The sequence below is a fragment of the Martes martes genome (genome assembly GCF_963455335.1).
Source record: "Martes martes genome assembly, chromosome: X".
Classification (NCBI taxonomy): domain Eukaryota; kingdom Metazoa; phylum Chordata; class Mammalia; order Carnivora; family Mustelidae; genus Martes; species Martes martes.
This window is the reverse complement of record NC_137897.1, coordinates 10,441,810-10,513,898: the sequence shown is the minus strand read 5'-3', so window position 1 is coordinate 10,513,898 and position 72,089 is coordinate 10,441,810. Positions and strand designations below refer to the sequence as shown.

Below are 72,089 nucleotides of genomic sequence, written 5' to 3'. Positions count from 1 at the left end.
CCTTTCTCCACATCCTCTCCAACACACGTTGTTTCCTGTCTTGCTAATTTTGGCCATTCTAACTGGTGTAAGGTGGTATCTCAATGTGGTTTTAATTTGAATCTCCTTGATGGCTAGTGATGATGAGCATTTTTTCATGTGTCTGATAGCCATCTGTATGTCTTCATTGGAGAGGTGTCTGTTCATGTCTTCTGCCCACTTTTTGACATGATTATCTGTTTTGTGTGTGTTGAGTTTGAGAAGTTCTTTATAGATCCTGGATATCAGCCTTTTGTCTGTACTGTCATTTGCAAATATCTTCTCCCATTCCGTGGGTTGCCTCTTTGTTTTGTTGACTGTTTCCTTTGCTGTGCAGAAGCTTTTGATCTTGATGAAGTCCCGAAAGTTCATTTTCGCTTATGTTTCCTTTGCCTTTGGAGACATATCTTGAAAGAAGTTGCTGTGGTTTGTAGGTTTAAGGCCACTCTCAATGGGTGTTAAAAAAACATTAAACAAATTCTTCTCTTTGAGCATAGCTGACACGCAATGTTACATTAGTTTCAGGCATACGATGTAGTGATTCAACTTCTCTACACATTACGCTGTGTTCACCCCAGGTGTAGCTCCCATCTGTCACCATGTATTGCTATTACAACACCACTGACTACATTCCCTACGCTGGTAACTTTCATCCCCGAGACTTATTCATTCCATAACTAGAAACTGTACCTTCCACTGCCCTTCACTCATTTCGCTCACTATCCTCCCTCTTCCCCTCTGGCAACCATCAGCTTGTTCTCTGGATTTATAGGTCCGATTCTGCTTTTGGTTTGTTTATTCATTTTTTTTTTAATCCATCTATGAGTGAAAGTATGTGGTACTTGTCTTTCTCAGTCTGACTTACTTCACTTAGCATAATACCTTCTGGGTCCATCCATGTTGTTGCGAATGGCAAGGTCTATCCTTTTTTATAGGTACATAATATTACAGTGTATATATTTATATGTTTATATATATGTGAATATATATACACACACGCCATGTCATATACATACCATATATATACGTGTGTGTGTGTGTGTGTGTGTGTGTGTGTACCATATCTTCCTTACCCATTTGTCTATCAATGGACAATAGGTGTCTTCCATATTTTGGCTATCATAAATAATGCTGCAATAAACATAGAGGTGCACACATCTTTTCAAATTAGTGTTTTTGTTTTCATTGGGTAGATACCCCGTAGTGGAATTATTGGGTCATATGGTATTTCTATTTTTAATGTTTTGAGGAAACTCCATACTGAAAAACATTTGTTTTCATGAGCTGCATGAAGTAGAGACTGATTACATTTTCTTCAAAATCTTCTGCTCTCTGCGCACATGTTAGACCACTTGTCCCCACTCCCTGAGGTTAGTTGTGGCTATGTGACCGAGCGTGACCGGCGGAATGTAGACAGAGGTGGAAAATGCCACCTCCAGCCCCAACTCATAAAAACCTCCATTGTGGTCCTCCGTACTCCTCTTCTGGTAGGCTGGAATGGAGGGCACCCTGTGGAGGGCATTTTGGGAGGGACACCTTGAAGATTGTGCGTCTAGTCGATGGAATGCAGAACTAGGCATTGCGCAGACTTGACTGATGCTGGAGGGATTCTGCTATGCGAGAAAGAACAGAAGGGAATTCCATGTGACTGTTTTACTCCCTCACCCATGTGTCCCATTGCGACCTGGAGGCTGTGCCACAGATTCAAGTCTCTGAGCCTTGCACACAAGAGCGTTTCGTTCGGTGGAGCTGGGCAGAGGCCCAGGAATATGCATTTTAATCGGCAGCCTACCGGATTTGGATGCAGGTAGACCAGGAAGACTATTTTGAGAAATGGGGAGAACACGGTCTCTCACAGTGCGAAGGGGATGTTTGTCAAATGAATAATTAAATGAACAGAGAGCAGGAGAAGGGAGAGCGAAAATGAGATTGCAAGTGGGGAGACGTGAAAGAAGAAGGAAACAGCTGGGGAGAACCTAGCCCTGAGGCGCACGAGAAGGTGGGGACGTTTTGTCACAGGTGGCCAGGGCTGATGATGGCAGACAAGGCATATGGAGTGTGCTCCTGAGTTTGCCAGCCCTCGTTTCCCCAGGGGAAGCCCTCTGTTTTGAGGAGCCTGCTTTTTATCAGGCATTTTATGTACCTCCTGCTGTCGCTGTCCTCTGACAAGCTGCTCTTCTGCTAGACGCATTTTCATGGCTAATGGCACTGACGTTTTTGGAGATTCTGGGGGCAACAGAACACAGGGAACACTGTGGATAGATTGAAATCAGTCACCACATGCCAGCCTTTGCTCATTTGCGGCACAAATTTAATTTAAGCCAAAGAGATAAGATCTCTCTTGTCCTGCAGCCTTCTCCTTGCTTTCCTGACACCCAGGTAATAAATTCGATTTGCGGAAATAAATACCACTCTGTCCCTAAGGGGGCTGGAAGAAAACCCACCCGGGGCTCATACAGTGCTCATGGCCAAGCAGGGTCACCCAGAGAGCAAAGGGGTTAAGCTGGCAAGGGGGCAAAGGGGTCAGGATGGAATGCAGCTCGAGTGGTGTGAGCAGATGCCCCTCTGAGACCGGAAATGGCAGGGACAAAGGACAGAATGTGAGGCTGCAGACCATGGACAGGGCGTGCTGGGGGGAGCGTCCACCCCAGGAGGCTGCTGGACCATAGGCGAGGGCTGGACCACACACACATTTCCGATCGGACTGTCTGAAGATTCCACGTCCTCTGCCGCTGTCCTCATCAGCTCCTTTCAAAATCAGTGAAGTGCCTTGTGTCTGAAGGTCACCGGTTGGTCATTCCTACTGTATCTTCAAGAGTTTGAGGTATGCTGTGCCTGGTTGAACAGTCCTCCAGGAATGTCATTTAGAATTAATCTCCATTCCTTAAAACATCAGGGTAGAAATATTGTCACTCGAATGTCACATGAGTCCATTATAAAAAGAGCTCTTGTGTATGAAGAACTTAATGTGTGGCTCACATTGTGCAGAGAACCGGTTCTAACGGTGACCTCTCGAGACCAATGTCTTGACTCTATGAGCCTCAAGTCAAGGCAACTGAGTCTTAGAAAAGGAAGAAATAGGTCCATGTTCTCAAAGCAGCAAAGCCAACATTCGAACCTAAGCACGAAAATAATTGTTTTAGTATCAACATATTAGAAAAATTACATAATGCTAAGTGAAATTAGCCAGACAGAGAAAGACAAATACTGTGTAATTTTTTATATGTTGAATCTACCAAAAAAAGCCAAATTCATAGAAACAGAGAGTAGTATGGTGGCAAGGGCCTGGGGGTGGGGGAGATGGGGAGATGCTGGCCAGAGGCTTGTAAGCCCACAGTTGTAAGATGGGAGTCTGGAGATCTAATATACACCGCAGTGACTCTAGTTAATAATACGATGTTGCGTATTTGAAAGTTGCTAAGACTTTGTGCAGGTATGCTCAGCACACACACACACACACACACACACATGCATGCACACGCGCACACACACACACACACAAATGGTAACTATGCGAGGTGATGAGTGCATTAACTAACTTGATTGGGGGAGATATAATGAACCTTTAGACACATCATATCCATTAATCTTGCCAAAAGGAAAAAAATCATCATATTTTGCCCTTTAAATATATCCGATTTCTTTTGTTAGTTATACGTCGGTAAAGCTGAAAAAATTAAATGTAAACTCTTAAAAACATCTTTTCAGCCAACTTTTATTGGGGGAGATATAATGAACCTTTAGACACAGCATATCCATCAATCTTACCAAAAGCCCCATGGAATAGGCATCGCGGTCATCACACGGAGATGAAGGAAAGAAGGGGTAGACAGATCAGGTGACTTGCCCAAGATCAGATAAGTCTTAAGTAAGACAGAGCTGCGATACGTTGATCCCAAGGATCTCCGGCTGGGCGTTTAACAGCTCTTCTCTGTGGACTGTCCTGTGAGTCAGGCTGCCGTTGGGAGCCCCAAATGCTGATATCCAGTCTCTAATGTCCCAACCTGTCAGCTGGTTCTAGGCATCGCCAAGGGAGGGTATCCTTTATTATTTAACATGCCAGTTTCTAAGCTGTTGATACTGCAGGAGTTAGGAGGTTCTGGGGAGACAGTGTGAGGGGCCTGGGAGATTATTTCTTTTACTTTATTATTTTTATTAACATATAATGTATTATTTGCTTCAGGGGTACAGGTCTGTGAATCATCAGGCTTACACATTTCACAGCATTCACCATAGCACATACCCCCCGCCAGTGTCCATCGCCCAGCCACCCTATCCCTACCCCCCACACCCCCCAGGAACCCTCAGTTTGTGTTGTGAGTTTAAGAGTCTCTTATGGTTTGTCTCCCTCCCAATCCCATCTTGTTTCATTTTTTCCTTCCTGACCCCACAAACCCCCCTGCCCTGCCTCTCAAATTCCTCATATCAGGGAGTTCATATATAATTGTCTTTTCTCTGATTGACTTATTTCGCTCGGCATAATAACCTCTAGTTCCATTGTATATATATACCACATCTTTATCCATTCATCTGCTGATGGACATCTAGGTTCTTTCCATAGTTTGGGTACTGGGGACATTGCTGCTATAAACATTCGGGTGCATGTGCCCCTTTGGATCCCTACATTTGTATCTTCAGGGTAAATACCCAGTAGTGTGATTGCTGGGTCATAGGGTAGCTCTATTTTCAACTTCTTGAGGAACCTCCATGCTGTTTTCCAAAGTGGCTGCACCAGCTTGCATTTCCACCAACAGTGTAGCAGGGTTCCCCTTTCTCTGATTCTTGTCAACATCTGTCATTTCCTGACTTGTTAATTTTAGCCATTCTGACTGGTGTGAGGTGGTATCTCACTGTAGTTTTGATTTGCGTTTCCTTGATGCCAAGTGATGTTGAGCACTTTTTTGTGTGTCTGTTGGCCATCTGGATGTCTTCTTTGCAGAAATATCTGCTCATATCTTCTGCCCATTTCTTGACTGGATTATTTGTTCTTTGGGTGTTAAGTTTGATAAGTTCTTTATAGATTTTGGATACTTGCCCTTTATCTGATATGTCATTTGCGAATATCTTCTCCCAGTCTGTCAGTTGTCTTTTGGTTTTGTTGACTGTTTCCTTTGCTGTGCAAAATCTTTTGATCTTGATGAAGTCCCAGTAGTTCATTTTTTTTTTAAAGATTTTATTTATTTATTTGACAGACAGAGATCACAGATAGGCAGAGGCAGCCAGAGAGAGAGGAAGGGAAGCAGGCTCCCTGCTGAGCAGAGAGCCTGATGCGGGGCTCGATCCCAGAGTCCTGGGATCATGACCTGAGCCGAAGGCAGAGGCTTTAACCCACTGAGCCACCCAGGTGCCCCCCCAGTAGTTCATTTTTGCCCTTGCTTCACTTGCCTTTGACGATGTTTCTAGGAAGAAGTTGCTGTGGCTGAGGTAAAAAATATAGCTGCCTGTGTTCTCCTCAAGAATTTGCATGGATTCCTGTCTCACATTGAGGTCTTTCATCCATTTTGCGTCTATTTTCGTGTGTGGTGTAAGGAAATGGTCTAGTTTCATTCTTCTACACGTGGCTGTCCAATTTACCCAACACCATTTGTTGAAGAGACTGTCTTTTTTCCATTGGACATTCTTTCTTGCTTTGTTGAAGATTAGTTGACCATGGAGTTGAGGGTCCATTTCTGGGCTCTCTATTCTGTTCCATGGATCTATGTATCTGTTTTTCTACCAGTCTCATACTGTCTTGATGATGACAGCTTTGTAATAGAGCTTGAAGTCTGGAATTGTGTAGCCACCAACTTTGGCTTTCTTTATGAACATTCCTCTGGCTATTTGGGGTCTTTTCTGGTTCCATATAAATTTTAGGATTATTTGTTCCATTTCTTTGAAAAAAATTGATGGTATTTCAATAGGGATTGCATTAAATGTGTAGATTGCTTAAGTAGCATAGACATTTTCACAGTATTAATTCTTCCAATACATGAGCATGGAAAGTTTTTCCATTTCTTTGTGTCTTCCTCATGTCTTCTTTCATGAATACTTTATAGTTTTCTGAGTACAGATTCTTTGCCTCTTTGGTTAGGTTTACTCCTAGGTGTCTTATGGTTTTGGGTGCAATTGTAAATGGGATCAACTCTTTAATTTCTCTTTCTTCTGTCTTCTTGTTGGTGTATAGGAATGCAAGTGATTTCTGTGCATTGGTTTTATATCCTGACACTTTACTGAATTCCTGTATGACTTCTAGCAGTTTTGGAGTGGACTCTTTTGGGTTTTTCACATAAAATATCATGTCATCTGCAGAGTGAGAGTTTGACTTCTTCTTTGCTGATTCAGATGCTTTTTATTTCTTTTTTTGTAGTCTGACTCCCAAGGCTAGGACTGAGAGCACTATGTTGAATAGCAGTGGTGATAGTGGACATGACCTTAGGGGAAAAACTCTCATTTTTTCCCCATTGGGAATGATATTTGCTGTGGGTTTTTCATAGATGGTTTTGATGATATTGAGGTATGTACGTACCCCCATCCCTACACTTTGAAGAGTTTTGTCTAAAGATTTTATTTATTTATTTGTCAGAGAGAGAGAGAGAGAGTGAGTGCACAAGCAGACAGAGTGGCAGGCAGAGGTGGAGAGAGAAGCAGACTCCCCACAGTGCAAGGAGCACAATGTGGAGCTCGATCCCAGGACCCTGGGATCATGACCTAAGCCGAAGGCAGCAGCTCAACTGACTGAGCCACCCAGGCATCCCTGAAGAGTTTTGATCAAGAAAAGATGCTGTACTTTGTCAAAAGCTTTTTCAGCATCTATTGAGAGTATCATATGGTTCTTGTTCTTTCTTTTATTAATGTATTGTATCACATTGATTGATTTGCAGATGTTGAACCAACCTTGCAGCCCAGGAATAAATCCCACTTGGTCGTGATGAATAATCCTTTTAATGTTCTGTTGGATCTTATTGGCTAGTATTTTGGTGAGAATTTCTGCATCTGTGTTCATCAAGGATATTGGTCTGTAATTCTCCTTTTTGATGGGGTTTTTGGTTTTGGGATCAAGGTAATGCTGGCTTCATAAAATGGGTTTGGAAGTTTTCCTTCCATTTCTATTTTTTGGAACACTTTCAGGAGAATAGGTATTGATTCTTCTTCAAATGTTTGGTAGAATTCCCCTGGGAAGCCATCTGGCCCTGGGCTCTTGTTTGTTGGGAGATTTTTGATGACTGCTTCAATCTCCTTACTGGTTATGGATGTGTTCAGGTTTTCTATTTCTTCCAGGTTCAGTTTTGGTAGCTTATATATCTCTAGGAATGCATCCATTTGTTCCAGATTGTTAAATTTGCTGGTGTATAGTTGCTCATAGTATGTTCTTCTAATGGTATTTCTTTGGGTGAGATCTATCCTCTTTCATTCTTGATTTTCTTTTCTTTCTTTTTCTTTCTTTTCTTTTTCATAAGTCTGGCCAGGGGTTTATCAGTCTTATTAATTCTTTCAAAAAACCAGCTCCTAGTTTTGTTGATTTCTTCTACTGTTCTTTTGGTTTCTATTTCATTGATTTCTGCTCTGATCTTGATTATTTCTCTTCTCCTTCTGGGTTTAGGCTTTCTTTGCTCTGTTCTTTCTCCAACTCCTTTAGGTGTAGGGTTAGGTTGTGTACTTGAGATTTTTCTTGTTTCTTGAGAAAGGCTTGTATCACTATATATTTTCCTCTCAGAACCACCTTTGCTGTGTCCCACAGATTTTGAACAGTTGTGTTTTCATTTTCATTTGTTTCCATGAAGTTTTTTCAATTCTTTAATTTCCTGGTTGACCCATTAATTCTTTAGTAGGATGTTCTTTAGCCTCCATGTATTTGAGTTCTTTCCAACTTTCCTCTTCTGATTGAGTTCTAGCTTCAGAGCACTGCGGTCTGAAAATATGCGCGGAATGATCCCAATCTTTTGATACTGGCTGAGACCTGATTTGTGACCCAGGATGTGATCTCTTCTGGAGAATGTTCCATGTGCACTAGAGAAGAATGTGTATTCTGTTGCTTTGGGATGGAATGTTCTGAATATATCTGTGATGTCCATCCGTCTGGTGTGTCATTTAAAGCCTTTATTTCCTTGTTGATCTTTTGCTTAGATGATCTGTCCATTTCAGTGAGGGGGGTGTTAAAGTGACCCACTTTTATTGTATTATTATTGATGTGTTTCTTTGATTTTGTTATTAATTGGTTTGTATAATTGGCTGCTCCCATGTTAAGGGCATCGATATTTAAAATGTTAGATCTTCTTGTTGGACAGACCCTTTAAGAATGATATAGTGTCCTTCCACATCTCTTATTATAGTCTTTGGCTTAAAATCTAATTTATCTGATATAAGGATTGCCACCCCAGCTTTCTTTTGATGTCCATTAGCATGGTAAGTTGTTTTCCACCCCCTCACTTTAAATCTGGAGGTGTCTTTGGGTCTAAAATGAGTTTCTTGTAGACAGCATATTGATGGGTCTTGTTGTTTTTGTTTTTTTTAATCCATTCTGATACCCTGTGTCTTTTGATTGGGGCATTTAGCCCATTTACATTTAGGGTAACTATTGAAAGACATGAATTTAGTGCCATTGTATTGCCTATAAGGTGACTGTTACTGTATATTGTCTCTGTTCCTTTCTGGTCTATTACTTTTAGGCTCTCTCTTTGCTTAGAGGACCCCTTTCAATATTTCCTGTAGGACTGGTTTGGTGTTTGCAAATTCTTAATTTTTGTTTGTTCTGGAAGCTTTTTATTTTTCCTTGTATTTTCAATGACAGCCTAGCTGGATATAGTATTCTTGGCTGCATTTTTTTCTCGATTAGTGCTCTGAATATATCATGCCAGCTCTTTCTGGCCTGCCAGGTCTCTGTGGATAAGTGTGCTGCCAATCTAATATTTCTACCATTGTATGTTACAGACTTCTTTTCCCAAGCTGCTTTCAGGATTCTCTCTTTGTCACTAAAACTTGTAAGTTTTACATTAGATGATGGGGTGTGGACCTATTTTATTGATTTGGAGGTGCTTCTCTGTGCCTCCTGATTTTGATGCTTGTCCCTTTTGCCATATTAGGGAAATTCTCTACTATTATTTGCTCCAATATACCTTCTGCCCCCCCTTTCTTCTTCTTCTATGATCCCAATTATTCTAATATTGTTTTGTCTTATCACTTATCTCTAATTCTCCCCTCCTGGTCCAGTAGCCGTTTGTCTCTCTTTTGCTCAGCTTCTTTATTCTCCATTATTTGTTCTTCTATATCACTAATTCTCTCTTCTGCCTCATTTATCCTAGCAGTAAGATCTTTCATTTTTTATTGCACCTCATTAATAGCTTTTTAAAATTTCAACTTGGTTAGATTTTAGTTCTTTTATTTCTTCAGAAAGGTATTTTTATTTCTCCAGAAAGGGATTCTCTGATATCCTCCATGCCTTTTTTGAGCCCAGCTAGCACCTTGATAATCGTCATTCTGAACTCTAGTTCTGACATATTACCAACGTCCATATTGATGAGGTCCCTAGCCATCAGTACTGCCTTATGTTCTTTTTTTTTTTTTTTGTGGTGAGTTTTTCCGCCTTGTCATTTTATCCAGATAAGAATATATGAACAAGAGAATAAAATACTAAAAAGGTGGCAAAGACCCCTGAAAAATATATGCCAAGCAAACAGAAGAGACCTGAAACTGGGGGGAGAAGAAAGGGGGAAACAATAAAAATAGAAAAATAAAAAATAAAATATATACATATATTAGACTGGTGAATAGAACAGAGCCACCCACCTGATTTTGGGTGTATTCTGGTCTCTTAGAAGAAACTGCCTATCAAAATTTTAAAGAATGAAAAAATATATATATGGGTAACATGATTAAGGGATGGAATATAACTGTAGAGATGAAAATTTTAAAAAAGATTCTAAAAAAGGAATTGATCAGATAAGTTGATTAGAAAAAGAAAGAAAAAGAGGAGAGAATGTGATCAGGCTGGAGAGTAGAACAAAACCATATGTTAGATTTAGGGTATATTTTGATCTATTAGCAGAAATTGTATCCCAAAATTTTAAAGAAAGAAAAAAACCTGTATGTATACAAAAAATAAGGTTAAATAAAACGAAGGGATAAAACGTGACTATAAAAGTGAAATTTTAATAAGATTACTTTAATATAGATATTGTTAAGATAAAATAGTTTGAAATGTTAAAAGAGGGAAAAGTTTAAAAAATAGTATAAGAAAAAAATTTTTTTAAATTTAACTTTCCAAGACTAAAGGATCATGGAGAAAAAGCCATGACTTCTATGAGTTGCTTACCCCTACCTCTGGAGTTGTGCAGTTCTCGTTGATCAGTCAACTTGTCCTTGGCTGGATGTTCTTGCTGATCTTCTGGCGGGGGGGCCTCTTGCAGTGATTCTCAAATGTCTTTGCCTGAGGTGGAATTGCACTGCCCTTGCCATGGGCCAGGCTAAACAACCTGCTCGGGTTCGCACTCAGAGATTTGGTTCCCTGAACGCTTTCCGTAGAGCTTTGGAGGACGGGACTGAAAATGGCAGCCTCCCAATCTCCAGCCTGGAGGAGTTGAGAGCTCGGGGCCCCACTCCTCAGTACACCATCAGAGAAAAGCAGTCAATCTCTCCTGTCTCCCTGGTCTCCGGCCATGCTCCGTGCTCACCCGGCCTGAGACCAAGTGTTTCTATCTCTGGTACATGGCCTTCCTTGGAGTATCCAAGCCTAGCAGATTCTTGCCGCGCTGCTCCTCCTGGAGGAGGAAGGTGAGTCTCCCCATATCTGCCACTTGTGGGGTCCCTGCTCAAATAGCAGTGGCTAGACTGTACCTTGGATCATGATTTAAGGTAATCCTGAGCTGAGAGCTCACTGCTCAGCTCTGTCTCTGTAGCCGTCTCCCTGGTCTGATACCTGGTAGCTTTGCCACACTCAGGGACCCCCGGTCTCTCTGTGACCCCACGGGTCCTCAGACCACACTGTCCCCATGAGGGTCCCATCCCTACTTTGGCTCTGGAGCAACGTCCCTCAGTGGAGCAGCCTTCTAAAAGTTCTGACTTTGTGCTCTGCTGCTTCACTGCTTGCTGGGAGCCAGCCCCTCCCCCAGGGTCTATCTTCCTGTTGCTATGGATTCACTTCTCCGCATGTCCTACCTTCCAGAAAGTGGTTGATTTTCTGTTCCTAGAATTGCTGCTCTTCTTCTCTTCTATCTCCTGTTGAGTTTGTAGGTGTTTGGAATGGTTTGATAAGTATCTAGCTGAACTCCTGGGACCTGATGATATTTCAGTTTGCTACTTCTTGGCCATCTTGCTTCCACCCCCCCTAATTTTGGTGAAAATTCTGACAGAAGAGAATGTGAAATGGTGGCTGCTTCAGAGACTTAAAAGAAATCGCTGTGTGTATGTGCGATTTCCTTCCAACACTCTTGGGGGCTGACTAAAGGAAAGCTATCAGATCTTTTCCCCATACCCAGTGCTGTCCCAGGAGTGATGAAAAGCCTGTCTGAGCTGGGGCCAGGTATTTGTCTGAAAAAGGAAGTTAGGGATAGAAATATACACACAGTAAGCATCAAATGGGGAGATGTGTTTAATCTGCCTTTTGAATGGATTAACGGTTGGCTTTAAGAAGGTGCCTCTGACTTTTGGCAGCGTAGACCTGGAGGAGAGACCATGCTGCATAATGAGGATGAGCACTGAGGACGAACTTGTTGTGTATCTGCGATCAGCAAAAAATAGCCATAAAATTATTTCCAGGGAACGTCAGACTTCCTCATGTCAAACTGGGATAGAAAAAAAATCATGCACCTAGGATGCTTTGGAACAGTGTTGGAACAGGTTTGCTTTCCAAAGCAGCACAGCATAGAGCTGGACTACCCAGTACAGTAGCTACTCAGCCCCATGTGGTCATGGAGCCTGTGAACAGTGGCCATTTATGCATTATTATTATTATTATTTTTAAAGATTTTATTTATTTATTTGAGAGAGCAATACAGAGATAGAGAGAGCACAAGTGGGGAGGAGAGGGAGAAGAAGGCTTCCCGCTGTGCAGGGAGCCTGATGCGGGATTCGGGATCCCAGGACCCTGGGATCACAACTCGAGCCGAAGGCAGATGCTTAACTGACTGAGCTACCCAGGTGCCCCAAGGTGGCCGTTTCAAATAGAGCTGTGCCATAAGGGTTAAAGATGTACCAGATTTCAAAGACTTAGTAGGAAGAAAGTTAAGTATCTCCTCAACCACTTTTCAACACTGATCACATGCCAAGAAGACCATGTTTTGGATAATTGAACTAAATAAAATGTTAAGATGAATGTCACCTGTTTACTTTTTCAAACGCAACCACAAGAAAATGTGAAATAATACATGTGGCTTGCATCGTATTTCCATGGGAAGGCAGCGGTCTAGACTCTGAGAAGGGCTGTGAGGTCCAAGAACACTGGACTGAAATGATACCTGCTGCTCATTTGCTGTGTAGCTCTGGCAGGAGAACACCCTTCAGAGCTCGAGTTTCCACTTAACGTTGGTTGGGCAAATGACTTCCTCTGCTTTTGGATTATTATGGTGGCAAAGTACCAAACATATTGAAAGTGTGGGCAGAGTGGCCCACTCTAGACAGATAGTAGTTTTCCTCTTCCCTTCCCTCTTGCCACATATTTTGAAAACTTGGAGGGAAATGATTTTGGCTTTTGAATCCCATAACCTAGCAAACTACCATTCAAATGTCGAGAAAAATTAAGACTTTTTAGAGATACAGAGACTCGTGGAGGCACTTTGAAAGTGCTACTTAAAGATGTTGCTTACAGAGATGCCTGGGTAGTGCAGTTGTTTAAGTGTCCAGCTTTTGGTTTTGGCTCAGGCTGTGATCTCAGGGTCATGATCTCAGGGTGGAGAGATCGAGCCCCACGTTGGGCTCTGCACTCAGCGGGGAGTCTGCTTGAGATTCTCCCTCTCCCTCTGTCCTTCTGCCCTCCTGCTCTCTCTTTCTCTCTCTCTTTCCCTCCCTCTTGTTCTCTCAAATAAATAAAGCTTAAAAAAAAGATATTACTTACAGTACCACCAGAATGAAAATAGAAGCCACAAGAGAGATGTAGCACCAGAATCACAGTGGTCAGCAAAGTACGAGAAAAAGCTATTGATCATTGTACATGATTATAGAGGCAAAAGTCAAATGGTAATAATAACACTAATGATACAACCTAGGAATCTGAAATCCTTGCCATCAGAAGGGAAATGAAAGGGAGAAGGGGAAGTGAGGTTTCCATTTTGTTCGGGAGAAGGATTTAGATACTGATTACCTTTGTTTTTTTATTTTTATTTTTTATTTTTATTAACATATAATGTATTACTTGTTTCGGGGTACAGGTCTGTGAATCATCCGGCTTACACAATTCACAGCACTCACCATAGCTCATACCCTCTCCAGTGTCCATCACCCAACCACCCTATCCCTCCCCTACCTCCCCGCCCAGCAACCCTCAGTTTGTTTCCTGAGATTAAGAGTCTCTTATGGTTTGTCTCCCTCCCCAGGCCCATCTTGTTTCATTTTTTCCCTCCCTACCCCCCACAACCCCCTGCCCTGCCTCTCAAATTCCTCATTACTGATTGCTTTTGAATGCAACTCAAATACTATAATTTTAAGTATGCTTTTGTTAAAAATCTAAAAGTATCAAGTATCAAAATAGAAAAATGATGACCATTTCGAGATTGCTAGAAGAAAATTAAGTGGAACAAAAAACAGTGTATCAGTACAACAGTAGACAAGTAAAAAGAAGAAATAAGGGCAAAGTCATGGTAAAGAGAACAAATGAAATAAGATGGCAGGAATCAATCCAAGAATAGTAACAGTTGTATTAAATGTAGATAGGTTAAATATACTTTTTTTAAAAAAAGGAAAACAGATTGGTCAAACAATTTAAAAAAATCTAGCAATATGCTGTTTACAAGAAACAGCCTTAAGGTGAAATAACATCAAAAAACGAAAAAGTAAAGGTTAAAAAAGATACATCATCAAATGCTAGAGTGAAAAAAACCACAAGGGCAGAAATATTAATATTCATAAGAGTGAAAGTCAAAAGTAGTAAGAGAAAAAGAAATGATGCTGACAACAGATCCATGTCTTGAAGACAGTATAATGGCTCTGAACAGCACAATTTTGAAATAGGTAAAGGAAAACAAATAGAAATACAGAAGAATAGACAACTTGTCAAATATATTGGTAGAATTTAACACAACTTCCCAGAAACCAATATCCACAACTCAAAAGCATTGGTATGTAGAGCTTTTCATTGCACATTTATGAAGTTTAACTTGATATATTTTCATAACCAACAGACTGACGATAAAATTCTTTCCAAACATGAATGACAACAAATTCTCCAGAGCAGGAATCACAGGCCGTGTTTTCTGATCCCCACACCATAAAATTAGAAATTAGTGACAAAATAAAAGTACAAATACCCCAAATTACTTCTGCAATGAAGAGGACATGAATGCAAATTATGAGGTTAATCAAAGTCAATGACAGTCCTACAAAAAACAAAACATGGCAGGCTGGGGCTGCCCACGTTGCTGGTGCTGCCCATGGTGCTGGCCCTGAGCCCCTGTCTCTGCCTAGAGGCCAGACCCTATAGTGGCCTATACCACTCCTGGTGCAGATGTCTCCAAGCCTTCTGCACCTCTCCCCCTAGAACTTCCGCATCAGCCACAGCCCCTCGCCCACTACTGTCCTGCTTGCTCCCTCCTGCAAGAAGGGATTTAAGGAGTGTGTTTGTTGTGATGAGCACCAGGTGATGTATGGAAGTGCAGAATCACTATCTTGTACACCCGAAACTAATACAACACTGTTAACTAACTGGACTTAAAAACTTAAAAGCAGCATTTCACCAGTATCATGACTATATTTTTGATCTCTACAAGGCACCATGGCCCTCCTAAACTTAATACTGCAGTCAAGTTACAGCAACTTCTAGTCTAGATTGTCCTTGATTCAGAATGTGATGTTTCCCCCAATATCTCTGCAAATGAATTCTATACTTTGAAAGGACCCGTGGCTTTACTCAAAGCCATCAGAGTGTGGGGAGTATTATGAGGATGACATGGCTTTTAATAAGTTTAATGTTCTGCCCTGGCTGATGACCAGTCTTCCCCTTTTCAGAGCATCGCTTTTCTCAGGTCAAGCAACAAAGGAAGCTATTCTCTGTCTCATGTTTCTACACCAAATGATGTCCGTATGGTGATCTCATATGTCCCACTACAAGGGACCTGAGTCATACCAGAATTTGACAACCCTGGACATACACAGTCTTCAGAAGAAGTTCAGAAGACCTTGTGACTCCACATTACAATGGACCTAACCTGTCTGGGATGTTTAGAGCTATGAACCCTATTCTGAATTCAACTTAACAGCTTCCTATCTAAATTTTTCAAAGAAATTAGTACAGTGTTTCCAAATACTTCATTCGCTTGGGAGGAGATGAAGTGGAATTTAAATGTGGGGAGTCCAATCCAGAAATCCAATTATTTAATGAAGCAGAAAGGCTTTGGTGAAGATTTTAGACGACTAGAATCTTTCAACATTCAAAAGCTTGTGGGTCTTGTTTCAACCATGAACAGGGATCCATAGTCCAGCAAGAGGTTTTTTGATGATTGTGGGAAGCTTCAGCCAAGGACTTCAGCTCAAGTATGGAAAGAGCAAACGTATGGTGAGGAACAGGGCAAAATCACAATTCCTTGTGGTCCTTTCTGCTCCTTGATAATTAGATTTGGTTAGTTATGGACAAGACTAGAGAAATTCCTATAATGTGGGCTGTCTTGATTTTGGTGGTTCTCAAGAACAGAAAAAAATCATCATTGGTGGAGAAGCCTGTCTATGGGGAGAATTTGTGGATGCAACTTGCCTCGCTCTGAGATTATGGCCTTGGGCAAGTACCGTTGGTGAGAGACCCTGGAGTCAGGGGGACGTCAACGATAGAGACGATGCCTGGACCAGACTAACAGTTCACCTCTGCAGGATGGTCAGATGCGGAAGATCTGCAGAGCCTTTTTTTTTTTTTTTAAACTGGATATTGTAACCATGAGTACAAAATATAAAAATGAGCCCAAAGAAGAAAACAGGAGGGGACAAAGCCCACAGCAATCTGTACTACAATCAACTTGATTTTGAAATCATGTAATTAAGATTTTGTATTCTGTTTTTGAATCATTTAATGATTTAATGATTTTTAAAAAAAACCCACATGGAGTACAGCCCAAAAAAAGTGCTTGAAGAAAAATAAACAGTTATAAATACATTTCCTAGAGAAGCAGAGAAAATGAAATTAGCAGTGAAATCTAAAATCTAATAAAAGAACAACAGAAAAAACTTTCAAGAAGAAATAAATATTAAGGCAAAGCAGATGTTAATGGTATTTTTCTAAAAATTGTAGTTAATCAATATAACACAAATCTGATTCTTTTAAAAGATCTCCCAAATAGTCTACCCTTTAACAAGTGTGATGTCAAGAAAAATAAAGACGTAAAATAAAAATAAAGACCTCAGGTGCCATTTTTTTTTTTTTTTTTAGTAATTGCTCCAAAACCTCACAAAATCTCACATAGATTTCATGCGTTGTAAACTATTGCAGAGTGTTAACAATCTGATAAGCTCCCAAACTCACTTTTTGATGCTACTATCACACTAACAGAAAAGTCAGAAAACTACCCTCCTCCCCCTACCCCAGCATTTGGCCAACCTCGCCTTTGAACCTCTATGCAAAATCCTAAGTAAATTCAGCATTTTAAATCTGGCAGTGTATTAAGCCAGTGTTATATAATGATTAAGTAGCATTTATCCTTGCAAGGAATGCAAGGATGGTTTAGAATTTGGCCATTTATAGGTTATTTATGACAGCAACAGATTAAAGGAGTCAAACTCAGTAATCATCTCATGCATGCTAAAAAAATACCTGATAATTAAATTTAAGACTGATTTCTCCTGTGCTTAATAGAGAAATGTAAGATGCATTTTTATTAAATCCAGGTAGGATACAAAATGTCTGTTTTCCCCACTGTACTGCCAAAGCAGGAAGACAGGAAAAAGATACAAGAGGCATAAATATTGGAAAGAAGAGAGAAAAGTGTCTTTGCTTGAAGATAATACTGATTATCTGCTTTGAAGATCTCAAAGATTTCTCTGAAAAATGATCAAAACTATGAATAACATTCCTATAATTAAGGAAATAGAAAATAAAAATATGAACATCAATACCTTCTTATACTAGCAATAACCTATTTGAAAGTGGAATTTTAAAAAATTACATTCACGGTATGAACAACCATAGCAAGTATGTTAAAAGAATAAGTAAAACCAGAACTAAGCCTAATGCAATTTGTAAGCCTTAGTTGAAGAAATTAAAAATGAACTATTTACTGAAGGATATTAAATAATGCTTGAAAAATGTAGTTGTGTAATATTTCTGAATGACAAAACTCAATGTTGTAGAAATGTAAGCTTTTGACAAATTCATGTATAAGGTCAGTGCTTGCCAACTCGAAATCCCAACAAGGAATTATAAAAGGAAGTTGACAATCCAATCCTAAAATTCATATAAAAGTGAAAATGTAATAAAAGGAAGCAAGAGAGTTTTTACTTATTTATTTATTTAAAAATTTTTATTTATTTGACAGAGACACAGTGAGAGACACAGCAACAGACACAGCGAGATAGACACAAGCAGGGGGAGTGGGAGAGGGAGAATCAGGGCTCCAGCAGAGCAGGGAGCCAGAAGTGGGGCTCAATCCCATGACCGTGGGATCATGACTTGCACGAAAGTCAGATGCTTAATGACTGAACCACCCAGGAGCCCCACCATTGTAGTTTTTATATCTTTATTTAAATTTTTCATTTCCTGAAAACTAAGTTTCAGTTGGATTCAAGAGCTAAATGTAAAATCAAAATATCGAAATTATTAGAAAAGATTTAGGAGAATATAAGTGACTAAAATAAACTCCAGACTTTATTATTATTTAAATGGAAAAAGAAATCACAATATAATCCATAGGATGTATTTTATCAAAGTAGACAAAAATAGCTGGATAAAGAGCTAGAAGGATCCTTATCAATATGCTGAAAAGCTAAGAAGTCGTTACTTCTAGAAACCATCTAAGTGTTCATCAGGAAAAAAAAAAAGAAAGATCTCTAGGCCATGCTATTAGTTGAATTAAAAAGGCAGGTCACCGGGACACCTGGGTGGCTCAGTCAGTTAGGCGTTTGTCTCTGGCTCGTATCCTGATCCCGGGGTTCTGGGATGGAGTGCTTACTCAGTGGAGAGCCTGCTTCTCCCACTGCCTATCTCCCCACCCCCCGATAAATAAGTAAATAAATAAAATCTTTGTTTAAAAAAAGGGCAGGTCACCAGTAATATGTTTATGTACATATGTGCATGATTTTATAGTTATAGTGTAAAACCATAGGAGAAGCAATTTAAGGTAGAAGAAAGACTAGAATGACATTTAATAGTTTTTTTTTTTAAAGATTTCATTTATTTATTGACAGAGAGAGAGATCACAAGTAGGCAGAGAGGCAGGCAGAGAGAGAGGGGGAAGCAGGCTCGCCGCTGAGCAGAGAGCCCGATGTGGGGCTCGATCCCAGGACCCTGGGATCATGACCTGAGTGGAAGGCAGAGGCTTAACCCACTGAGCCACCCAGGCGCCCCTGACATTTAATAGTTTTTAAGGAGTGGTAGCATCTTAGGACGGGGCTGGGGAAGGGGTATGGGCAGTGATTTGGGTCCTTTGCTGTTCAGCCCTTCCACAGAAAACAGAACTTTCTGTATGAGGGAAATGTTCTGTTGTCTGTGCTATCCCAGGAGCCCCTAGTGACATGTAGCTATGGAGCCCTCGAAATGTGGCTAGTGTGATGGGGGAAATGAATCTTTCCTTTTACTAATGTTTAAAACTGAAATAGCCATGTATGACTAGTGGCTAATGTGTTGGAGACTGAAGCTCGATATACCTTTATATTGTTTGAAAAAAAAAACTTTAATTTTTTTTAACAATAAAAATGTCTACCTCTGTTATGGTTTAGCTTATGCTGGGATGACACACTGCCCTTAAAAAAAAAATCTGTGACTTAACAAATGCTGATTTGTCTCTCCTATCTCGCGTGCTCATCAGGAGCTGGTGGGCTCTCCTCCATGCCTTGTCATCCTAGGGCCCAGGCTGCACTGGTCACCATGGTAAGAGGAAGGAGATGGTACCGGGTCTCACAGAGGCCATTTAAAGCTTTCCTCCTGGAAGGAATTAACACACATCCCTTTATGAATTTCACTGGTCAAAGCGAGTCTCATGGCCACCCCAAGTCCAAGAGGGTAGGGGAATACAAACAGACCCTGTTCCCAGAGAGAGGTGAATTTGCGTGCTGCCCTAATGTCTCCCTCATTAGCATCATTCCCCCCCCCCCTTTTTAAAAAATTTTATTTATTTATTTGAGAGAGAGATGACAAGTAGGCAGAGAGGCAGGCAGAGAGAGAGAGGGGGAAGCAGGCTCCCCGCTGAGTAGAGAGCCCGATGCGGGGCTCGATCCCAGGATCCTGAGATCATGACCCGGGCGGAAGGCAGAGGCTCAACCCACTGAGCCACCCAGGCGCCCCTCCCTTTTTAATTAAGAATGGAAGAAGGAAAAGCCAGGTGAGAAAACTGGAGCTTAGACCTCTATGGTAACATTCATGAACGCTTAATCGGTGTTTGAAAGTTACTCACCTATCCAATTCCCTTTGTAAGTAAAACACACTCATCTTCAGAGCGCCTGGTGGCTCAGGTGGTTAAGCGTCTGATTCGATTTCGGCTCAGGTCATGATCTCGGCGTCGTGAGATCGAGCCCCCTATGGGTCTCCATCCTTAGCTTGGAGCCTGCTTAAGATTCTCTCTCTCCTCCCTCTGCCCCTCCCAACTTGTGTGGCCTCTCTCCAAAAAGAAAAAAACAAACAAATGAAAAAAAAAAGAAGACCCCGCAGTCATCTTCATTTGTGTAATTGGAGAACTTAGCATATACAGAAAACATAGGTTGTTGCTTCTCGAGCTATTTTGGTCGACTACCTGGGGAAATATTTCAGTAGGATTTAGCAGTTCTCATCTCATAAAGCATTCAGGCTGATACTGAACACACATCTGTTTTTTCCCAAATAATAATTTATTTTGAGAAAATACACCAATTACTGATAATACTCTGATTAATGATATTTCTGCCACAATGTGCATGTGTCTTCTAGTAATATGATAGTGTACAATTTTGATGGCATCTGGAAAATTGGTTGAAGTGAGAATTTGCTGCTCATTTCCACTCTTCAGTGACTGCAAATGAAAGCAATACCGTATAAGAAAGTATAAAATACTTATTGGAAAAAATGTGAAGGTAAATGAGCCAGGAATTTGGGCCACACTAACTCTAAAGAATGAGTCTCTGGGTCCCTGTAAGAACGGATTTTGCTTACTATGCGCAGGGTTGAGTCTTATAAGAAGCTAATATGTGGGGGGAAAATCCATTTTATCTATGGAGCCTTACTTTGTCTTGTTGGAGTCTAGGCATTGATGGGAGACTATGTTACTGACTATTCTATTCAGAACTTCTAGAAAAGGGACATTGTGCTTTATCGGTGACTGCTTCCTGCATCTGTCTAGTCTCAGCACGTTGCCTAGCCTGGGCCAATCCTAAATTCACCTGGTGATATTATTCAAGGATCCTTTGTGCTGTTGAGCAGTGCTTGAAATTCAGTGTGTTTCAAACCAGACCTACACCAGAGCGCTTAGCCCTTTCAATGGGAAGGAGTTAACTGAAGGCGGTGAAGCCCGCTGAATGGAAGTCCTAAGGACACAGCCGTACTCAGACAGTGTTAGGTGCATGGAGCTTGTTGCCATAAGAAATACCATCCCTGGGGCGCCTGGGTGGCTCAGTGGGTTAAAGCCGTGGGCTTCGGCTCAGGTCATGATCCCAGCGTCCTGGGATCGAGCCCCGCGTTGGGCTCTCGCTCCGCGGAGAGCCTGCTTCCTCCCTTCTCTCTCTGCCTGCCTCTCTGCCTACTTGTGATCTGTCAGGTGAATAAATAAAATCTAAAAAAAAAAAAAAAAAGAAATACCATCCCTTGGAAGAACCGTGGCCATCTCAGTAAGAGGAATCTGGGAAAGGCCTCCTTAGAGGGCTTACGCTTGTGCTAAATCCTCTAAGGAGGATTCAAGAAATCGGGGGCTCTTCTGGCTTGCCTGTTACCAAGGAGCCGTGACAATTTGGTGACTGGGTATTTTAAAGTGATGTTTATTTAGGAGACAGGAGGATTAAAGCAAGGCTTGAGTGGTCAGTGGTAAAGAAGCAGCAGTCACTCACGCTGATCGTAAGAGAGGAATGTTCAATCATTTCTGTGGTTGTGGATTGGCCTTGTCCGAGCATAGACCATATATATTTCTTTTTTGGTCAGCTTTACTTATCATCAGTTGAGAATATCAGCCTCCAGTAGGGCTGTTTTTCGTGGGCGCATGGCTGCCTCCATGTTTAGGAGCTGCCCCTCATCTCCTGTATTTAATTCGTTCAGTAGATTGAATTTCAAAGAAAGGTATTTGGAGAAAAGAGGACATTTACCAGATCTCAGTAAGGTGTAATAGGGCTTCTGGTAGAGGACAAGTATAGACAAGGAACCTGAACCAGGCAACTATTCAATTGTATAAATGAGTTGACTGTTTCTAGATGAGGGCCAGTACATGCTAATCATCACAAGTTGGGGCCTGATCATGACTTGTACACACCTGGAAGAGGAATGTGGTGATTGCAGAAATGGCCCCAGTTCCTTCCTCTTCCCCACATCCTTACGCTTTGCCTTGGCCTTATCATAGTATATACCCACCCCTTTTGACTTCGGACTTGGCGTGTGATTTGCTTTGGCCAGTGGAATTTTCAGCAGATGTAATACAAGCAGAAAAGACTTCTTTGAGGAAACGAATTAAAACCATGATCTGAAAAATGAGAAGGGATCAGCTAGGCAGAGGAAGGGGGCAGGCATGGGAAGCATGAGCTTTCCAGGAAGAAGGAAGAGTAAGAGATCCAGAATAGGAGAGCACAGCATTCAGTGGAGAGGGAGTGCATTGAGACTGACGGGAAAGGCAGGGCCTAGAAAACACTCATCTTCCACCAGCTGCGTGACAGATTTGGGGATTTCTCCTAACGGTAATGGAAAGCTATGGAAAAGGTTTAACCTGGGAATGACACGATCTAATTTACTTTCGTGAAAGATTGCTTTGGTCGCAGAGTTGTTATTATAATTAGAGATAGAGTTTGGGACAAATGAGTCCTAGCATTTTCCTATCTTTGTCAGGATGCCATGCAATTCAGATTGGTTCTCTCATTTGTTCTATTAAAATCAATGACTTTGTTTAGGCAAAGTGGCTTCTGGACATTATCCCAGAGAGGGGTTAGAAGGGTTCTTCATAATATTCTAAATTTACTAAATGAAAATTAGAGAGTGACCAAGAGGATTGATTTTGGGGTGAGCCAACAGTCCTTGGTGGCACTGGGCCAAGCAAAGGAGGGCCATTAGACTGGGCTTAGAAGGTTATGGCTGTGGGTAATGAAGGGCTGCCATTTTCTTAGAGTGGTGACTCATTGTGGAAATGAGGTTGATAAGAATACATGGAATTTTTCTATATGAGAACTAAAGAGCACAACCATTTCCAGCATAGCCTCTCTCTAATTACTCAGATTTGGGTATCATCTGGAGGTACACTTTGAGGCTATGTCATATGTTAGAACATCAGATGCTCTCATTTAGAAACTCAAGAGGGCTGATATCACATAGCCTTTCATAAGAACACACAATTAAGACAAGAGTGAGATCAGATGACATGAAGTCTCAGAAACTTGAAGTCCTGAGAACAGGAAATAAAATTACAGGAAGAAATTTGGCTTGCGTTTTAAAGTTGGCTTATTTGTTTTTTAAAACAAAAGAGTTGAGAAATATTCCCAAAAGAGGCTTGCAGATCGCTGATTTTACTGACTACTTAAGTTTTGGGGCCTGGTTTATCTTTATAACCTGATGTAGCCATGTTTTTATTTCCAGAATGAATGACTTACAAAGGGAACTTTGGTGGCACCAAAGTCCTCTGCAGGCTGAAATGTTACAAAATTGTTAGGAAAGCTCATTTTTAGGAAGTGGAATTGTGCAAGCATAAATTGTATTAAATGTTGACAGAGGTTTTAAGAGTTTCTCAAGTTTCACCCTGTTGACATTTTGGGCTAGATAACTCTTTGTTCTGTGGGTCCTTGGATGTTCAATACCATCTCTGGCCTCCACCCACTAGATGTCAGTTGCAATCCCCCCACATGCCAGGAGTGACAAATACAGATGTCTTCAGGCATTACAAATGATCCCCGTGGTGCCAAATCACCCCAGGCTGAAAATTGCTGGGTTAGATACTATCTGTTTTTGAAAAAAAGGCTTCTTAATATCTTGTTCTGTGGTTTCCATCATGGCTGAAGCTGTATGAGTGAGCACAGAGGTCAAATATCAGAGGTGCTTGTCGCAGTTTTGGAAAATGTGCTGCTGGCCTCTGATAAGGGAGAGAGAATTTTAAAAATGTGTGTGTGTGTGTGTGTGTGTGTGTGTGTGAGAGAGAGAGAGAGAGAGACCCTCAAGATCTACTTTTTTGAATATTTGTTTATTTGAGAGAGACAGAGATAGTGACAGAAGCGCGAGTGGGGAAGAAAGGAGAAGCAGACTCCCCGCTGAGCAGGGAGCCTCATATGGGGCTCGATCCCAGGACCCTGGGATCATGACCTGAGCTGAAGGCAGACGTCTAACCGACTGAGCCACCCAGGCGCCCCAAGATCTACTTTTTAAAGAGTTTGCCAAGGTCTCATGATTCAATGTATTTTGTCCATGTGACAGAGCATGAAAAAATAAATATTCATTGGATGAAATATTCATTAAAGTCAAGTTTGCTTTTTCTATTTACCTTTAGATATTAGCATAGGAATTGAGAAATGCTGTGGATCACCAGGATGAAGGGCTGCTGACTGAGGTCACGCGATTATGTTTAAGAGCATGTAAGAAGGGCCAAATAAAACTGGTGACTACAAACAAGTGATAAAGGAAATTGAGAAGATGGTTTTAGAAATGAGTTTCATTTAAAGAATTACTGGAATATGAAATGCAGAACGAGGCTCCTTAGAGAAATAGCTGAAGTCACCAAGCGTCAAGTAATTTGAAATTGGGAAGGGATGACTCATAGCATGTCTTCGGAGAATTTGTCTAGCCCTGAGATACTGATGGGACGATTAGCCCAGAGAAATTAATGAGATCAGTGTTTGTGTCACCAAGTTATCACAAACAGCTAAAGATGAAAATGGAGAACACGAGGAGTGAAACCCCCAGGTGCCAATAACTCTGTAAGGGGCTAACATGGAGTCATCCTCCTCTCGCTGGAGGAGGCCCAGCCTCCCCACCTGTGGCTAATACTGGATGCAGGAGGAATGATAGCAGAAGCACACATGGGATTCTGGGAAGCATAACAGAAGGATTCTGATGTCCTGCACACAACGGCCATCTGGGAGAGCTTGGCTGGCAGAAAGGGCATCGATCTAAGGCCTTTCTTTTCCTCTCTCCAAGAGCTCTGGGATCCATTCATTTAATTCCAATCCCCCTTCCATGTCTTCTATCATCTCTTACCTGGGTTTCTGTCTTCTGACTGCTCAATCCATGTTCTGCCTGCAGCCGTAGGATGATTCTAAGAAACGAATCCGCTCATGTCACTCCCATCCCCATCTCCGCCTTCCCCCCTTTAGTGACTTGTCACCCCCTCCAAAGCAAGCCAACCTCCCCCAGGGCAATTACAATTCTTCAATTCTGGTCTGTGGTCCTTTATCAAGACCTGTATCTCCCCACCACCCCTATGCTCTCTCCACACTGAAACACATTTCAGCCGAATCCTGCTCCACATCCTACGTCATAAGGAAAATGCAAATTACAGTGGCAATGAGCTACCACTACCCACCGGTTAGAACCGCCAAAATCGGGATGCTGACAGCACCAACTGCTGGTGCGGATGGGAGCGTCAGGAGCTCCCCTTCATTGTGGGTGGAATGCAAAATGGTATAGTCGCTTTGGAAGGCAGTTTCTTGGTTTTCTACAAAACTAAACATGCTCTTATCATCTGATTCAGTAGTTGCACTCCTTGGTCTTTACCCAAAAGAGTTGAAAACTTCTATCTTCGCAAAACCCTTGCACATGGATGTTTATAGTAGCTTTCCTTGTAGTTGCCAAAACTTGGAAGCAATCAAGATGTCCCCCAGTAAGCGAATAGATAAATAAACTAGGGCCCATCGGGGCAGTGGAATACAGGCACACCTTGGGGATACCGCAGGTTTGGTTCTAGACTACTACGGTAATGCAATTTTCACCATAAATGGAGTCAAGTGAATTTTTTGGTTTCCCAGTGCATAGCAAAGTTGTGTTTATACTACAGTGTAGTCTACTAAATGTGAAATGGCATTATATCTTAAAAAAAAAAAAAACCTCCAAGGTACATACCTTAATTAAAAAAATGCTTTGTTGTGGGGCGCCTGAGTGGCTCATTTGGTTAAGCATCTGCCTTTGGCTCACGTCATGATCTTGGAGGTCTGGGGATCGAGCCCCATGTTGGGCTCCTTGCTCAGTGGAGAGTCTGTTTCTCCCTCTCCCTCTGCCCCTCTCCCCTGCTTGTGCACGCTCTCTCTCTCTTTCTCAAATAAATAAATAAAATCTTTAAAAAATGCTTTGTTGCTAAAAACTGCTAACCGCTCATCTGAGCTTTCAGCCAGTCATAATCTTTTTGCTGGTAGAGGGTCTTGCCTCAATGTTGAGGGCTACTGACTGATCGGGGCGCTGGTTGCTGAAGGTTGGGGCGGCTATGGCAACTTCTTAAAATAAGATGACAATGAAGTTTGCCACACTGATTGTTTCTTTCAAGAAAGATGTATCTATGGTGTGTGATGTTGTTTGATAGCATCTTACCCACAGTAGAATTGGAATTTCTTTCCAAATTGGAGTCGGTCCTCTCAGACCCTGCCGCTGCTAAATCACTAAATCACTGATTTAGTCCCATCTTCAGGCTCCAGTTCTGATTCTAGTTCTGTTGCTACTTCCACCCCGTCTGGAGTCAGAACACACATAGCATGTATTGATTAAGCTTGCCATCTTAAATAGGTGCGATTCATAGGGCCCCTGAACAATTACAGTAGTAACTTCAAAGATCACCGATCACAGATCCCCATGACAAGTAGAATAACCCTGAAAAGGTTTGAAAGAGTGCAGGGATCACCAAAACATGGCACAGAGGCAGGAAGCGAGCAAATGCTATTGGAGAAATGGCACCGACAGGTCTGATGCAGGGTTGCCACAAACCTTCCATTTGTAAAAAAAAAAAATGCAGTATCTGCAAAGCGCTATGAAGTGAAGCACAATAGAGTGAGGGCTGCCTAGACTTTCATTTTTCCCCATTTTACAGATGAGAATACTAAGGCTCAGAAGCCAGGGTGGACCTTGTCCTGGGTCTAGAACTAGAATTAGGGCTACCCAATAGTGATCGTCCAATTGCTCTTAGACGTTGAGTGCTAAAATGATCTGCTGAACTTAAGGGCTCAGCTTTGTCCATATGGTACCAGCTTATCCTCCAGTCTATGGCATGAGTCAGTTACAAAGATTTAAGGAAGGAACTGTACTTGAACTAAGTCTTAAAAACCAGGGGATATTACGCTAAGCAAAATGAATCAGACCGAGAAAGACAAATATATGATTTCACTCATAACGTAGAATTTAAGAAGCAAAACGGATGAATATAGGGGAAAAGAAGGAAAAATAAGATAAAAACACAGAAAGGCAAACCATAAGAGACTTTAAAAAAAAGATTTTATTTATTTATTTGAGAGACAAAGCATGAGCAGGGGGAGGGGCAGAGGGAAAGAGAGAAGCAGGCTCCCCGCTGAGCAGGGAGCCCAATGATGCGGGGCTTGATCCCAGGACCCTACAATCATGACCTGAGCCGAAGACAGGGGTTTAACTGACTGAGCCACCCAGGTGCCCCGCCATCAGAGTCTTCATGATGTAAAACAAACTGAGGATTGCTGGAGGGAAGTGGTTGAGGGGGTGGGCTAAATGAATGACGGGCATTAAGGACGGCACTTTATGTAATGAGCACTGGGTGTTATATGTAAGTGAGTAATCACTAAATTCTACTCCTGAAAACAGTACTACACTAGATATTAACCACCTTGAATGTAAATTAAAAAACAAACAACCAAAAGTCCAGGGGCTAGCTAAGATTTGAACTAACATAAAAAACAAGGAAGGGCCATGCAAGCGAAGAGAAGTAACATATGGAAAATTAGGAACATTAATACCTGACCAGTGGCTTATGTATTAACCTCAAAATGTGATTCACCAGCTTTTTGTTTTAAAGGAATAATGGCCCCAGATTTTCATTGCCTATCCTAGCAGATCTGATCAGTTACCAGCTTGCTAAGAAACTTCTAAAATCCCCTTCCTCCGTGAGACACAAATTTCAGACATGTTGAGACATGGGGTACTGTAAATGGTTAAAGGCAGAGATAATCAAACCCAAGACTGGGTCCTGTTTTGAACTTTTCCAGGGAAAACAATGGAAGCCTTCACATGGAATCTATTCAATAAATATGGTCTGAAAGTTGAGATGAAATTAGCATGTTAATGTCATCCATGATGTGATCAGTCTGATCAGTTAGAGCACCTTGTGAAGAATCACCCATAAAAATACTAAAATAAGCTTTGCACGAGATGGGAGTATCGTGACATCTGTTTTCAAAATTACTCTGCTGTAGTTGTTGAACCTCATTATAGATGGTAAAAATTGTTTTCTTTCACCTGGGATAAGAGTGTGTGCTTTTAAATAGCATCACTCGAGAAATGAAGAGTAGCAAATCCATGCTAATTGCGCCGTCGTGTCACGCCTGCCGTAAAGAGAGGATCCTTGCCAATGATTTGTATCACTAAGGATGGTTCTGGCTACAGGCAGTGATAAGGCTCACATCAGATTGACTTAGGGAGTTAATGTAAGAGCACGTGCAACAGGGTGTCCAGAAGTAGGCCGAGCTTCAGGGAGTCAATAGCGCCATTAGGGATGGGAATTCTTTTGATTTCTCCCCTCTGAGGCTCTGCAATTTGCAAAAATGAGAGAAAAAGAGCATTTCCTCTTGAGCCTGTGGGGTCGGCCTCATCCAAAGGCCTGTTCCTGTGGTTGCTGGATGCTCTGGTAAGAGCTGGATGACCGTGGGTGGCCAATCTGCCTCCCACCCACCCTCCTTTGGCTCTATCAAGTGAGGGGAGGCCCCTCCTGGGTCTCTCTTAGAACTGAGGGAGCTTTTTCTCAGATGCCCTCAGCAAGGCTCTCCTAACTAGCATCTCTCTCTTTGGTCCAAACTGGCTTAGGCCTGCCCAGATCTGAACTTATGACCAGCAAGAGGGATGGAATTTCCATGGTTGGCTCCAGAGGGGGTAGGGGGAAGGAGAACGAATTCTGGAGAATTCCCCACAATATCCACCATACTGTACTATCTTTCAACTCAATGTTAAACCTTCGTGGGACAGTAAGGAAGACCTCTCTTGAAAATGGCAGTAATCCCCAGAAGCAGGATTTAATTTAGCCACCAAACTGGTCTCCTTGGATGTGTGGCAAACCATCAAAGTTAGAAGTGGGACTACCCACCATCGTAGTCCCAAAGATTTTGTGGCAATATAGGCCACGCTCAGAGAAGTAGTCCCTTCAGCAAACTCCCCTAGGTCTGTTCCCTGATCTCAGTATCCCTTTGCTCTGACATTTGCAAAAAGAAGGGAGTAGTTTCTTCTTAAAACTGGGCCCCATGGTTCATGAACTTTCTCTCTATTCCAGTGTCCAACAACACCACATCGTTTACGTTTACCGCCGTGGTCCACTCTGTTCAGGTATACAACTAAGTTTAGGATAACTCTGGAAAAATGTGGGTTCAAAATAATAACTGCTTACTGGTTGGTTGCTGTACGGTTAAGCTAATTTACGTGTGTAGTCCTGATTGGGCCACAGTTATACATCCTTAGGCCCATGCCTCTCCCCCTTTCACGTACATATGAATGACCATGATCTTGTTGGAGCCCAAATTCTGGTACAGTGAATCCTCAGAAAGGATTATGTGAATGTCAGAGCAAGGAGAGCTCCAAGAGGGCATGGTAAGATGATGGTACACAAGGACAAGGGTGGGAAGAACAAAATAAACTTCGAGGGAGGTTGCCTTGCAGTCGTGTATGTAATTCCTAGAGAAGGTGGGAGACTGAAGCGGGGGGATTGGGTTGGCTCTCTGTGGTCCCTGAGACTTAGCACAGCCTTCCCTGCTGCCCACACATGCCTCCGTCGGCCAGATACCTCAGGTATCTACGTTGCTTTGACTTTTTCCGCTCTTGTGTTTCCGGGTTCTAGATCTCATATTGAGTAATATACTGATTCACAGTACTGCAGCTAGACAGCTTGCCAGATCCTTCGCCCAGTTTCCCAGCTGGACACCTGACCTCAATTCATGGCCCTTGTCAACTTGCTTATGAAGGTACCAGCCAAGCACCGGTGGTCCCATGAAGAATGATACCCTCTGCTCCTCTGTCTTCTGGTGTGACGTTCTTCATCACATACCTGACCTCAGCCTCTGGAGACCCCATAGGACCAGGTTTGGATGACCAAACCAGAGCGCACAGCCCTCTCCAAGATCTTCAGTGTATCTTTTCCACTCTCCATTTGAGACGCATCCACACGGGCATGATGTTCATGCGCTCTAGAGGGAATCTCTGTCACCTCAGTGCTCTTTGCTGGAGGGGCCTTCAGAACCATTTGAGTAGATTCTTGCTTCCCCATTAGACTGGAGTTAGGAAGAGTGATTGGCAGAGAATGATTCTATTTCTCTCATCTAGTTCAGCGCCTTTTCCAAAATAAGCATTTCCGTTTAAGCGTTGCTGGAAACCATTCATCCAGTTTCTGCTTGAACTCCTCTGAGGCAACCCATTCCTTTTTTTTTTTTTGACAGCTCTATATTTTAGAAGTTCTGTATTCTTAGCTGGGAACTGGCATCACTGTATCTCTTCCTCACTTTGGCTCTAGTACTATTTTTTTTTTTATTCCTCTTCTACTAGGAAAGCCTTCAAAAAGTTAAAGGCAGTTACCAATTTCCCTAAGGTTTCTCTTTTCCTCATAAAACACGATGGGTTCCTTTAGCAATTCCAAATATAACATGATTTCTATACTTCATTATCTGTAACTCTTGCTTGTGTCTCTTTTACCATTACCCATCTCAATACTGCCCAGGACTTTACCCAGTAAAATGTAAACATTAGGACCACCTTTTTTTTTTTTTTTAAAGATTTTATTTATTTATTTGACAGACAGAGATCACCAGTAGGCAGAGAGGCAGACAGAGAGAGGAGGAAGCAGGCTCCCCACTGAGCAGAGAGCCAGATGTGGGGCTCGATCCCAGGACCCTGGGATCATGACCTGAGCCGAAGGCAGAGGCTTTAACCCACTGAGCCACCCAGGCGCCCCCACCTTTTTTTTTTTTTTTTTTAAAGACCATCTCTTTTGATGTGAGTACTAGATACTAACCCAGAATAAGAATCACTTCATGCTTGCTTGCTTGTTTAAGCAGCCCATTCACCACACAGACTTTAATGGCATTTGGGCCAATTAGAACATCTAGAACATCTAAAAACATCCTGGTTTTTTCTTTTTCTTTTTCTTTTTTCTTTCCTTTCCTCTCCTCTCCTCTTCTCTTCCCTTCCCTTCTCTTTTCTTCTCCTCTATCTCCTTCCGTCCTTCCTTCCTTTTTCTTAAAAAGGAGCAGCTATTAAATAAGCCATTTCTCATCTCAGGATATGGTTGACATAGTACAAAAAGCATGGTCCTTAGAGTCAGAAGACACGCATCCAAGCTCTGGCTCTCACCACTTACCAACCTCGAACAAGTCACTGTCCTCTGTGGGCCTCCATTTTCTCACCTGGAAAACAGGACTCTACAGAAGTTCTGCCTTACCTAACAGATTGGGTTCTTTGGAAAATCAGGCAATACATATCAGACACTTTTCTTGATTGAAAACATGATATAAATTTTAGTAAATCTCGGGCATGATTCCATGCCTGTGTTATTGCATTCATTAGGCCAGCACCTATTCTGTTACCCCGTTCATCCAATCCTATTTAATTCTTGAAGATATTAAGTCTGAATTAATGCATTAAGATAGTTCCTGAGTTCAGAAAGACAAAGTGAGTGAATACGTTTTGAACATAAGTTTTAACCCTGGGTTTATTTGAAACCAGTTTCAAGATGATCACTCTCCTTTTAAAGTCCATTTTGGTTTTTATGCTTGTACTTTGAGAAGAATTTAAGGCAAAAAGAGAAATAAGTGTCAGAAAAGAATCTGTGAACAAAAGTTGGTGTTTTGTGCGCCATCTCTGTTGTTGTGTTTTTACATGTCTAACATGTAGAACATTGCAGATGGAGTTGAAATCCCCTTTGTCCTCCTTTCTGGTCCCGTCTCCCATCCTCTTCAGACTCGACCGCCGGCACAGAGAAGTATGCACCTGCCCGGTCCGTGTTTCCATGTTTGACCACACAGATAGACATCCGTGAACAACATATAGTAGTGCTCTGTGTGTTTAAAATGACACAGAGGTTATTGTACTATGTGTATCACATGGCAAATTGCTCTGTTTACTCAGTGGTACGTTTTAGAGCTCTATCTGTTGTTGAAACATACAGTTCACGTATTCATGCTAGGCAACGTATTCAATCTATGCACGTAGCATGCTCCATTTATAAATTCCTCTACTGACCAATAACTAGGGTGTTGCCCAGTTGTTTTGTAGTTAAACGGATGCTACAATGCACATTATTCTAGAACTCTCCTGATGTTTCTGTGGCAGACTTTTCTCTGGGGTTGATCCCTCAAAGTGGAACTCTGGAGTTCCAGGCCATGCACATTTTTAATGATAATAAATGCTGTCAGATTGGTCTCCAGAATGGTTATATCCACTTCACTTCTACCAGCAGTGATGAAAGTTACTTTCACCCTACATCATTTCCAACCCTTTGTATTTATGGGTTTGAAGTAGCATCTCATCTTAATTTCTGACTGTGAGGGTTTCTAAATTCTATTTATTAGGCATTTATGTTTCTTGTTTTGTAAGTTGCCTGTTCCCATATGAATTCTTTCCCATATGCTGCTGTACCAGATCGCTGTAAGTAAAGGCAGTGGCTTAAAACAACACAAACGTATTATCTTCTTTTTCTGAAGGTCAGAAGTCTAAAAGGGCTGTCACTGGATTAAAATCAAGGTGATGGCAGGGCCGCACTTCTAGAAGCTTTGGAGAAGAGTCCGTTTCCTTGCTGTCCTGTGTCTTGCAGAATGTTTAGCAGCACTCCTGACCTCTGTCCACTAGAGCCTTAGACATCGCAAATGTCCTCAGGGGACAGAATCAGCCCTGGTTGAGAAGCACTCAACTAGAGCTTTATACTCTGAATTAGTATTCTTCTTCTCCTATGATACTAACTGAAGGTTCTGCCAAAGGGAGAGCCAGGTACAAAGATGGGAAAGAGAGATCCCCTATTATCTGGCAGTTAGAGTCGTATAGATAAATTAGACAAGTATCCATAAGACTTTAAATCTTAGTAAAATGAGATAACCTGCCACAAGAAGGTTTAACAAAAATGAAAACAAATATGTTTATTCTAGATCAGTTTATATTTCAGAACATGAGTGGAGATATCTCTAGTTAATAATATGCTTAGAAATAAGACTTCTGTCTATGTTTATTAGGTTACTTATAGATGAACATCGTTTCAACTTTCACACATACAAATGAAGTGAAGACCTCTTTTACATTTTAATCTACTTTCATTTTATATTAAAAAGAAACCATAATCACATATTGTGGATAGTGGATGAAAATAGGTTCTTTCAGATTTCACTGTGAACCTGAAAATTAGCTGAGAAAATAATTATGGTGTGACCAATTTCCATATAATTATAGCATACTTCTATAATCTCTATAATTTTTCCTTTTTAAAACGCCCAGGGTCTCATCAGGTTTATATTATTAAATTGCCCTAAAGATCCAAGACACTTGCAGTTAGAATTCTGGGTTTCTGTCCATTTATCTCCTTCCACACTTGAGTATATCTGAAGAACCTAGATCATGTCTCCCAAATAAATCTTTCCTTTCTTGGTCCAACGGATTTAACTTTTTTTTTTTTTTAATATTTATCCATTTATTTGAGAGAGAGAGAGCACAAGCAGGGAAGAGAGGGCAGAGGGAGAAGCAGACTCCCAACCCAACAGGGAGCCCAACGTGGGGCTCGATCCCAGGACCCTGAGATCATGACCCAAGCCCAAGGCAGATGCCCAACCAACTGAGCCAACCAGATGCCCCAACATTTTATGATTGTAGGATATGTCCAGATAGGCCAAGGTCAGTGTAATTACACACACAATTCACGAACCCTTTTGCCATTCCTGTTGATCGTGAAGATCCAAATTAACCCTGAGGAATAGGAGAAGCAGGGTCTCAGAGTGGCAAGAGGAGACATGGTGAGTAATGCCATGTCTTGAACATGGCTGGAAGGAACTGAGAGCTGGAGGAAGAGGGCTGGGAGGAGTCGCAGGCCTTGCCAGCAGCTCCCGCTCTTCTCAGTTTCCACTCCTGGAAAATGAGGGAAGAAAGACCATGCAAAGGTGTGGATTCCATACTGTTTGGCTACATGCCCAGACTTGCAGGAGGACAGGAGGCCAGACTGCAAACCCACCCCGATGTACCTTTTCTGAGAATCAGAGAGACCCGTATGTTGGGAGAGGATGAAGTTGGGGAGAGCAGACCTCTCTGGGGAGAGCTTTTAGTTTTTCAATTCACAAAGGGTAAAGGAGCCTTTCTACAATGTTAGTTCCAACATTAGAATTTAAGCACATTCCACTGGCAGAAAGTATAACTCTTACAAGGGCCATTTATAGCAGCCTACTCAGAGCAATCATGTTTAATTCATTTTAAATATTAATAATGTCTGATTTTGCTAAGGCCTTCTGCCCAAGTTTCCTTGCCTGATGAAACTACCCAATTTTAGGGTCCACAGGGACAATTAAGATACAGTGTGTTGAATGCTGCAAGAAGGTTACATGTAGAGAGCAGGAAGAACAGAAACCGTGATGCATCAGAGAAGATTGAAATATACATAAATTTTTATTCTGGATTATCTTAATGTTATCATATAACTTGCTTATAATTTATATTACATTTTTTAAAAGATTTTATTTATTTATTTGACAGATAGAGATCGCAAGTAGGCAGAGAGGCAGGCAGAGAGAGAGGAGGAAGCAGGCTCCCCGCTGAGCAGAGAGCCTGATGTGGGGCTCGATCCCAGAACTCTGGGATCATGACCTGAGCCGGAGGCAGAGGCTTTAACCCACTGAGCCACCCAGGTGCCCCTATATTACATTTTTAAAAAGATTTTATTCATGTATTTATTTGAGAGACAGAGAGAGAGGAAGCATGAGCCAGGAGAGGGAGAGAAGGGGAGAGCAAAGGAGGAGGGAGAATCTCAAGCAGATTCCTCGCTGAGCGCAGAACCCAGTGCGGAACTCGATCTCAGGACCTGAGATCATGACCTGAGCTGAAATCAAGAGCTGGATGCTTGACTGACTGAGCCACTCCGGTGCTCCTATATTGCAGTTTTAAATAGACATTGGTTTTAATTTTTACTCTTTTGTGTATGTGCTACAAAACTTTTTATTAAGTTTCTTATTTTAATTCCGGTATTGTTAACATGCAGTGTTATATTAGTTTCAGGCATATAATACAGTGATTCAGCAATTCAATACATTTCTCAGTGCTCATCATGACAGGTGTACCCTTTTATCCCCATCACCTATTAGACTTTAGGTTTGTTTGTTTGTTTGTTTTTTTAGACTTTACTTTGAGAGCAATTTTAGGTTCACAGAAAAATTGAGCAGTGGGTACAGAGATTTCCCATAACCCCCCTGGCCCACACATGCACAGCCTCCCCCATTAGCAACACCCCCCACCAGAGTGGGACATTCGTTAGGGTTGATGAACCTACACTGATACATCATTATTGCCCAGAGTCCGTAATTTACATTACAGTTCAACTTTGCTTTTGGACATATGCCTAATGAAATATGTCTATCATTACAGTATCATACAGAGTATTTTCAATGCTGTAAAAATCCTCTGTGCTCTACCCATTCATCCCTCTTTCCCTTCTATCCCCTAGCAACCGCTGATCTTTTCATGGTCTCCATAGTTTTGCCTTTTCCAGAATGTCAGGTAGTTGGAATCATACAGTATGCAGTCTTTTCAGATTGGTTTCTTTCACTTAGTAACGTGCATTGAGGGTTCCACCATGCCTTTTCACAGCTTGAGAGTTCATTTCCTTTAGTGCTGATGTCTAACTCAAAAGGTCGTTATGAGGATGAAATGACATAATCCAAATAAGGTCTTAATCCAGTGCCAAGCATATGGAGAATGTTCGGTAAAAGTTGTTATAATTATAGTTTACATGTAAGATTTTAGTGAGCTGAGATATATATATATATATATATATATATATATATATATATATATATACACTCGTGGGGTTGAGGGATTCTGTATTTTATTTACACACTGCATATATATACATATACTAATTTTGCTTATTAAAAAAGGAAAATCTGTATTTTATCTCCTTGGCTCAGCTCAGGCTCTGGGTTTCATTTTAACGACAGCAACTTCTCTTTAATCAGATGATTTGGAATCTTCACAATAGAAAAGAGGCTCTTTTACTGATGTGGGCATCTTAAAATACATATGCATATACATATAAAATCAAGATTCATAAGTGACAACGAACCCCTGAATTTTCTTTGAGATTTTGAGTAGCAGTGAGAGTTCATGCAACAAATACCAAGCATCTGTTGCTGAGAGGGCATGGCATGACGCCTGGACAACTGTGGGAAGGAGGAGACTGGGAAAACCAGTCAGTTCTATAAAGAAATGTTTCATGGGTTGTATAAGCAAAGTAGCTCGTATTAGAGGCAGAAACTACCGTCTTTCCAGATAAATGAGGATCAATGACACCCCACATTTACCTTCAGTGTATATTTTGCCTCACATGAATATCCTCCCTGGTTTCTGGATTATTCTTCTGAAAAAAAAACCAGAATACTGGCTGCAGTCCAAACTGAAAAATTTGGATATGAATCCTGGCTCCACCACTTACTCCATGAGTGACCTTGGGAAACTCATTTGACTTCTCACTACTCATTTTTTTTTTTCAGCACCATTTGTCAGCGAAAGGGAGTAAATGGTCTTTATTGGCTAGTATTACACATTAAAGGGCATTTAACCCAATTGCTAGTTTTGCCCATTGTTTTTGCTTTTGCTTTGGAAGGACTTTTTGGGTAACCAAGTCTGCTGAATGCCTTCCTCAGTTAACGACTGTGGGAAATTCTATTAGTATTCAGGAACGACAGCACGATTCACCAATTCCTTCAATTACTCTCAGTTATTTTCCTAAATGTAATAAGGGAGAATAGAGGCCATCCGGGAAGTTACCCAGTATTTCTCAAAAATGATTCGACCGAAGTGTTCATTTCTTGTAGAGCACATCTGAGATGAATCTGGGGGGAGACACACGCTTGCGCGTTTATCAACGTTCACCAGGCAAGTGCTCACAATGAAGATGACAGATGTGAGCTGAGTCACTTAGCCAACTCTTGCCACTCTTTCTTTGTTATGAACGAGATAACGCATGCAGAAGCCTTTGGAAATTCTAATACCCTGTGTATAAAGAAAACATAGGAGAAATTTTATTATTGTGGAGTGGATAAAATAAAGCACATGGATTTTGTTTTTTGGAAAAAACCCTGTATATCAAAAAATACCACAAATATAAGGCGAACAAGAAAAAAATTAGTTGCAACACACATCAGAAGAACTCATTTATTTCCCTGCTCTATAAATTGGTCATGTAAATTAGCATGAAAAGACCAACAATTCAATAGAAACTGGTCAAAGGTCACAGAGTTAGCTCATGGAAGATGAAGAACAAAGGTCTTATAAATAAACAAAAGGACAAGGTTTTGCTCCTAGTTAAGAAAATGAAAAGAAAACAACAATTACCATTTTTGACCTCTTGTACTGGCACACAATTTTAGATCACACCAAGTTGGTGTAGGTTTGGGAAAACAGGAAGACCCTTGGGGCATTCTCTTTGGAGGTCAGTGTGTTAGTTTCTCCCCAACCAACAATTCCTTGTATAGGAATTTGTTTTCCATATATATATATATACACACACACACACACAGAGAAAACTAGATATTTGAGATTATTTGCTGCAGCATGGTTTATAACAGTATGTGGCTGAAAATAAGCCTCACCATCCATCAGGGGGGACTAGTGAAAATCTGTTATGGGACAGCTGTACAATGGCAAATTTTGTAGTCGATTACATGTCTGACTCTTGCTTTGGCTCAGGTCAGGATCTCATTATCTCAGGGTGGTGAGATGAGCCCCGTGTCAGGCTCCATGCTCAGTGCAGAGTCGGCTTGGGATTCTCTCTCTCCCTCTGCCTCCTCCCCCTGCTCACGTGTTCTCTCTCTCTGTCTCTCAAAATAAAATCTTTAAAAACAAAACAAGACAGCATATAGGGACTAACGGGACTAAGACATTTCAACTAAATGCAGTGTGTGGACTTTGAATCCTTATGATGGATCGACTTTAAAAGTTCATTTATGGAAAGGGGAACCCTCCTACACGGTTGGTGGGAATGCAAGCTGGTGCAGCCACTGTGGAAAACAGTATGGAGGTTCCTCAAAAAGTTGAAAATATTGGGACGCCTGGGTGGCTCAGTTGGTTAAGCGGCTGCTTTCGGCTCAGGTCATGATCCCAGCGTCCTGGGATCAAGTCCCACATCGGGCTCCTTCCTCTGCGGGGAGCCTGCTTCTCCCTCTGCCACTCTGTCTGCCTGTGCTCACTCTCTCTCTCTCTCTCTCTCTGACAAATAAATAAATAAAATCTTTAAAAAAAAAAAAGTTGAAAATAGAGCTACCCTACGACCCAGCAATCGCACTACTGAATATTTACCCCAAAGATACAAATGTAGTGATCCGAAGGGGCACATGTGCCCCAATGTTTATAGCAGCAGTGTGCACAATAGCCCAACTATGGAAAGAGCCCAGATGTCCATCAACAGCTGAATGGATAAAGAAGATGTCGTTTATATATACAATGGAATACTATGCAGCCATCAAAAGAAGTAAAATCTTGCCATTTGCAATGATGTGGATGGAACTAGAGAGTATTATGCTAAGCGAAATAAGTCAATGAGAGAAAGACAATTATCATATGATCTCACTGATATGAGGAATTTGAGAAACAAGACAGAGGATCATAGGGGAAGGGAGGGAAAAATGAAACAAGATGAAGCTAGAGAGGGAGACAAACCATAAGAGACTCTTAATCTTAGGAAACAAACTGAGGGGTGCTGGAGGGGAGGGGGCGTGGAAGGGATGGGGGACTGGGTGATGGACAGGACCTGCAACTATGAAAAACAAAACAAAACGAAACACCCCCATCAAAGCGGAAACGTGTTTAAATTCTTAGAATGGTTTCTTACTTTACATTAACCATCAATTTAATGTTTTCTCCTAAAAATGATACATTAGAGTGCTGTGAATTGTTTAAGACTGATGAATCACAGACCTCTACCCCTGAAACAAATAATACATTATATGTTACTAACAAAAGGTGCATTTATAAGTTATTGGGGGACATTTGAACACTAATTGGAAATTCTGATAATACTAAATAATAATTATTTTTTTAAGTTTGGTAATGATGTTCAAGTTATATTTAAAGAAGAGTCTTTATATTTCAGAGTAGCCTAATAAACATTCTGGAGGAAGTAATCTGGTGTTTGGGATTTCCTTCATAATCATCTATAGATTATGAAGGTAATAATATATTCATCTCCGGGCAGGAAGGAGACCACAGATGAGACAAGATTGGCCCCGAGTTTAAGACAAATGTATGGGCTGATGGGTACACGGGGTTTCAATATACTCTTGTTTTGCTACTTGAGTGCTTCACTAATACAAGTCAAAACTGAAAGGTAAAACCTGAAGCCAAAAATGTTCAAATCAAAAGCTAAAAATTAAACAGAAACTAAAAATGAAAAAGCAAAGTGGATACTTGTCAGTGTACTAATCTAACAAGTAATCTGCCCAGAAAAATTCTGGAAAGAAAGCCTGTTGCTGTTTTCCTTCTTGGAAAGGCTAATGGAGGCCTAAGATATTTACTTTTCAGTATTTCAATAACGTTTTAAAACAAAGCTATAAAAACACAGTGCTGTACAAATATTCAATCTCCTATTAGAAATAATGTATGCTGCAGTTAAGTCCAAACGAGCGAAGGTTCTCAGCAGGGCTCTCCAATTAGCACATTTATTAATTTCAGGTCCTGCTCAGACTTCTACTGATGCTGTTTTAATTAAAGTCTTCAGCCTACTTGCAGTCATTTAGTATTTGGTAGAAAATGTTAATGTAGTTAACTCTATTCTTTTATATTTATGTATCATTAAATATAAATATAATTAAAATATATATTGATGTATCTTTAATTAAAATATATAATTAAATCTGAAGGCTTGATCTCATTCATTAAACATTTATTGAAATACATATAAATTTTTCAAATAAACAGAAAAAAAATAGAAAGAAATATAATGGACATCCATCATTTGATTTTTTCCTGTATTTGCTTCATCTATTTGTCTAAAGTATTTTCAAGTAGCTGAAAGATGTTTTGACAGCTCACCCTTAAATAGCTCAGTATGCATCTCTCAGCTGTGTCCAGTCTCCTAATAAACCCATTAAAGGCATTCTTCATTTCTGTTACAGTGTTTTTGAGTTGCAGCATTTCTTTTTGGTTCTTAGGATTTCCATCTCTGCTTACATTGCCCATCTGTTCGAGCATGATGTCTGTCCATTAGAGCCCGTAGCATATTAATCACAGTTGTTTTGAATTCCCGGTCTGATAATTCCAATATCCCAGCCATGTCTGTTTCTGTTCCTTGCTCTGTCTCTTCAGACTGAAGACAGTTTTTTGTCCCTTAGTATGCGTTCTTAGGTTTTCTCAATAGCCAGACACAATGTACTGGGTAAAAGAAACTGATAAAAACAAGCCTTTAGTAATTTGGTGATACAGTGTGGTGGTGGCGAAGTATTTTATAGTCTTAGGATTAGGGTTTTTTTCTTTCCCCCTCAAATGGCTGTAGAATTTATTTACTTGATCAATAATGGTCCTGGCAGAAATTAGTTCTAGGATTAGGTCTTAATATTTAGGGAGCCTGTGCCTGTAGACTGTGAATTTCACAAGTCTTTCTCAGTTTCCCCTAACTCCCAGGTGGAACAGGATGGCTAGAGTGGGCTGGATATAGTAGGGTGTTTCCCTTGCCACAGGCCATTTGGGTTCCTGTTAAGTGACTTGTCCGGAGGGTAGACCTTTGTTAAGAAAAACAGAGCACTCCTGTGTATTTCAAAATGGTTCCTTTCCTCCTCTCCCTGTTGGAAGCACGGTGGGATTTTTCTCCAGAATTTCCTGTGGGATCCTGGTCTAGCTCCTGGAGTTAAACCTCACCAGTGTGAGGGCCCTTCTGTGACTGGGTCCCCCGGACTTGCTAACTCTCGGATTTGTACGCTCTGGCCTCTAGCGGCTGGTCAATTACAGTTGGTCAATTACAGTTGGTCAATTACAGTTGGTCAATTACAGTTCCGCTTTTCCTGCTCCGACCCTGGTTCCGGAGGCTGCAGCTTCTGTTTCTGCTCCGGTGAGTGGTGACTCTCTTTATTGGCCTGTTTCTCCAATTTGGGGATTTGCCCTGTGACCTTACTTTCTCACAGATCTAAGAAGAGTTGGTTTTGCAGTTTGTTCACTTTTTCACTTGTTGTTAGAATGGATTGGTGACTTTCAGGCTCCTTATAAACGGGACGAGAAACTGCCAAGTCCCATTTCTCTCTGTCTCTCTCTCTCTTTTTTCCTCCATCGACTTGAAGAGGGCCCCATTGGAGATTTAGGGATTATTCCCCTAAGGAGACAGAAAGAATCGCCCACTGACCGCACTCACTGGTTCTTTCCAGGTTTCCCGCCGCCTGGAACTGGCGGCTCTCCCTCCCCTTAGCAGATGCTGCTTCACACGGTCTCAGTGGCCCACAAGCCTGTTGGATGCTCTCAGCAGAGGCACCCAGTGATTCAGTACTTATTGACCGCTTGGCCTGACTCCAGGATTCCCAGATTCCCGCTGCTCGCGAGGCCACTCATGAAGGGGAGTCCCTTTTTTGTAATTTCACCCATGTGTACACATCCTACTGTAGAACTCTCGGCTTATGCGTTCCAGCGTATATTGTGAGAAGATTGTTGGTGTTTGTCCAAAGCTTGGGCTGATTCATAGGGTCGAACCTGATGCTGCGCTTCAGATGATAGTTCCGTAATAGTTCCCACTTACAGGACTTGTTCACCTTATACCTCGTGGGATCATTTCGCTTGTCCCGCTGTGCCCTGTACTTGCTCTAATATGGGAAGTTGGAGCTTCCGGCTTGGTTCACTGCACATTAGACATTTATTGGGCAGAATACTTCATAAGTGATGGTGTGTTTCCTACCGCATCACCTCAGGGGGCTCATACGGTCTGATTGTCCCATTATTATTTGAAAATGCTGATTGATCACTGGGTTAAAGTGGTGACAGCCCGATCCCTTGTAAAGTTACATTCCCCCCCTGGCAAGCAGCTTGTAATCTCTGGGGTAATTCTTTGATACCATGTGATTATCCAATTCCCCATTAACATTTTACCTAATGGCTTTAACATCTGTGGTTAATCCTTGCCCTAACGAAGGACTACGTAAGAGGCTACCGATTGGTGGTTTTTCACATCAATCATTCCTTCTACGTTCATCAGCTGTTATTCTCCTTTGAGAAAGAGCTTCCTCGCCAGCTGTGTCAATTTGATTACACGGAGACATAGTTCCTTTTGCAGACCAGGATAAATGTCTTCTTCAATTCAAATTCCAAAGTAAGGAGGAGGTGTAGTAATCTCTGTCAGTGATGGCAAATGTGTGTTTTGTTGCTATTTTCTTTGGGCACACTCGTGGATTTTAATATAGTTAATGCATTTCAGTCAGCAATAGTCACATATTTTCCGGAAGGCATGTGATTTTCATTTATTGCAGGAGAGATTGATAAATATGCCAGCTAATTTTGATGAGAATATTATGAAAATTAGTTTGCATTCAACTATATATCTTTATTCTATTGTTCAATTTTTAGCCCCAAATCCGGTTAGTTTTTGAGTACTTCCTTACTTTCTACCTCAACAGGCCATCCCGTGTTCACCTACCGTTTCCCGTATCCCATATCTAGACACCACTCTTTCTCTAAAAAGTACTGCTTCTTTTTAGTATTTAATGGCCTTTAGGAATCATAGTTTCTGGTATGTCATTGTTTCCAGGTGCTATCAGCACACGGCCTTAGCACACACACATGCAATGAGTTTACATTGATTTTCACAGCATTCAGTTATTTGGTTTTATACTTAGGACTCTTTTACACTGAAAGATCTTGGATTCTATTATTTATTTATTTTATTCTTTAATATATAAAAATGGTTTCAAAATAGTAATACAGTATGACCACTAACCATAAAGCTACTGAATACAATATAAGATTTTTTTTTCTTTTCTTATGTATCACCGAAGGATGCAAACCAAAATGATGTGTTTTAGAGACACTTGAAATAATTACTTCCTATGGTTATAATGCCAGTTTGATATATAGCTGGGTTCATTTGTTTTAGTTTGTTTTCAACTTGAGGAATTACTATTTTTTTGACATTCTGAAATATTTCTTAGCTTTTTTTAAATTACAGAGGAACGCATTAGTTTTTATGGGCATGAGTACCTAGCCTCCTCTTAGTTAATGTCCCTATGGGGATCTACACAGAACCTCTATGAATTTTTGGTTGGTTCTCCCAGCTCTCCATAATGGCCTCTGTGTCAACTTTTCTAATAATTAGGCTCTTATAAATATTCAATTATAGATACTTACTGAATTTGGATAAGTGCCTGAAATTGTTTCATCTATAGGCACCTCTTTTAATTCCCCCCTCCCCCCAAATTCCAATTCTTTTTCTTTTCTTTCCTTTTTTTTTTTTTTTTTTTTTTTAGAGAGAGTGTACCTGCACTTAGGAGCCGGTGCTTGAGTAGGGGGAGAGGCAAAGGAAGAGGGGGGGAGAGAGAGCGCCTCTGCAGGAGGCACCACACCCATCCTGGAGCTCCAGGCGGGGCTCCATCTTGGAGCTCCAGGCGGGGCTCCATCTTGGGACCCTGAGGTCATGACCTGGGACCAAATCAAGAGTGGGACACTTAACAGACTGAGCCCCCCAGGTACCCTCAGTTATTTTTCTTTCAATAGGCTTGGGGGTTTTAAACTGATGGTGCAAGAGCAACTGAAAGAAGACTCACGGGCTCTAAAGAAAGAGGAAGTAGGGGCGCCTGGGTGGCTCAGTGGGTTAAAGCCTCTGCCTTCGGTTCAGGTCATGATCCCGGGGTCCTGGGATCGAGCCACGCGTCGGGCTCTCTGCTCAGCGGGGAGCCTGCTTCCCCCCTCTCTCTGCCTGCTTCTCTGCCTACTTGTGATCTCTGTCTGTCAAATAAATAAATAAAATCTTAAAAAAAAAAAAAGAAAAGAAAGAGGAAGTAGCCGAAGTCCCCTGGCTAGGTCTCCTGGAGAGGAGGCTTCTCACCGCAGGGCTTTGCAGGGGCTGCACACCCACGTGGCTGAAGGAAACATTGTTTACAACCGGCATCCTCTTGATTGGTTGGTTTCCCTGCCTGACTAGTCATAACAGAACTTTTAATAACGTTCCTGTTTGGAGGCCTTGGGATTTCATTTCCCAAATCAATTCCTGTCCTTGTCGGGATCTCTTTCCAATAAAGATAAGCAAGAACAAACTTCTTATGTGATTAGAAACTTCATAAGGAGTCTGCTGAGCAAATCTGAAGCAATTGAGTTTTCTTCATATCCTTTTATCCAAGAAGATTAAATACAGTCGTTTTCTAGTGCAAGCTAATTAGCGTCTCTCTTGTGTCCGGGGAAGGAACACACATTTTGCTTTCATGAAGACAACACGCTTTTCATGGTAATGTGCCTCTGGCTCCGGAGGAGAATGGAGAAAAGTTGCTGTTGAAAAATTGATTGTCTTCTTTCCCCTCTCTAGATTATAGAATCTAATACTGAAGGTTTTCTGGCAACGTGTCATTTGGATGTCCTTTACCTTTGAAGAGTGGGGGTGGAAAAGAGCAAAGAAAGAACTCAATGAAACATTAAAATCCCATTTGAAAAATATGGGCCCTAGAAATAAAACTCAGAAAATAAGAAATACAAGTGGAAAACATGTACCTCATTAGTGGTTAAGGGCCGTACCTGTGATTTTTAAAATAAGGATTTTTTTTTTTTTTTTGCCTATCCAAAAATGTGATTCCCCAACACAAAATACTTGGTAGCGGTAAGAGCGTAGTTAAATAGCTACTTACAAATAGATGTTGGGAGTCCAAATTCATCAGCCTGTCTGGAAGACAGACTGGAAATGTGCCTCAGAAAGCTAGATAACTCATTTCCCAGGAATATATTCTAAGAACATGATAGGAATGTAAGCATCAATTTATGGAAAACAATAGTCATTGTAATACTATTATGGCAGAGAATTAGAAATAAAAGACATGTAAAGACAAAAATGGTTATAGAAATTTGGTACATCTATATAGTAAAATCTTTGGTAGCTTTCAAATATTTTTTTAAAAGATTTTATTTATTTATTTGACAGGTCACAAGTAGGCTCCCTGCTGAGCAGAGAGCCAGTTGTGGGGCTTGATCCCAGGACCCTGAGATCATGACCGAAGCCAAAGGCAGAGGCTTAACCCACTGAGCCACCCAGGTGCCCCAAATATTTCAAATATTTTGAAAGAACGAGGATGGCATAGGAAGTGTTTATAGTGAAATAAGTGAAAAAGGAAGATATTATAAGGGTTACAATTTTGTAAACAAAACAAAAGCAGAAAACATTCTATCCCCACTCTTTCCCTCACACTTCCATACACATAAATGAAATACTGGAAAGAAACACACTAACACATAAAAATAACTTGATTTATTTCTTTATGACTTGAGTAGTTTCCAAATTTTTAACAATAATGTTATATTACTTTATAAAAAGTAAATGGAGGATGATTTCTAGAATATTCATTGGGACAGGCATGTATACCTTCATCTTCCAATCAATACCCACCAAAATGTACACAAGAAAATTTTAACTCCAGCCCTTATTTGGAAACTAGGAAAAGACCCTAACTCTTTACCAAGTGTCTGGAGAACAGTGACCAGGTACAATAAAATTAGTCAAAGTTGAGAAGGCTTTGGAGCCAACAACACTTTTTCCTACATTTGAGGCTGGCGCTGGAGGACTAAAGGTGAGAGAAGGTTCTAAGGACCAGTCCAAGGTAGAGCTGAGGTGTGAGCGGTCTTTAGCAAGAGTGACTGAGGAGAATTACTTGTTTAAGCCTTTAAAGTCTCTAGTTTGCAGCTGAGTCTAAATTTTCTTGATACAATGACATAAACAATTTTAATATGAGTAATTGGGTTAAAAATCACAGAGGCAGTCACACAACTGGGGGGTGAGGGGAGTTAGAATTTTCCCTTATCTCCCAAAAAATTGTTAGGAGATATCATTCCATTTCCATTTTACATTTAAAAAATTAATATATTTTATACAGGTGATGTGTGTTTGTTAAAATTATAATTTAAAATAAAATATATACCTATAAACTTACCAGAGAGGGACTAAGAGCTAACAAAAAAGTAATTATGCAAAAAAGAAAAAAATAAAAGGAAATGTCAAAAAGCACTTAAAAAGTAAATACCATGGATAATTTATAATCAAGCATTTGTTTTCTTATAATATATAAACTCTTTTCCATTTAATAAGATAAAGTTCCAAGACGGGTGTTTGAAAAACAAAAGTACATGCTCTGTGCAAGAAAAAACTATAATATAATTATATGCTGAATGTAAGAGGGAAATGTATACAAACGAATCGGATTAAATGATTTGGAAGTAAAAGAATGTGGGAAATACATTAGGCTGATACAAAGCAAATCGAACTTCATTAGTGATTAAAGAACATTCAGCAGGACAAAGGGTCATTTTAAAACAATGAAGGGTGAAATCCACAACAAAGATGCATCTGTCAGAAGCCATTATATCCCAATTCACATAATAAGAAATAAGACAAAAAGTTTTGCAAGAAATGGGATAATAGTGGAAGAGTATAACCTCTCTGTGTGACAGATCAAGTACGTAAAAAGAAATTAAGTTCAGATGCCTCTCCTTGGCTATTCCCGCCTTTCTTAGTATCAGAAGCCCCTGATAATTGGTAACACCAATGTGCCCAGACTACAAATACATGGCATTGTTCAGCATTCCTTGAAGATCGGGGAGGCTCAGTAAGAGATAAACAGAAATTGTTGGGCCAGCTTTCCTGGAAAGTTTTATTTTATTTTTTTTATTGCAGTAAGAACACTTAACATGACTTCTGTCCTCTTAACACGTAAGTGTACCCTATTGTTGATTAGAGAGACCGTGTGTGCAGCGGATCTCCAGAGCTTATTCATCTCTCTTAACTGAAACTTTATGTCTATTGATTAATAACTCCCCATTCCCTTCAATTCCTGGCAACCGTCATTCCAGTCTTTGAGGTTATGAAATTGACTGTTTTAGATTCCTCCTAGAAATGGAATTGCGCTGTACTTGTCTTTCCACACCTGGCTTCTTTTCACTTAACATAATGGTTTCATTATGTAGCACGGTGCAGAATTTCCTTCTTTTTGAAGGCTGTTTGAGCAAACATCGATGTGAAGCGGGCAGTGTCGCAGTGGAATTGTTCGGGGAGCTCCAGCAGCAGGAGCTAAGGGAAGCGTTTTTTACAGCGCAGATGCGGAAGCGAAGCATATATATGTATATGCATATTTTTTTTAAGTAAACTGTACCCGCAATGGGGGGCCCGAGCTCACAACCCCGATATCAAGAGTCATATGCTCTACCTCCTGAGCCAGCCAGGTACCCCAAGCAAGGAGATTATTTGATTGGCTGTAGCTTAAGTGGTTACCTCATTTGGGAAAGCCTAGTTGGCTGTTTATAACTGGTGGTTCTTAACTTTCGATTTCTTTTTTTTTTTTTTTTAAGATTTTATTTATTTGATAGAGCAAGAGAGGGGGAGAGAGTACAAGTAGAGGGAGAGGGAGAAGCAGGCTCCGGAGATCATGAGCTGAGCTGGAGGCAGCTGCTTAACCAGCTGAACCCCCCCCCCCCAGGCGCCCCTAGTTTTAATTTCTTAACCTTGAGGGAGTGATAGGAATTGACTCTGGCTTTGGATTCATTCTGCTTATGTAGGCTGTCAAAGCATTAGTGCTAGGTCTGTCTAATGGCCTCCCTGTTTACTTACATTTTATTTTTTAATTTTTAAAAAGAATGTGTACACCTGAGATGGGGCTCAGATTTACAACTCCCAAGATTAGGAGTCATATGCCCCACGGGACTGAGCCAACCAGGCGCCCCTCCTGGATTAATTACTTTAGCAAGGCCGAATAGTTTTCTTTTGTGTGTACATATCACATTTTTCTTATCCAGTCACCTGTTGATGGACATTTAGATTGTTTCTACATGTTAGAAACATCTTGTTACAAATAGTGCTACAATGAACATGGGAGTATTCAATCTCTTTGAGAGCCTGATGTCAGTTCTTTTGAATATGTACTCAGAAGTATGGATCCTATGGTAGTTTTATTTTTAATTATTTGAGGAACCTCTGTGTTGTTTACCATAGTGGTGGCACCATTTTGCATTCCCACCAACAGTGTGCATGGGCTCCAAACTGAGGGGCGCCTAGATGACTCAGTTGGTTGAGCGGTTGCCTTCAGCTCAGGTCACGATCCTAGGGTCCCAGGATCGAATCCCAGGACTGAGTCCCGCATTGAGTCCTGCATCCAGTCCACATCGGGTTCCCTGCTCGGCAGGGGGTCTGCTTCCCCCTCCACCTGCCCCTTCCCACTCCTGTGCTCCTTCTCTCTCTCTCTCAAATAAATAAATAAGGTCTTAAAAACAAAAGTTTTGAAGGAGACTGATTCAGATGAGAAGCCAGTGGCCTTTTTCTATCCTGTTTTTCTCTTCTTTCTTGACCTAATAGGTATTTTTTCTTTGACCTTTCACTATAGTAATTGTAATTTATAGTTGTTGATACCCAAATACTGAAAAAAATTGTTGAATTTCTAGAATGAAAACTAGTTAAGATGTTCTAGTCACATATTGGTAGATTTTTAAAGATATTTAATATTTTTACATCACATTTGAAGGGATTTAGCTATAGTTTTCTAGTGCTTTCTTTATCAGCTTTTGGTATTGTTATTTTATATTTATCTGATAAATACAGTCTGATCTTACCCTGAGGAATTCCCTTCCCCCATGCCTTAAGATTCTTAGAAAGTGTCTCTGTCAGGGCTCTCCACCTTTTTCTTCCTTAGCAACATGGGAGAAAAGATAATAAATCCAGAAGGCAAAGAGAAGCAGAGATGAGTACAGTGAGAGATCATTAGAGATCAATCCTGGATGGCATTTCAGCCTGAGGATCCAGTCATTCTTGGTCTACCCATTAGATTTTCAGTTATATTATCCAACAAATTCCCCATTTTGCATAATTAATTTGAATTTGTTTTTATCACTTGTGGTCAAAGAATCCTGATCTACAGCCTCAACATACATTGATTGGAACTGATTAAAAATATTATGGCAGATAAATGCAGTAAAGAATTGTTTAGCCTTTAGAAAAAAAGTGTTATAAATTATTGATATGGAAAGATGTTCATGACACATTACTGAGTGAGAATAATTAGTACTTGTAGTATGATTCCATTTAAGTAAAATAACATAGATACATATGTGTGTGTGTATATGTGTGTATATATATGTGTGTGTGTGTGTGTGATTTTTAATACTCAGTGTTAAAAGAACTCAGGAAAAAAAAGAAAGCTGAGAAGTTTGGTGAAGCAAGTCAGAAATGGGCTGTTGAGTTGTTTGTCCTTCCATGTGGCTTTATTTAAGATTGAGTAATGGGAATTTTAGGAATTGAACTTATGTGATAAATGGTTAAAAAAAAAATCAGAGTAGTCCCATAACTGAATTTGTCGTTTGCCTCTGAAAGGAGAGCTATGTTGCTCAGGTGTGAGTTCAGCGCACCCCTCTGCCTCTCTGAACAGAAATTAAAAGGGTGAGATACAGAGCAGAAAGGAGGGAATCTACCAAATGAGACAGGTCACGAGTATAGTTCTCTGGTTGGGACGAGGGCAGGCTGGCTGTGATAGGATGCCTTTAAGCTGATTCCAGGAAGCTGATTTCAAACAAGTTTGGGATGGGTTTCTTACGTGTCCAGTGGGCCCAGGGTCACGCACTGGATGTGCTCGTGTTCTCATGCTTGATGCCGAATAGACTTTTTCATTAGTAGATGTCCCCTGACTTCTGTTGAGGCCATATGGTTGGAACACATCTTTGTAGTGGAGTTAAGTGTTTGTGTCTACATAGCATGTCAGTTTTCCTTGTGATCGGCCTGTGAAGAGGCTTATTTGGCTCGTTAAATGAGGACGGGTGAGATGGCCACTATGACGGAGTAAGGAATTCTTCTGTTTCTGGAACCGAGGGTCAAAATTAGACATGCTCCTCGTGGTGGAAAGTGTCATATGCCATGTGGAGGCTGGGAGCAAGGCTGAGAACTCCCCTCCTGAGGGACTCTAAAGATGGGTCTTCATTTGGGGACTGCTAACAGATGATTCTTTTTTTAAAAAATTGTGTTATATTAGTCACCATACAGTACATCATTAGTTTTTGCTGTAGTGTCTTTTGATTATCACCAGCTTTACAGGAGAGTCGGGAAAAGGCATAGCCTGGTTTGTGATATGCAGATAAGAGGTCTGGAACAGGGTATGTTCCTAGTGTGACGAGAACCGTGATGGGATGGGAGCATTCCATTGTGGAAAGTTAGGAAGCAGCAGTGGTCACCCAGCAAGGATAGCCATTCCCTGCAGAGCCAAGACCCAGCTCACAGTACTCTGTAACAGGGGCGGCAGCAGGTTGGCCATGTAACAGGGATGCTGGAGTGGAGTGTGCTCCCCATCACATGTGAGGTGCTCCCTGAACCTCTGATAAGACTGGTGGAGGACCTTTGGCAATCAAGATATATAGGTGCATGACCCCAACAATTCCACTTAGGGGGGTGTGTGTGTGTGTGTGTGTGTGTGTGTGTGTGTGTAGACCATGAGAGACAAAGTGGAGGGGAAATTGAGAGTGAGCCATTCAGAAGGATGTCTCAATGTTCCAAATTAACTGTGTGGTGTGACTTCAACTGATTTGTAATTTCCTTGTGCTTTTCTGATTCTTTGACTTCTCTTTTTGAATAATGAGAAGAGGTCACTAAAATATGTAAAATAAATATGGGCTGAAAAAGGAGCCAAATTCCCGGGTCACCAGATTTATAGCAGCACTTAGTAGGAATTACATTTGGTATTTTGTGTCTAATTTTGGAATAGATGCCACTTTGGAAAATATTCCTCACAATGTGGAAAAGCCAGTGGGTTCTTTTATAAGACAAGGGCTCAGATTTTCTCCTTCCTAGTCAATAGCTAACATGCATAACCTCAGATGAGTTTCTTTACTTCCTGAAACAATTTCAGTTACCAGTGAAATAGAAAGGTGATTTCTACCCTATGGAGTGGTAGTAAGGTGTAGTTGAGTTGTATGTACCTGCTATGAATGATTACAAAAATTTGGGGTTTTATTAGTGTTATTATTATTGTTGTTACTCATATTGGAATTATGATGATGTCAAATTTCAGGGAAATAATTTGCTTTCCCATTTGGACATCTGGCTGCTAAAAATGATGAAAAGGCTTAATACAGGCTGTCAAAAGAACACAAATAAAACTTGGGTCAAAAAAGAGGAATTGAATTTGTGAACTGGAATTTAATATGTAATGCATGAAATGCCTTACAGAGATGACTTAGAGCACTCAATAAAGGCCTGTTGGTTGATTTGATTTAGAACAGCAAAATCCATGAAAATAAACACTGACCCATCTACCCAGGAAGGGCTTTGCAAATCAAATAGCTTTTGGTCAACAGGCCTGATGACAATATGAGAAATTCAATATAGTTCACATCTACTTTCATATATTGGATTGGAATATTGAGGCTTTTTTTGTAGGACTCTGGCAGAAATTGAGTGTTTCAGCTGCAAGTTGGAAGTATGAGTCAGTTTAGTGAGCAAAGAAATATATGTCGTATCACTGCTTAGGAATATGATGTGGGGTGTAAATTGTGTATGTGGGTGAGGCGTTAACAAAATACCGTGAGCCAAAATACATTTATTTTGGTCAAATGTTCTAAAAACTATTTGCAAGGCTCTTTTTAAAATATGGCAGGCTCCGGAACCCCTACAGCCCAATAAAAAAGGACAGAGCTCAATAAAAAGTGGGCAAAATACTTAAGCAGACATTTTACTAAGGATACTGTATGAGCAGTCAATAAGCACATGAAAACGTCCCCAACATCTTTAGTCAACAGGAAAATTCAAATTAAATGCAAATTAAAAATGTGTGAGATGCTCCCTGGGACCTCTGCTATGGTTCCAGGGAATACCACTACCCACCAGAATGGCTAATGGTAAAAACAATGCCCAGACCATGTGTGGCAAGGGTGCAGAGGTTGAATTCCCTCATACATTATTGGTGGAAATGTGAAATGGTACAGATGCTTGGGAAAACAGTTTAGTTTTCTTATACAGTTAAACACCCACTGGGGTGCCTGGGTGGCTCAGTAGGCTAAGCGTCCAAATCTTGATTTCCATTCAGGTCAGGATCTCAGGGTTGTGAGATTGACCCCTGCATCAGGCTGCGTGCTGGGCATGGAGCCTACTTAAGATTCTCCTTCTCTCTCTGCCTCCCCCCCACCATGCACATGCTCTCTCTCTCTCTCTTTCTCTCTCTATCAAACAAAATAATACAACCCTCTCCTCCCCAACACACACCTACTTTTGTCTTGGCAATTCTACTTCTAGATATTTACCTGTAAGCAGTGAAAATGTGTTTTCAACAAAGTGGAATTGAACAAGCTCTGGCTCAGAGTTATGTCCTAGGGAGTGAAGCTAGTGGGTTCGGTCTTCTTTCTGAGCTCAACCTCATTTCACAAGGATTTGTGGGATTAGGTGATTTATAAGGTTCCCTAAAGCTCTACTTTCTAGGAAATACTCCTTGTGACGTGACTCGTATTGCAGAAGTCATGCAAGCTTGGCGTACTTGATGCCCCATAAGGGCTCAGATGGCAAGTTGTTCCAAATGTTTGGTAGCTCTTCAGGTGTTGTCTCCTTTTCAGAGGAAAGCTCTTCTGATCTTCTCCCCATCAGGGCTTAAGGAGAATAAGGATAGAGGTGTGTTAATGTATTTTAGAGTTGTTCTGATCATGTGTCTGAATATGTTAATAAACCCATTCATTAACAAGTATTTATTGAATATCTGCTACATACAAGGCAATACGTTAAGAAATGGTACTGAGGGGATATATAGCCATGAATAACACACATTTTCTTTCCCCACAAAGATGACCATCTGATTAGAATATAGACAAAAATATCATGATACAGGACACTAACACATGTCACAGGTGAGGTACATACAAAAGGACATGAAGCATTTATTCTCACTAGGGGAAGGAATACATCAAGGAATTTTTCATGGAGAACATGGTATGGGAGCCATACATGAAGACATGAATAAGTTTTTACCATGTAGAACTGGCAGGGAAGGAACAGGCATGGTGATATGACGGTCCATGGTATATTCTGGAATAATGAAAAACCAGATAGACTTAGATGGAAGATGGCCAGAGAGCATGGGAGTGGGAGAAGAGATTTGGGTCAGATAATGGAAGGCTTGGTACATTAGACTAAGATGTTTCGATTTTATTTTGTGGACATTTAGGACACCTCTTGGTATTGACAACATTCCAAAGGACAGTTTACCTAGATCAGGGGTCAGCAAACTATAGCTTGCAGGTTGGATCTGGCCTGTGGCCTATTTTCGTACAGCCTGTGGGCTAAGCATGATTTTTTACCTTTTTAAATGGTTGAAAAAAAATCAAAAGATTATTTTGTGACAAGTGAAAATTATTTGAAATTCACATTTCAGTGTCCATAAGTGAAGTGCCCATAAATACAACCACACTAATTTATTTATTTATTGTCTCTGACCATTTTCATGCTACAACAGCAGAGTTGAATAATTGTGACAGAGGCATTGTAAGCTACAAGCCTTAAATATTTGCTATCTGGTTCTTTACAGAAACAGTTTGCCAGTCCCTGGCCTAGATAATCAAAACCTTCAACCTGTTTAAGAACTTTGTTTTTAATGGGGTGCCTGGGTGGCTCAGTCGGTTAAGCATCCAACTCTTGATTTTGGCTCAGGTCATGATCTCAGGGTCCTGAGATTGAGCCCAACATTAGGCTCCACACTGGGCACGGAGCCTGCTTAAGATTCTCTCTCTTCCTCTCCCCACACAGCCCCTGAGCATGCTCTTTCTTTCTCTCTCTCTCTCTCTCTCTCTCCTTCTCAAAAAAAAAAAAAAAAAAGATTTTGTTTTTATTGATCACTTAAGGTGAAAAAAAAAAAAAAAAACCAAACCCAACCACTCTTTAGTCATCTGACCCTTTTTACTTTCTACTCCTTCAGATTCCATGAGAACCCAGCACACTGTATTAAAAATTCCCCAGAGCCCAACTCATGATAATTCCATGACAAGTTTCATGGATTTCAAAATTTCAAAGATGAAAATTTGAAAAAGGCGGCCCTAAAAATAATCTACCCTGGAGAAAAATGCTGGAGTAACTCCAACACATGGCATTATAATCTGTGACTTGCCAGTTGTAAAACACAGGTTGCATGACAGCTAACATGTATGAACATGAAGATAAATTTATCCAAGGATGGGGTGGGTGATGTGTGGTATAGAGTGTCTCTCTCCTGGCTTTTGAACACAGACTGTCTCTTTCACAGCCAATGCCTATAAAATTTAGGCGCAGTCAGGTGCAGGTTATTATTTGAGAATATATTTTGCTTCTGGGAAATGAAGAGTTTGGAATAAGAGGTTGTGGGCTCATCATTTGAATGAGCCTGTTATGAAATAAGGGACAAAGTTTGCCACTTACGCTGGCTTGCTACAGCATCTCAAGAAAAAGTGGAGGGGTTTCTTTACCTTCTAGATAGAAACAGATCAGAGAAAAACCTAAATATCACTAAAAGGCTCTTAGGTCTGGACATTCTCTTTTATTCTTTTCCCTTCCTCTACCACCTTACGACCAACATCATTTTCATCATTACTGCTGTTGTTTTTTGAACCTACTAGAAGTTTTATATTCATGATTACTTTTAATCTGATTAATGGTCTCACAAGGTGAGTATGTCCTAGATGAGGGAACTGAAGCTTAGAACCTTAACTTGACGGACACAAAAGAGCTGGTAAATGGCAGGGCTGAATTTGAATTTGAACCTTGGACTACCAATGCCAGAGTCCCTGCAGTCTTCTCATTATAGCACTGCCTCTTCATTCATGGTGACACACATAAAGATTAGTGAATATTTTTAAAATTAATTTAAAAAATGGTGATAGAACACACAGTTTACCAACTTAACAGTTTCTAAGTGTATAGTTCAGTGTTGTTAACTATATTGACATTTTTTGTGCAACAGATCCCCAGATCTTTTCAATCTCATATGATTGAAACTATACCCATCAAAAAGCAACTCCCCATTTCTCTCTTCTCCCAACCCCTGGCAACCACTATTCTACTTTCTGTGAGTTTGACTACTTTACATACATCAAATGGAATACTGTTCAGGCTTAAAAAAAAGAAAGAGATCTTGTTACAGGCAATAATGATGAACGTTGAGGATATTATACTAAGTGAAATAAGCCAGTTACAAAACTACAAATAGTATATTATTCCACTTATATGTACTATCTCCATATTGTTTTCCATATAGACAATGAGTTTTACATTCCCTGTTGGAGAGAATTTTTTTTAAAAGATTTTATTTATTTGAGAGAGTGAGAACATGAGTGCTCATAAGCAGGGAGGAGGGGCAGAGGAAGAGGGAGAAGCAGGCTCCGCACTGAGCAGGGAGCCCGATATGGGGCTCAATCCCAGGACCCCGAGATCATGACCTGAGCCAAAGGCAGATGCTTAAGTTTAACTGACTGAGCCACCCAGGTGTCCCTCTCAGCGACAATTTTTGAGTGAATATAAGCCTGGATGATTTTGTTTCCCTAGATAGAGCAACAGTACAATGATTCTAGAAGTCCTAGTTGACACCAATCTGGATCATCAAAACCATGTAAACAGATGAACTAGATGACATTTTAAAATAAATGCCTTTTGTTTCATGAAGATATTTAGAAGTAAAATAAGTTCGTCATGTCACCTAGCAAAGCCTCTTGACGGTTCTATTTAAGGAACAGAGTAAAATGGTATAAAACTAGAAGTAAGTCTATCAGTATGAATCAAGTCCATTTTAAGTGTGCAATATTAACTGTCTCCAATCTATGTGGAGTTTATTCAACAGAAGCAAACTTTGGCCCAAGTCTCAAATCATTCACTGATGACGATAAATCCGTGGAATCTGAAATTGAGACTCTTAGGCATTTAATGTCCTCTAAATAAAATTCAAGCAGTTGTTTCTAAAACTGATCCTTGACCTACCACGGTGTGGCCATTTTACCCTGCAAGCTGAATCATGTTAGCAGGAGTCATCATCTTTTTCATTTGTGAATCAATATTTTTCATTCATTTTTAAGTAACCCTTCTTTAAGCTGCTATTGCCACCACGGTCAATGAATCTTTGGCATCATTTAGATTTGTAGGCCTTAAAGAGCCCTCCACAAATTATGTCAGCTTCTCCATCTTCCACATACCTTACACTTGCCCCTCATTACTCACTATATTGTTAATAGCTATCCACACTGTCTTTGCATACATAAATAGCTATTTTTTTCCTTATATAACGGAGGGTTGAAAATCACCGAGGTGGATGGTAGGGAATAGAAGAGGGCAGAATATTGGGAATAATGTGGCTTTTTTTCCCGTTCAGATACATGAGTGGGGGTGAAAAGAGATCCTAGAATTAATTTGTATTTTCTCACAGCTGTTTGTCCTGGAAGTTAAAGAATCTTAATTAAATAACTGAGAGAGGCAGACTGGCTTGGAGCAATAGCCTGAACCCAGGTAGCATTAGACACAGAATGAGAAGTCCAGAAGCTGAACGGTTTTATTTTCTACCTTGACGGAAAATCATTTGGCATGTGATCATTGAACCTTTTGAGCAGTCAAAGGGCTGAGAGCTGTAGCTGTGGCCTTGTGAAAAGATGTTAAGGCATAAAGTCATTAACATAGACTTTGTACCATACGGAGAATTTTTGTGACATTTGTACCAGATGGGGGAACATCGCTGGACTAGGAATCAGGAAACCTGGTTCATATTTTGGCTCTTCCCCTATCTGGCTAGGTGACACTGAACAGCTCCATTCTTGGAGTCTCACTGCCTGTCTGGAAAATGAGGATGAGCTTGGAATTTAGAGTCTTGCTCCTCCAACCGTATGGCTGAAGCATCAGCATTGTATTTCCAATTCATCATTGCCTGATGCTTTTGTGAAATACAGCAAGAATGAATTACTACAAAAATCATGTGCTTGGCTGTTGGCAATAATGGCAGTGCAAGTTTCTAAATGCTTACTGTCAATTTCTGTACCTATCTCATTGTGGTCTCTTGAGAATCACTTGTTTTAGATGGGCACTGGTCCACGACTGCGTTTTAATAGGACCTGGTTCAGTGTGAACAGGTGTGGCTGTGTGCAAAGAAAACTTAAACATTGTCTATGGCTGCCTCCAGTGTTACGACGACAACCTTGGATTACTGTGACTGAGACCCTGTGGCAGCCAAAGTATTGACTTGCCCTTTATAAAAACAAAACAAAACAAAACTTTGTCCACTCTCGTTTAGAGGGAACAGAAAATAAGGGAGCTAAATTAATTTTCTAAGGCCCTTTCAAGCACAAAGAGATATTAATTCTGCCAAGATGCTTGGTAACAGGGAAAATTGGCTGTCTGACCCCAAAAGAGAAATAGCCAGAAATTGCTGTCCCTTCTGGTAAATTGGATCAGTATGTCCTATAAAGATGTTCTGTTCTGAAAGGAAATATTTCCTTTTTTTCTATCCCTTTATATTTCCAGTGTTTCAGTGTATTCTATCTGTGCACTCTGATTACATATATAATTGTATATTTAATCAGTTGGGGCCATTCAAGGTTAAAGCTCTGTCGAGATTTCTGGCTTAGCCCGTTGTTAAATTCCTGGAAATGTGTGCTCTTATTTCATTTCTGAAACCAAGCGTATTCCTAAGTAATCATTAAGTCTCTATTTACTGCAAAGACCTTTCTGGAATAAACTGCAATTTCTGGGCAGGACTTTGGAGGTTCTTTCTGGTTAAATGGCCTTCATTTGTAGGTGTTCAAGGAGTCCTATTAGCATCCCTTTTTACTCTCTGGGCTCTAAACTCACAGGGAAAAACCAATATTTAGGATATTGGAGAATGTGGTTTATATTTATGGACAACTGGATTTCCAGAATCAGTCAGATTTACTGTCTCAAGTGACCAGTGTCCCTGGAAAACCACAAGTCTCTGATAAAAGGGTGGGCTGAGAAGTCATTCTCAGATGGAGAGGCTAGAAGGACAACAATAATGGATATTCCTCCATATTGAAATATCAGACATGGAGAGAACTAAATACTCCCAACCCCAGCATCACTTAATATGAAACCTACTCATTGATTTATCTTACTGTTTGTTACAGGAAAGGAAGCTGTGCTAATTTCCCACTTACTGTCCTAGGTTGAGAATGCCATTGCCACAAGGGAATTAGAGTTCTAGAATCACATCATAATGATAAAATATTTGCCTTTCTTAACATTGTGGAAACTGGAAAGTGAATGGATTCCTTATCCTCAATACAGATTCCTTATGCCTCATACAGATCTCTCCATTTTTCTTCAACAAAACTGACCTAGCACCATAGTCCTATCTTAGTGATCAACTCAGTTATCTATCTAGCCTTTTATGCTAGAAGTATCAATTTCATTCTGGAGTTTTCTATTTGGTTAGTCATGAGCCTTGTCATTTCTATCTCAGATGTCTCTTGAAATCTTCCTCCCCACCCCCACTACAACTGCCTTAGTTCAGGCTGTGAACAAAAAGCATTTGAAGTCTATTTCTGGGGTGCCTGGGTGGCTCAGTGGGTTAAAGCCTCTGCCTTCGGCTCAGGTCATGGTCCCGGGGTCCTGGGATTGAGCCCCGCATCGGGCTCTCTGCTCCATGGAGAGCCTGCTTTCTCCTCTCTCTCTCTGCCTGCCTCTCTGCCTACTTGTGATCTCTGTCAAATAAATAAATAAGATCTTTAAAAAAAAATATTTAAAGTCTATTTCCTGTAACAGACACCTTTTCCCCCCATGTCGTAGCCTTCTAGTTTCAGCACCTCTGAGGCGGACAGTTCCACGTACCTTAAAAGCATCTGCCTCAAGCATTGCTTTTTTTTTTTTTTCCCCCTGCCCTAGGGCCCCAGAGGTTCTGTTAACCTCTGGAAGGCACAACTAGAGGTGCTTAGAGGTGCTAGGGAGTTAATATCTGGTGGCAGCCTTCAACAAGTGAAGAGTCTCTGGATAAATGCATTAGTCACTGCCCTCTGCTTCCTTTAAAGAAACAACTCTGAGAATCTTTCTACATGGATGCTTAGAGAAGGCCCAGTGGGTGTGAGTTCGAGTTATTCATGGTGGTAACAAGGTCATTCATGAAATCTTTTTATTGTATTTTTCTCATTCTTCCTATTCCCTCATTCCTGCTTTATAGGACTACCTCCCAAGTAAACCATCTGCTCTCCGGTCCTTGTCTCAGGCTCTGTTTTGTAGGGAACACAAACTAATATATTTGCTCATTATTTATGAAGTTGGAAGGTTTTATTACTATTGATTTAACGATGAGAAATCCAAAGAATGAATAGATGAAATAACTTCTTGACAATTTTATTTCTAGGACATGTCATAGTTAGAATATATCCCAGTCCACTGTTTCCACACCAGTGTCTCCTTTCCACCCAAGATCCAAAGCATTTTCCATGCAATACCTCATTTACCTGTATAAAAATTCAGTGGCAGAGCCTAGGGTATTTTATAACTCATTTGTAGAAAGTGGTCCCTTCCCAATTAGGCAAAATGGTAAATACTCATTAGATGAGCTTTGTTCAAGTGCTAGGACACATTCATAGTGAATCAAAGAATGGAAATTTTATTAGCTCTTTATCTGTTTGTTTTCTGAACCATTCATATTACAAGTATTGTTTGCCATGTTGCATTTCTTGAAATACAGCCAAATGAAGCACTTTATAAGCAAAATAGTCCACTCAAATGATTTATTTTCATTCACAAATCAATGAAAATGCTCTAAAGCTGAACAATTAAGCTTTCAAATATAAGTACTCAAGGTCGGCTTCATCATTTAAAAAAATTCAAATTAGCTTTAAAGTCTTAGCTCTAATTTCTGCTAAGCAGGGAAGAGAATCCCTATCAAACTGTGAACAATTTTGCCTTTCTCAGTCTTTTAAAACATTGGAAGTATGAAGACAAGAAATTTTGCTTAGCATCCTGAATGGTCATATATAATGGCCAGGAGCTGAAGATAGCCTAGGAATGCCCCCTCTTGTAATCTTGTAATCAAACAAATGAACTGGGAAGTTGGGCTAAGGAAAATGAGTAATAGGTCAGAGTCCCAGAAGAAAGCAGTACATTTAGTTGGGAGTTTCAAACATATCTTAGTGAAGAAATTATTTAGAGGAAATGGTAGAGTTGAGGGGTGCTGGGGTACCCCCCTCCTTCTGCCATAGGAATTGTTATCACAGAAGAATGGTATGGAACTAGGAGAAAGCCACAGGAATAATTATTTCGACCTTTTTTTTTTTTTTTAATCTCCTGTGCTCTGATTACTCTCCAGGTGACTCCCATGAGCTAAACCTGACCAGAAGCCAGAGGTTACAGAGGTCTGAGTTATGCAGTCCATAGAAGTCAGCCTCCTGGGGCGCACAGAACAGAGAAAGATGGAGAAGAGATCTAGGGGCTGGTGAAGGAAGAGGGAGGTTCTCATTTTGTTTACTCACTTGTGAGTCAAATCTGAAGTATATACAAGCAAAATCAGTTTTAGGGGTGCTTTGGGTCCCCAAAGGATAGGACTTACACATAGCACTTCAGTAACCAATTGAGGCACACCTGAATTAGTTTTTAGCTTACACTTTAGATTATCTACTAACAGTTGTGAAAGTCTATACACATTTGGGTACATATTTAAATAGAGAACTGTGATAATGACTGTTCTAGAGAGAGAGAGTAATAAGTACTGATGAAACATAATGGTTTCTCTCTTCATTAATATTTGAAATACTAAGGTTACACATATATTGGGTGACTAAGTATTGCACCCATATCTCTAAAGTTTGTTTACTCAAATTAGAAAAAAATACTTCATTTTCCCCCCACATATTCTTGTTGAGAAAATGGGGAGATCACCAGTTGAGCTTCTAGGTTTTGCCCTAGGGGACTTTGGCTTTTATTGGAGTGTGATACTATGCTTATGAGTTTGCTGCCCTTCATTCATTTATTCACTCATTTATTCAGTGAACACTTTTTGAATATCAAGCAGTGTGCTCAGCATAAGCAATAAATTGCAAGATGGTCCTGGCCTTGTTCAATATTACATGCTAGTTTGGGAGATAGATAAGAAACAGGGAAATTCTTTAATAAAATATGTGCAGATTATGATCAGCATGGTACAGGAAATGAAACTGTGAGGGGCTGAAATATAACTAGACAGAAGAACCAATCTCAAGTAGAGAGGCTGGTATTTTGAGATCCTTTTTGAGAAGAGAACATGACAGACAACTGAAGCCTGAGGGATGGGGAGGAGCTGGACCTGCGAAGAGTAGGAGGAGGAGTAACCCAGGCAGAGCAAACAGCAAATGCAAATGCCTAGTGGTAGTAAAGGGCCTAAGTCTCAAGGCAATGTATCTTCATCTTTCCTTAGCGTAGGTTGACCTGTGGGGTACTTCTTAAGTATGAATTTCTGGGGCCCCCATCCCAGATTCACTGAATCAGGACCCAGAAAGGAGAGTCCTAGGAAATAGGTGAATACTATCATTAGGAACATTTGGGAGACCCCGCCCGTAAAGAACTATCAGTGATATTTGGACCAGAGAGTAGTCAAGGAGATGGGGACTGACTGTAAAGAATACTGGGTAATCTTGTCGGTTTTTCATAGTGCTCATTTCTGTGGTGTTCGACCTCTCAGAAGCAGTGATCAAAATCAGCAAGTTCAAGTGTATCAGACAACAGCTTGCTCCCTGGGCCCTGAGTCTGCCATCTATTTTAGATACGTAAGTCCTAAATGTGGTAGATGAAATTCCAAAGCTGTCTCCTCAAGATTCCAATCCCCTAGTTGTTCAATCAAACACTAATCTAGACATTGTAGTGAAGGGATTTTGCCAATGTAGTTCTGGTTATCGAATCTTAAAATGGGAAGATTAACCTGGATTGCTTGGATTGGATTACTCAATCTAATCACATGAGCCTTTATAAGCAAAGAAATTTCTCTGGCCCAAATCAGAAGAGAAATGCAACAAAGAGGATGGCAGAAGACACATTCAGAGAGATGCGGCAGAAACAAAGTTGTAGAGATTCAAGGCATGAGAAGGACATGACCTGCTGGTGCTGGGGTTGGAGGGCATGCAGAAAGTGTAAGAAAAAATGTGGGCATCCCCTAGGAGCAAAGGCCAGTCCCCGACTGATAGCTGGCAAGGAAATTAGGACTTCAGTCCTACAACCATAAGGAACTGGATTGGGCCAATAACTTGAATGAGCTTGAAAACTAACTTTTCCTAGAGTCTTACAACAAGAACCCAGTCGAGTCAACACTTTTGTTTTGCCCTTGTCAAATACGAAGCCAGGGAACCAACTAAACTTACCAGGATTTCTGACCTACAGAACTGTGAGATGATACATTTGTGCTGTCTTAAGACACTGGGTTTGTGGTGGTTTGTTATGGCAGCAATGGAAAACTAATATAGGAGATACCAGTCAAACTTAGCTTCCAACCTTAAGGCCACCTTTTACACCACCCTCATTAAGATTCTCACCAATGGTTTAGTGAATTGAGCCATGCAGCAGTCACTTACCTTCTCTGAGACTCATGCTTCTGATTTGTAAAATGGAGATAAAATCATCCCTAAGTCATAGGGTAGCGTTGGTGGTATAGTGGTGAGCATAGCTGCCTTCCTGAGTCATAGGGTGGACTTGAGACTCTAATAAGATGAAAGTGCTGTATAAACTTTGCAACATCTAGAGATTGCGTCCGTTGATTTGGAGGCATCAGGATGCCTTTTAGCAAGGTGCTTGCCCTTAGGCTCTCCTCATTTACTACAAGCAGGGTTGCCTGGGCAAATGGTCTAGGATGGTACTTGGAATTAAGGGCTGAGGCATCTATTAGGGAGTGTTGGGGATCAGCACCTAGAGCAGGGAGGGAAAGGAAGCAGGATTGAGCTAGAGGGAAATTGAACTGGGATGCCCTCTAAACAAAGGGGTTAGCCCATCGCTTGGGGGACATTAGAGCTGGGATGGCCCTTCAGACTTGTCCAGGCGTGTCCCAGAATATAGGCCTTTATGCCTCCTGCATTATTCATCACTGGATGACGTTGCCCTGAAAAGGGAATGTGAGCTCGGTCCAGTCTATTAGATTCAGCTGACATAGTCCCTTGCAGAGAGCTCCCAGAATCTGGAAATAAAAGTCCTTCATTCCTGAGGGGGACATCTGGGAAGTCCATCATAGTGTTCACCACGATATTTCTGACCTATATAGATCTATAATAACGTGTTTTTCCATAACACAAAGGAGAGCATATCTTCTCCAGGAACAGTTTTGACTTCTAAATCTTTCCTATGGGTCAGCAGTTCCAACTCTCAATGGTCTCTTGAATCAGTCCATTCTGTAGGGCTTGCTAATACCCATATATGTCTTGGCCAGATTGAAGCCTGCTTAAACTCTCTAGCATATATGTCTGCCAACACTGTGTCAAGGAAATAACAGTGGGAAGGAACTAAGGAGAATCCCTCAGGAACCATCTTAAAATGTCTGTGGGCTAAATGCTTAAATGAAAACTGCTGGGGTCCCCAAGGCTCCGATTTCCTGTAGTAAAAGGGAACATTTTGTGCAGTGACAGCCATAGGGTTCCAGGAAAAATTTCAGGAGAGGCCTTTTAGTATTTCATTTTCTCAAGCCTCTTCTCTATTTCAAGTGGCATAATCAACTGGAAATGTCTTATGACCTTGGAGTGTTTTTATATCCTACTGCAAGCCTTACAACTTACCCTGGAATATGAGAGCTGAAATGTTTTGTTAATATGTGATTAAAAAGGAAGGAACTAGAGAAAGAAAGGAAAAGGATAGAAGAGACATGATTTTTAAATTTCTTTTCAGTGTTCCAGAACTCATTGTTTATGCACCACACCCAGCGCTCCATGCAATAAGAGACATGATTTTTAAACATCTTGTTCAGTTCTACTTCCTTGGCTGCCAGTTTTATGCCTTTGGAATCAGCATTAATTCTTCCCTGTCTATCCTGAATGTTATTGTTTGGCTATTTCAGGGAGTGGGAAAATGTTGAGTTGCACTGAAACCTTTGGCATAATTGAAAAACCATATTTTGACAGATGGAATTTTTGGTAAATATACTTTCCCCCAAAATTTCCCAAGTGAAAGTTTTCCCCCCAGTGATACTTCACACAAAGACATATTCCTCATTCTTAGAGAATAATAGACAAAGGGAGAGGAAACCATTCTGACTAGAGAGCATATAATCTTGATCTCTACCTAGATGTCCCACCAGCAAAGCATTTTCCAAAATTGACTTCTTCACTGTATCTGCTTGTGTGTATATATGTAAATACTGAATGTATTTATTGTTTTGGTAAGTGGCTCAAATACCCTCTCAGTCACCTAAACTAGAAACTTAAGAATTAAAGAAAGTGAGGTAAGAGAAAATGGAGAATAGGAAGTTTTCCATGAAATTAGGAAATACAATTTTCTTTTTAAAAATATTTTTCATTTATTCAATTGAGAGAGAAAGAGAGACAGAAGGAGTATAAGCAGGAAGAGAGGGAGGAGTAGAGAGAGAGGGAGAAGCTGACTCCCCACTGAGCTGGGAACCTGACATGGGGCTCAATCCCAGGACCTGAAGATCATGTCCTGAGCCGAAGGTGACCGCTTAACCATCTGACCCACCCTGGTGCCCGGAAATATAATTTTCTATAGCTGAATAATAAAATACCTTCAAATTGAAAGGGACAACTAAGTAGCCATCGCAATAAAATAAAAAAAAAATGCCTACACATCCTATGATTTTTTTTTTTTAGAACATTGAGGATAAAAATAAGTCTATATACTTTCAAGAAGAAAATATGTTACCTAGAATGGAACAATAATTAAATGACTCAGGATGCCTGGGTGGCTCAGTTGGTTGGGCAGCTGCCTTCAGCTCAGGTCATGATCCCGGAGTGCTGGGATCGAGTGCCGCCTCGGGCTCCTTGCTCAGCAGGGAGCCTGCTTCTCCCTCTGCCTCTGCCTGCCTCTCTGTCTGCTTGTGCTCATTCTCTCTGACAAATAAATAAAATCTTAAAAAAAAATAATTAAATGACTCTTTTTATTCATCAACAACACCAATGCTGAGAGCTACAAGGACCATGTAATTTATTGTCCAACCCAGACTGTCCCACGCGGGATCGCAGATATAAACCATGACTATCAGAAGCACAGTGGGACACACGATCACTCTACTAAGTGCTGTTAAAGGAAGAATCTCAAAGTTGTTTTATTTAAACAAGATTGTATTTATTTTAGAGAGAGAGAGTTGGGGGGGGCAGAAAGGGACAGAGAGAATCTCAAGCAGACACTGTGCTGAGCACGGAGCCCTACGTGGGACTCCATCTCACAATCCTGAGATCATGACCTGCTCTGAAACCAGGAGTCGGATGCTTAACTGACTGAGCCACCCAGGTGCCCCAGAATTTCAGAGTTCTAAGGGAAAATGATTTTAACCTAAAATTCCATGGAGAATATATAAAAATCATGTGAAGACAGGATAAAAACTTCGAGGAAGTTTGGCACCCATTGCATTTTTTCTTAAGAAGTTACTTGAGAATACATTTTATTTTTAAAAAATGACAAAATAGGGCATCTGGGTGGCTCAGTTGGTTAAGCGACTATCTTCGGCTCGGGTCATGATGCCGGAGTCCCGGGATCGAGTCCCACCTTGGGCTTCCTGCTCGTCAGGGAGTCTGCTTCTGCCGATGACCTCTCTCCTCTCATGATCTCTCTCTCATTCTCTCTCAAATAAATAAATAAAATCTTTAAAAAATGATGCAATAGAACCAACTATATAAAATTTTTAGAAACTCAGAATTTTGACTGCTGGCCAAATTGCTTGTGTGATTTCACATGCCAGATTTGGGTAGGGATCAAGATGTCTGTATTAGATGGAGAAAATGATAAACCAGGAGCTCAGAAGACAAGCAACAGGGGACACAGGGGGTCTAAAAAAGCAGAGATATGAAAAAGAGTTCCATGCTGTTGGGGAAGGGAAGCTGAGGCTAACAAAGATGTGAGCTGACTTAAAGAACATCCAGCTCAGCCTAAGGAGGAAGGACACAAGAGGATGCAGGTGTCCCAGGAGAAAGTGTCCAGATAAAGGGGATGAGCAAAGCAGACAAAAGGAACAATTTGGAGATGAAATAGAATAAGGAAAAAGCTATTGGCCAAATATATAAAAGAAGATAATAAATTTGAACCTGACGCCGGGGACATTCTCCTCTGAAAGCCGTAGGAAGGAAATGTAATAGAAGCTAGTATTTATTGAGTAGTTACTCTGTATACGCACTATATATTTTACATGCACTAATTCACTGAACTATAGCAACCCTATGAGGTAGGTAAAATTATTATCTCCTATTTTTTTTTAGATGACGTAACAAGGCACAATGAGGTTGTTCACTCAAGCTTGCACAGGTGATACCAGCAGAGCTAGGATTTCAACAGTCTGCCTCTGGAGAGAATCATTTTGTTCTAAAGTGTATAACATTTGGTCAAACCAGTGTTAACAAAGCTTAGAGGTTTTTAACCTTTAGGATCAATCTATGGGCAAATCACAGGTATCTTAACTATGGTTATGATTCAGGATATAAATATTATCATGCAAGGAAAGGGATAGCGGACACGAGTTGGGAGATGAAATGGAGGGGACATTGAAGGAAGGTTTTGGGGTAGTACTTTGTCTAATAAAATGAGAGAAATTTAAATTTAAAATGCTGTTGAACGTTTGTAGGTGACCACACTTGTCACTCGATTGGGTGGAATATAGAGGGGAAGTGAGTAGTAGATAAGAGTGTGAAGTCTACATCTAAAAATCAATAAATTGGTACAAAATGCTTAAGGTTGATACATACAAAATATCAGCATAAGCAAATTGAGAAATACAGCAGTACCTACCAGACAAAATCAGAAACAGTGGTTTCTTCAAAGGAAGACAGCTGCAATGTTACATCATAAGCTCTTTTGTCCTACTGTATGTTTAAGTATATTACTTTGTACAGATTAGTTTGATAAGCCAGAGAAACAGAAGATTCAACATCAACAACATTGCCAGTTGGGTTTCAGGAAAATAACATCATCCCTTACATTAACTGAAAGGTGGCTAACTGGGAGTCCATTGATATTGTCACTTTGATCTTACTGATTTTGTAAATTTGTTTTGATTTTATAATAGAATAAAAGCATGAGGATTTTATACCTAGTTTTATGTATGTGTGTTTCAAAATATCACTGGAATAAAAAATACTGTAAGTCAACTCCGAGAGGCCAAACCATTCCTTTTGCTATCATTTTATCACTCAAGTTCGAAAAATACCACTTCACTGTAAGGGTAGGTTAAGCTACCTTGGTACCAACATTACTCAAGGCTTGGTTCAATTTCATGTCTTCCATGAAACCTTTCCTCAATCTTCTAGGCAGAATTGATGATGGTTTCCTTTGGGTCTCACTGTACACTGTGCATGCATTTATCACAGCTCATGTCTCTCTTTACAGCATTGTTTACCCAATGTTCAGTTAGGATTCCTAGACTAGAAGTGCTCCTGAGAGGGGCCTGTAGCTTATTCAGCTGTATCCTTAGCACCCAGCTCACAACCAATCACATTCAAGGAGCCCAGCGTGTGTTTGCTGAATCCAGTGGGTGGGAGCAGCAATGGTATTCACTTGGCTTTTAGAACCTCCTTCAAAGGTTAGCCATCAAATTGAAAACGCACAAGGCACTTTATTCACCATAGCCTAAAAGCTTTTTAGAAGTAGGAAAACATCAAGATGAACTTTAAGTCTTACAGTCCGATTTATGGCACATTAAGAGCATCATAAAAGGAGTTGTCTTAAACTCCTCTCCTGAGTCTCTGTACCTCTGTAGCAATAAGGTAATGGTGTCATTATATTCAGGTATCATAAATATTGCTACAGTGGTAGGATATCCTAGTATATAATGACATACCATAATTAGATACACATGATCAACTTTGTTGCGATAACTTGGCAACACTGAGATTTTTGCTGCTACTGCAGGAAGGGGGCTGGACAGATTTCCTGGCCCCATTCTTAGGTCCTGTACAATTTATCCTTCCCCCAGGTGAAAATGAATTTGACTTATTGGTATATTTACTTAAGAAAGCAGACAATAAATCTGTGATACTAGAAAGCAAAGAGGTGAAATTGTTGAGTTTTTCTGAAAAGGCCAGATTCAAAGGAGGAAGTAGTACATGGAGCAGCGTGTTCCTATGGGTTTTCATGGGTGGGATTGTCATTCATTGCCTCCTCTGTCCCCACCCCGCCCCCCGCCCCCACGGTGTATCACCAGGGCAATCACCCATTCATTCATTCATTCATTCATTCATTTGACAAGATATCGATTATAACACACCAGTTAGGATCTTGATTTGCAGGATGCTTGATTTGCAACTAAGAAGTGACCCTAATAAGCCAGTTACGTGACCCTAATAAGCCAGTTAGAGCTTCGTGCAATTTGTCTCCTGACCAACCAGTCTATGTTACTTCCGGTTTTAGGACCTGGCTCTGCCAGAAGGGAACATGTCTCTATTGATTACAGTTTTTTTAAAATGGAACTAAGTAACTCACAGGCAGGTATTTAAACAAAGGCCTGAAACCTCCTTGGGAGCCATTAAAGCAGGCTTAGTTGCTTTATTCTCAAGAAAAAAAAACAACTTACTGTGATCTCAATTATAGTACTTCCTCAAAGGATGGTACCTGACAGGAGCCACTGTGTATTATAGTAAAACCATTATGTGATACTTAACCCTCTGCGCTATTTAAGCATCTCATTTTATTCCCGCTCCTGAAAAAAGAAGTTGATTTCTTTAAAGAATGAGGAATAAGCCTCTTTTCTCAAATCTTTTTTTTTTTTTAAGCTTGGAATTTCTAGATAGTGATCTCGTTGGCAACATCAACATTTGAAAAAAAATAAGGTTGATATAGTTACTCCCGAATGTTATTTTTCACAGAAATTGCTTCAAAACATTCTTAAAGATCTGCGTTCGGCATTTATGGAAACTTCTTACTCTCTAAATTCTATCCATAATAATAAACTATAACTTCCTATCCAGGTGGCAAACAAGACTATCTGAAGAATGCTAAGAATTCTAAAGTCTAAATATGGCACCTTTTAGTATAAGAGCACCTTTCTGTGAGCACTGGGGAACTCTATTAACCCAATACACGTGTTTCATGTTTCACCAGGCCTGGTCATAAAATAATGCCTCAGTAGTAATTATAAAGGAGTGTATCTTCATCCCTTACTCAGACTTGACAAAGCCAATTCTACCCTCAAGTCCCTCTTGCTACTCCAGGAAAAACTCAGAATATTCCCGAAGCTTCCCCACATGCTAGCAGACATTGTTCTTCTAGCATTCCTTTCTGTTGCCTTTCACTTGAGAACTGCTGGGGCTCTGGGCTGCCCTCAAGTTCCCTGTGCACCTATTATGTGAGGGTCCGGGCTCATGGAGCTGTGAGTTCTTCTCAAGCTGGGGGCTGGGAACACCAGTGGTCACGCCACTGAGAGAAGGAGGAGGAGGTTGGGGAGGGGCAGTGATTCTCCTCCAGGTTGGGCACAGAACCAAACTAACCTCAGTGATGTGACTTTTTTTTTTCCACTAAAGATTCTGGGGGAACTTGCTGGGGACTTTCCATGTCTGAGAATTAGTTCAGTGAAAGGAGAGATGATAGGGAGTTGTTTCAGGCTGAGAACTGAACCATTTGTAAGAGGTAAGGGAAGCACTAAGTTGGAGAGGATGGCTCATCTTTGTGCCAGCTGATCTTTCTAGTAACAGCGACCTCTCTGAAGTCACCATACTGGGTAACCTGGAGGTTCGGTTAAGGAGGAGCAAATTTCTGCCCCCCTCCCCAAATTACGGTTTGGGGAAAGTGGTCCTTTTCTGGCTGGACCTCAACCTTCTCAGGTGGTATTTCACTGTTTTTCCAGAAGGGTAGTGCCCACTTTGCGGCTCCTTTTGATAGAGAAGAGCACATGAACATGGCAACTAGAGGGGGTGTCTGACCGTATCACGGAAGAAGGGTCTAACGGGAGCTGAGAGGCGGCCCCTGACTGGGCCTTGAGTTCGGAGTCCACTGGTCTTTTCTACTTCGCCTGCCTGCTGCCTGCTTCGAGCCCCGGAATGTACACTGGATACCCAAGAATTGTTTACCTAATTGATCACCTGTTGGTTTGGTCATCTTGGCTAATTAATTAGCCTTTCAGAATTTACTCTTTTTTTTTAAGATTTTTTATTTATTTATTTGACAGAGATCACAAGTAGGCAGAGAGGCGGGCAGAGAGAGTGGGGGAAGCAGGCTCCCCGCTGAGCAGAGAGCCCGATGCGGGGCTCGATCCCGGGACCCTGAGATCATGACCTGAGCCGAAGGCAGAGGCTTAACCCACTGAGCCACCCAGGCGCCCCTTGGAACTTACTCTTTTAATGTAGGGTAGAGATTAGGACACCTCCTTTGTAAGGTCTTTGTAGGGTGTAAACAGGGAGATATCCGGTGGACCCTCATTATCTGTAAATGGATATTTGTGACTTTGCCTACTTGGTAAAATGTATTTGTCACCTAATAGCAATACTTCAGTTTCTTTCGCCATCATCCACAGAAATGCATGGAGTGGCAAAAAGTTCGAGTTCCCCAAAGTGCATGTGCCCAACTGAGGCCAGATAAAATGATGATCTGCCCTCTAGTTTCAGCTCTCAGGCTAAACAAATGTCCTTTTTTTTTTTTGATCTCTTAAGTGCACGGGTTTTGTGTTTTTGCAATTTTTTTTTTTTTTTTTTTTTTTTTGGTGATTCCACTGTTGAAAATGGCCTGCAGCTGTAGAGCCAAAGCACCGTGTGTTGTTTTTAAGTGTAAAGGAGCTGGGACGCCCCTTATGGAGAAAATACGCGTGTCAGATCAGCTTTGTTCAGGCCCGAGTTACAGTGCTGTCGGCTGTGAGTTCAGTGTGAATGAATCAGGACTATATACTCCAGAAAATGTCTTTACACAGAAACACACAAAACAAAGTTACGTATTGATGAGGTGATGAAAATAGGACCATTATTTTTTTTTTTGTATAAATTATGAAAAAGAAAAAGAAAAAGAAAATGTTGTGACCAGACAATCGCAGGAACCTGGCCCTGTGTTTCCCCTGGGGTAGGGGTTTAGTGTTTGCTAATTCAGTGTTTATGGTGATTTTATAGAATGTAAGTGCTGTGGGTAAGGAGAATTGACCAAACTCTGAATGCCTGGTACTTAGTTGGGGCTAAACACACACTTACTCCTTTGACTTCTCTCCTAATCATAGGAGGAAAATGACGAATTTTCTTTGAAGGGGGAGGATTGGCTGCTTCTTTACCCTCCTTTCCTTCGAGTGTTACCTTGAAGACTGAAGAGGGCCAGTAAGAGGCCTGACCTTTTTAGTCTACAATGAAAGGTCAGGAGCCTTCTGATCCTTGACACTGTGTAGTCTTACCTGCAAAATTAGCTTTCTCGTGAGGTTTATAGGAGGCTGTCACAAAGTGAATGCATTTATTGCTCAAGGAGATAAGAGAAGACTGAATTATTCTTTCCTCGACTTCACTGTAGAAACGTATATAAAATTCTGTCTGAACTTTGTAGATACTTTCGAGCTTGTAAATCTGGTCATGCTTACTCTTTAATAAAGTGTCCTCCTTCTCTCTTGTATGTTGATACAGAGAGGTAGCGTTGTTTTCTTTCTCCAACATATGTTTGGGTTTTATTTTGGGAAAGCTGTTCTTTGTCAGTTTTTTTTTTAAAGATTTTATTTGTTTAATTGTCAGAGAGAGGAGAGAGAGAAAGAGAGAGCCAGCATAAGCAGGGGGAGCCTCCGGCAGGCAGAGGGAGAAGGAGAAGCAGGCTTCCTGCTCAGCAGGGATGCAGGGCTTGATCCTAGGACCCTGGGATCATGACCTGAGCCGAAGGCAGACGCTTAACCCACTGAGCCACCCAGGGGTCCCTGTAAATTTCCTGGGCTTGTTTGTATCTATCAATTACCAAGTGGCTTTTTGGCTTTGCTGTAATGCAGTTCAAATTATTCTAATGCATCTATTAAGTTCAAGTGGCTATGCT

General features: G+C 40.8%; 1 pseudogene across 1 annotated transcript; it reads left to right on the top strand.

Moving 5' to 3' along the window:
* Nucleotides 1-15,088: 15,088 nt before the first annotated feature.
* On the top strand, nucleotides 15,089-41,568 carry LOC308336996 (beta-hexosaminidase subunit beta-like; annotated as a pseudogene). Its single transcript has 3 exons — nucleotides 15,089-16,006; nucleotides 40,791-40,907; nucleotides 41,452-41,568. The product of its transcript is annotated as a beta-hexosaminidase subunit beta-like (transcript).
* Nucleotides 41,569-72,089: the final 30,521 nt, after the last annotated feature.